Genomic DNA, 72,089 nt, shown 5'->3' with positions numbered 1-72,089 from the left:
CGGCCTCACCTGCTATGCTGAACAGGGGCCTTGTGGGGGATGGGAAGATTCCCATTCAGGCCGCTTGGGCGAGGTACTGGTCCTCCTTCCGTGCTGTATCTCCGACCAAATGTCTCACGATCCAGGACACTGCCCTTGAGGTGGTAGAGGTGGGGTCCCTCGCTGAGTTCGGGGGAGAATCCAAACGAATTAAATAAACAAGTAAACACATAAATAAATAAGAAGGTAACGTTAAGCATCTTCGAAGTGAACTTCACAATTTTAACTGATTGAAATGTAATTCAGTATTATTATTGCTTCTAATATTCCGCGCATTCGTTCGTTCGTAATCTGTTTACCCTCCAGCGTCGGTTTTTCCCTCGGTCTCAGCGAAGGATCCCATCTCTACCGCCTCAAGGGCAGTGTCCTGGAGATTCAGACTTTGGGTCAGTGATGAAACCGGGGAAAATGACCAGTACCTCGCCCAGGCGGCCTCACCTGCTATGCTGAACAGGGGCCTTGTGGAGGGATGGGAAGATTGGATGTGACAGGCAAGGAAGAAGGAAGGAAGCGGCCGTGGCCTTAAGTTAGGTACTATCCCGGCATTTGCCTGGAGGAGAAGTAGGAACCACGGAAAATCACTTCCAGGATGGCTGAGGTGGGAATCGAACGCACCTCTACTCAGTTGACCTCCCGAGGCTGAGTGGACCCCGTTCCACCCCTCGTACCACTTTTCAAATTTCGTGGCAGAGCCGGGAATCGAACCCGGACCTCCGGGGGTGTAATCACGCTAACCACTAAACCACAGATGCAGACATTCCGCGTATTACTTTGTGAAATTTCTGTGCCAAGGACAGTCTCGGTAGGCTAAAACCATTGTGAACGTAAATAGCTTGAAAAGCTATACACGCTTTCCTAAAGCAAACATCAACAGTGAGGAGATCCAGTCAGTAGTTGGCTGTGTGCAGCCCCGGGCTCTAATTTACAATGTTTTGTTTTATTGAGCTCCAGCCAGACTTAACGGCGCACACATGTTGACACAAGCGACCGCCTCTGAAGTTATCTGCTCTTCATACCTAGCGGGCTTCTGGTCCCCTCACAAACACTGTTCAATGTTTGTTTGTCATAACTACCACACAGGCAGGTCCCTCCTTGGATCAGTGGTAGAAAGTCGACGTGTAGATTCCAAGATCGTGAGTTCAAACCCAGAAGAGGGAGTCGGAGTTTTAAGGTGTGGGAAAACGTTCATATCACTGTCATGCCTCACACTGTCGTGATATAAACGATTTATGGTGTCACATTTGGTGCGTAATGATCTACAGCCTGTTTTCAGTCATTCGACCGGGTCAGGAATGGAATGAATGAAGTCCCCATCTAGTGGCGAGGATAGGAATTGTGCCGGCTGCCGAAGCCTGTCCCACTCCTCTGGGGCAAGGATTAATGACTGACAGATGAAATGAAATGAAATGATATTGGAGAGTGTTGCTGGAATGAGAGGTGATAGGGAAAACTGGAGTACCCGGGGAAAAAACCTGTCCCGCCTCCGCTTTTTCCAGCATAAATCTCACATGGTGTGACCGGGATTTGAACTACGGAACCCAGCGTGAGAGACCGGAACGCTGCCGCCTAAGCCACGGAGGCCACATTTGGTGTTTACCCAACAAAATTAATTAAGAGTTCAGCTGAATGTCACCCAAGAGAATTCGTAGATTAAAACGGTAGGTCGTCGTTATAAGACCTGCCTGTCTCGGTGCGACGTAAAGCCACTAGCAAAAAATAAAAAGAACTGTAGGTACAGACAATCAAAAAGGAAATGAGCACATAGCATTGTATAAGTTTCTCACAAACAATTTAACCTATATTAAACGCAATTTTATCTACATAGGAGGTAAATGATATTTTAATAATAATTAAAATAACGTCCGATTGAATATTAAATGCCAAGAGCATACAATACCATGCGATCATTCTTTTTGGAGCAACTACACCGAAGAGTAACTTCATTGATAGTTATACAAAGACAAAGTCACCTCCGTACAGGCCATGAAGGCCCTCGAATGAGTGGAAGGTAAAGGCTTCCACCATTGTTAACCGCGGCACGTGGTGGGGTAGAGTGGTTAGCTCTACGCCCGGTCGCCTTTTTCCCCCAGGAATTAACCAGGTACTAATTTTTGGTGTAGGCTGAGTGAACCTCAGGGCCATATGCACCTCCGGAAGTGGAAATCTCGTTTCTTAAATTTTACGACTTCCTGACGGGGATTCGAACCCACGTCCTTCCGGGCGAACTGACCACGCCTTTATCACCTCGGCCAGGTAGCCCCTTCATTGACAGTTAGGCTCACTGCAAACTTTCCTTATGAACTAATTACGAACTTCTACTCTTCTTCAAATAAATAAATAAATAAATAAAATACTTTTTGCTAGTGTTTGTAAGTGCTCTAAACGCCTGTCTCGGATCGGTATATTTACCTGCATGTTCTTCTTCTTCTTAATCTGTTTATTGTCCACGTTCGGTTTTTCCCTCGGACTTAGCGAGGGATCCCACCTCTACCGCCTCAAGGGCAGTGTCCTGGAGCTTCAGACATCGGATCGGGGGATACTACTGGGGAGAATGATCAGTACCTCGCCCAGGCGGCCTCACCTGCTATACTGAACAGGGGCCTTGGTGGGGGATGGGAAGATTGGAAGGGATAGACAAGGAAGAGGGAAGGAAGCGGCCGTGGCCTTAAGTTAGGTACCATCCCGGCATTTGCCTGGAGGAGAATTGGGAAACCACGGAAAACCACTTCCAGGATGGCTGAGGTGGGAATCGAACCCACCTCTACTCAGTTGACCTCCCGAGGCTGAGTGGACCCCGTTCCAGCCCTCGTACCACTTTTCAAATTTCGAGGCAGAGCCGGGAATCGAACCCGGGCCTCCGGGGGTGGCAGCTAATCACACTAACCACTACACCACAGAGGCGGACTACCTGCATGTTAAAGAACGAAATTCTACAGATCAGAATTATGGCATTATTATTATTATTATTATTATTATTATTATTATTATTATTATTATTATTATTATTTCGGGGTATCTGTGGAACGCAGGGAGGTGAAAGAAGGCGTGGGCTTGAATCGGTTCAACTACAACATCAAAAATTAATTTACAACTTTAAATAAAGGTTATATTTCTTTTCAAAAAACAAACTTAACAACTTTACACTTAGTGAAATAACAATGACAAATGTGGGGATTAAATCAGAGAACCCCAGAATATGGAATTTAACCATTTGAGCTTCAAGCCCCTAGTTTACACATTTACAATTTCAAAAAGGTAGTATTTAGACAAAGATAGAAATCTCCCAAATTCAAGAGCACTTTGCTACAACAAATTTACAGCCTTCCAGAGGCACTCCTCAATATTACGGTAGAATTTAGAAATCACAGAAAAGAGCTTACACGCTCTCCCACTTTAACCAATTTCTTACTGCCTATTCAAGGCGACATTACATCAAAAATCTTATAATTTCTGACCTCTCTACAGTAGGTCCGTCTTATACTTCTACAACATTTACTCAGGGGTATCATTTACCCAAACTACTGGGCCTTCGCGGAAAGAAGAACAGGGTAAATTAATGACCCGAACACAAAATGAATGGAGGCGTACACTTGCACTCCTAGAACATTACATATAAAACCCTAATTGGGTCTCGGCCCGATGATGCAGAGGCTAATCCCAAGCTACGGAGGTGACTCGAATGAAAGTTAATTTAATGCATTACGGGAAATAAAAAAAACAGTTACAAAATCGTAGTCACCTCAAACCAAGTTGAAGGGGAACTCGAGAGGGTAACTCACTCTCTATCCCCGAATTGCAGTTAAGGACGTTATGAAATTTTACATTAGCCGAAAGGAAATTTACATTTTAGAAAACAGATTACATAGTTAGAGATTGGGACCTTCCCCTCGTGTAAGTCTGGGGAGGGAGCTACAGAAAAATAAGTCTGGTGGTCATTACCTTGGCTGTTGAACTGCCTGGCGGAGAAAGAAGCGCCCAGCCTCCTGTCTTAACACACACACACACACACACACACACACACACACACACACACACACACTCTCTCTCTCTCTCTCTCTCTCTCCCTCTCTCAGAAATACGGCGATGCAGAGACAATGTAGCCGGAAAGGCCGCAGCTTATATACACGAGGGGACGGTTCTATAGGGTTCTGGACTAATCCGGATACATCCTCTCGATTTTATTGGTAGAATCATAAGTTAAACTCAAAAACTAATAAGAAGCCTGTGGTAGGCTGAAAAATAATTAGAGAAAATTCCTATTGGCCAAATTCAAAACTGGCGGAATGAGAAAGAAGTGTTGCAAACCTTGAAATATATATATAAAAAATGAAAGTTAATTTACTTGAGAAAACCCATAAACACGAAACTTCTTTAAATCACAAGTTCTTCCACCTTGCACCAGAGTGCATGACCTCAGTTTTGTAATGACATCTATGGAGAAATGTCCAAACTTCTTCATATACACCAAAACAAAACAAAATAAATCCATTCAGTTTAGGAAACTTAGAAATGGCATACTTCTCAATTATTCAGTAGTAGCATCTTCTGGTTAATGTCCCAATTTTATGCAGTAGCAGTTTCACGTTTTGCAGGATAGATAGAGTTCTTTAAGGCGCTTATTTTGAATGAGCGGGGTTGAGGTGTACCTCTCGGTACAATTATTATTATTATTATTATTATTATTATTATTATTATTATTATTATTATTAAACGTCCATTTCGTCCACATTTATTACCATCTGACTGAGTGGACGTTGAGTTGCCATTCCTTTAACTGGAGTAGTTGTTTTAATTATTGGAAGCCAATGACATGGCACTGAGGCGCCGAAACTTCAATAAATGCTACCAACTTCAGCCGGGATCGAATCCGTTATCTTGAGAACTGAAGGTCTATGTCGTTGAAGTTAGCTAAGTTATAAAAATGCAATTGTTAATGACATAAACTCTAACAACAGGTGGAGTGATTGTACTAACTCCATACCGCCCCAAGGCCCGATAAAGAGTGAATGGCTGATTATGAACATCTCTCTTGGTAAATTATTCCAATAACTAACACGCCTTCCTATAAATGAATATTTGCCTTAGTTTTTCCCTTAAATTCTAACTTCATATTGTTTGAATGTTGTTTTGTGAATGCTCATTTCAATTTTGCTACACTCCTTGTTTATTTCGTCGACGCTATCCAAAAGGAATTGAAGGTTTCCTAAATTGTTACCAAGTATCCCGGTGCCATCTGCAAAATGGATGTTGTTAATTCGCTTCCATTTGACCTTATTTAGTTTACTAGTTTCATCAAGAGAAATTCAGACATCAGCTTCAGAGTACAAATATGAGTGGGGAGAGAGAATACATTAATAATAATAGTCTAATAATAAATTGATAACAGTTTTTGAAAGAAATAATATAAGAGAAGGGGAAATTATGGACAGAGATTTTTAGAAAGAGGGTAGTAAGTATGGAAGGATTTCAAGAAAGATTGAACAAGAACCCTGGTGCGAAGTGGTCCGAGGACAGAAAGGAAAATCATAGTGAAAGGATGAAAGAATATTGGAACGAACGGAAGAAAAAAGAACAAAGTATGAAGAACAGAATTGAAATTGGCACGTGGTCCTTAGCAGGCTTCATCGGACAGAAGAAGAAAAAGAAGAAATTATAATAGTTTAAAACAAGCACTAAAGCCATATCAGGCGTTATCATCTCATGCATTAAGTAAACAACACACTTTTCTTTTCCTTCTTTCACGTCCTTTCCCACAGTCTGTGTCTCACATGTGGGCTTGCTCCACTTTTACTGCAGGCTGCCCTTGCTGACGCTTAAGCTATATGGATGTATTGATTATTAAGTGTTCCTATTGTGGTTGGTATAATGATATGTATTAGGGCGAAAACAAACACAAATACTCAGCCCTCAAGGTAGAAAAATAATCCAAAGACGGCTAAAACCTCCATTCCGGCCAAGAGTAGAACCTGAGGCCCTCTGAATGGAAGGCTACTCGACTGACCATTTACCCAAGAAACTGGACATGATTGTGACATCTCAAACCCTTACATTTGATAATCAACAAAGTAGAAAATTAAATTGAATCTTGAATATTTCATAAATAATTTGTAAGTTTTTTATATCTTTCTCGTCGTGGTTAATCTGCCATGGAAAATGGAATGAATTTATTTTAACGTCAGTATTTTTTTTTGAACCGGGCTTTCAACATCAAGTGCACTTATTATTTAAACAAAAATCTCCTAAATGTAAGGTCGAGAGGGTGTGTAAATAACTTCAATATATAGATAACATGTGGTGATCGTATATCAAATTGAGGCATAACATCTTAACATTACTTACTGCCGTACCATTCGCTTAAGTGCTACATACAACATACACTTTCCAGCTGGAAGAGAGCCATCTCAAAAGCGGTTCACTACGAATAGTTAAATCAGCTTTAACATTTAAACTACATGACGTAAAGGTAATAACACAGGTCTTCTAGTATGAGACGAGTACTCGAAAACTGGTTTCTACTCATGGCGTAAACTTATGATACATTTCGATCATTCCTCCACACTTTGTCTATTGGCATGCTACAACAACGTTGGCCCATGTCACAGAACATACTCAGCCTGTCCCGACTTCAAACTTAAAACCATCATTTCACGCGTAGACCAATATCTCTTCTTCCAGTAGGATAGTATTCAAGAGCAAGCTTTGATCTTTCTAATTTGTCCTAACTCACGAAATTCTATTTTGTTTGATCGTTTTATAATAGGCTGAAAATGAAATGGCGTATGGCTTTTAGTGCCGGGAGTGTCCGAGGACATGTTCGGCTCGCCAGGTGCAGGTCTTTTGATTTGACTCCCGTAGGCGACCTGCGCGTCCTGTTGATGAAAAGATGATGAAGACAACACATACACCCAGCCCCCGTGCCTGCGAAATTAACCAATGATGGCTAAAATTCCCGACCCTGCCGGGAATCGAACCCGGATCCCTGTGACCAAAGACCAGCATGCTAACCATTTAGCCATGGATATGGACTATAATACGCTAATTATATGTGACAGAAACGTATTTTAATGATATACATTCAAATAGTGATATTTATTAAAGTACAGTACTGTTGTTATTTCAACTAGCGATTTCCATCTAAACATATCCGACAGCGAGCAATATCTTACACAGAACAATTGCCAAATTGATAAGAAAAAAGGGTCCGCCTCTGTGGTGTAGTGGTTAGTGTGATTAGCTGCCACCCCCAGAGGCCCGGGTTCGATTCCCGGCTCTGCCACGAAATTTGGAAAGTGGTACAAGGACTGGAACGGGGTCCACTCAGCCTCGGGAGGCCAACTGAGTAGAGGGGGGTTTGATTCCCTCCTCAACCATTCTGGAAGTAGTTTTCCGTGGTTTCCCACTTCTCCTCCAGGCAAATGCTGGGATGGTACCTAACTTAAGGCCACAGCCGCTTCCTTCCCTCTTCCTTGTCTATCCCTTCCAAACTTCCCATCCCCCGACAAGGTCCCTGTTCAGCATAGCAGATGAGGACGCGTGGGCGATTTACTGGTCATCCTCCCCAGTTGTATCCCCAAACCAGAGTCTGAAGCTCCAGGACACTGCCCTTGAGGAGGTATAGGTGGGATCCCTCGCTAAGTCCGAGGGAAAAACCGACCCTGGAGGCTAAACAGATTACGAACGAACGAACGAACGAACGATAAGAAAAAGAGGTCCACGACTGAGGGTATTGAACCAAGGAACACATTGCCGAAAGAATTATGTAAATAAGTTTAGGGTAGGATTTGATAAAAAAAAAAAAGAAAACGAGTAAAGAAACAAGCGCTTTTGGGCTGTATTTCCAGAACTGCGTTTAGGTGGGGAGTGATTCTTGTATTTATGTTTTTTAGTTTGATAGAGCCATCCAAGACTCACAATTTGAAATATTTGCGGGCTCTTTATCCCTTCAACTTTCGACACAATTGAGGAAATTGCTTAGTTTCACGTTTATCGTAGTATGGAGGCCCCTACTTTGTCTCCTAAGAAATGTTTTCAACAGTAAAATCACTCAAATAAACATTAACCCAACTTCAAACACATCATTCCCCAGAAAATGTTTACAAACTGTACAATCACCGATCTGCATTTAAAATAAAATCAATGTTGTTCATGGTAATTTTAATATTATAATAACTTTTTTGTTTAATGTGTTTTGCTTTGAGGTCAAAATCTCGAAACCACAGGCCTGCTCACTGAATGCCATCTGTTGAACTAGTCGGGAACACACACACTGATGTGTCAACTTGGAGGTTAAAATCTACAAACCACAGCCCTCATATGTGCACACGACATGTGGGGAGTTATCCGGTATTGTAATCAGGATGATCTTTTAACAATTTGCTTTACTTCGCACCAACACAGGTAGTTCTTATGGAGACGATGGGACAGGAAAAGGCCGGGAGTGGAAAGGAATCGGCCGTGATCTTAATTAAGGTGTGAAAATTGGAAACCACGGAAAACGTTCTTCAGGGCTGCCGACTATCTCCCGGATGCAAGCTCAGAGCTGCGCGCCCCTAACCGCGCGGCCAACTCGCCTGGTAGGATGATCTTTAATGCAGGGTGAAACACCTTACACTACACTTGATATTTATTGTACTATCTGTTTATACTTCCGATTCACTACGTTACGTCAGAGAACACAACAAAGAGGTCCCTGTTGTCAAACACAGCACTAGTGGGCGCTAGAACGTCTTTCAGGCGACGGCCAACAAAATGGTGGATGCTATCCAGATTCCTCAACACTATCTGTTCAGCTAGTCGGCAACACTCATGGTCAATATACGCGTATATCATGCCTGCCATATGTCGCAATAGTCGAGAACAAGCTGACAAGCTCAACGGTCACCGTTCTGTTCTCACCCATGTGCGACTTCCAAACCTTAAAGTAGGCATAGTCATGATTTTATAAAATTTTAAGCTGAATTTCTTCTTGAGCCTTACATTTAGTGTTCATCGAATTGTTCCAGGCATATAGGCCTACTGGAGTTTCTTTTTCATCTTGTTAATTTTATTAAAAATCCAGCGATCCTGAATATGTCTTTCAGTACATTGTATGGCGCGATGTTACCTAGCAACCACGCAGGCTGTGATGTGAAGTATTGATAGATGGCCATGGCATACAGATCCATGGCCTGTGCAGCTCTCAAGGTACTGTTGCTAGGTAACATCGCGTCACACATTTACATTTTGTTACATACACTATTTCGTTCCTGCCTATTGTGATTTCTTGTCTTTCGCATCCATTTCTTGGCACAGGCCAGAGCAAAGTGTAGCTTCCACTGAAGTCTCATCCATGGCTGTGACAATATGGAAGCTGCTGCAATATGGGTGGTGCTGAGTAATGACATTCAGAGCACCACCAGTGTGTCTGAGTGTCATGAAAGGTGTAGGTCGTAGGGTTAGCCGTGCTAGAATAGTACTCTCTGGCCCAGTGAGGAAAGTAATAGCAAACTACCTCACTCCACATGTTGCCTAGTACGCCTCATTTTGGTACTGCCATTGGTTTTTGTGGTTTCCCTATAACTGCATAGCCTTTGGTGGTGCTATTTGAGGATCCAACCAGCCTCTGGGCTGATGTCCTAACAGGCAGACTATTTCGTTACACAAATTTTCGGATGAACCTCAGCTCTAAGAAATATTTATCTCAACATATAAATCACAACCAAGGCAGGTAATGCAAAGTCTGATCATGATGTGATGATGATTTAGTCGATTTTTATGCACGAGAAAGATTTAATTTCAGATATATTATATACACAGAGGTCGATTCGGGTTTTGATATCTACGTCTGGATATCATTCTTTTGTTAGCCAGCAACCTAGGTACTTGAAATATGATCCTTTTCAGTGGTGTCTCCACTCAGGATAGCAGTGCTGCAGTGGTTTAGTCATTGAAATCAGGAGAGAGGCTGCAGGAAACAGTGAAAGACACAAGTCCTTAACCGTGCTTTGACACACACTTTTCGGTATCAACCAGCATAACCAGGGCTAAAATCAACTTCGTCTGAGATTGAAGCGCCAGCACAGAAAACCAAAATCCCCATGAGAAGAAATTTAATTTTCTTTATCTGCCAAAGAACGCAAGGAATCTCTCGCTCCAGACCATACGAAGAAATTCACATTAAACAGACTAAGGACGCGATTAGGCAGATCGAAGGTCAAGACACAAAAGTTCTGTGAATGTCGAGAACATTGCAGTACTTGGTTACTGTGTCATCGCGATGCAGTATGGACTTTATGTTAGCTATGGCAAGCGCTCTTGCAATGGTTAGATACTAGACAGGAACTGTGTGATATCTCTTGTATCCATAGTTTCGATATGATGACTTGTACTTTTAACCACAGGAGAAATTGCTATTTTATTTTGATATAAATATGTCTTAGAGCTGCGTGTTTACCCGAAAGTATGAGTAACTAAATAATGCAATATAACTAAATGTGTGATGCGACGTTACCTAGCAACAGTACCTTAAGAACTGCACAGGCCATAGATCTGTATGTCATGGCCAACCGTCAATACTTCACATCACAGCCTGCATGGTTGCTAAGTAACATTGCGTCACACGTGTTACTGAAAGACATATAGAAAGTCTTTCGGGATCTCTGGGGACAATTTTTGAAGGGTAATTAACTTATGAAAAACCATGTCTCAACCAAAGAACATGCTCAATTGGAAAGCCACCATTTCTAGATATAGCCCAACAATGTAATTTCCATTGCAGCAGAGATTTTCGTAGAGCTAGCATGTCTATCTTATCCCACTCTTCTTGACAGGCTTCCCAGGGGCCATTGATAGTGCGTGGACGTCCATTTCCTAACGCCCTTTTTGGGAGTCCTAACGCACAGAAGTCCATGGGTGACTCATCGGGTGCTTTCACCGGAATGTCGGTAAAAGGAATTGTTACGAATTCCTGTTTTCATCCCCATTCTCTCTAAGAAAAGACGAGTCGAACGGGAGGTGTGACTGGATGCTTTATCTTGATGTAGCTATACCTGGTTTTTCACCCTCCCATACAGTGCTGCGATATCTGTGTTTAAATGGGTGTTAAAATATCTTGCCGATAGTACTGTATGTAGAGTTCACCTTCACGTTATTAGCGACACGGTGAATCGTTAACTTTCCTGGCATTCTTTACAGACCTGCAAGGTTTGATTTCAAAAACTGTCTCTAGGGCGGTAGTGAATCGAGCGGGGTTTGTTACAATCACTACAGTCTGATGTTACCACATTTTTCCATCTGTCCCCTGCCAGATAGGCCTCATACAGCTTTCTTGCGTTCCGAAATGTGACAAGGCTACAGCTTGTGAAGTCGGCGCTTAAACCGCTTTTCTATTTGCGAATCCTTATTGATTGTGATGTTATCTGTTGAAACAGACCTCCCGAACTTACTTGCGATAGTCCCTTGGGGGGCACGGTTACCACCTGAGACAAGGGCCTTCACTTTCCTCGCCACTTCTGGTGTATGGCTGGTAGCTGGTCGCGGATTTGCCTGTTTTTTACCCTCTGGAATTAATTCCAGTCGGCCTTTGCCTCTTTTATTTAATGCATCACTCATTCCGTTCTTTGATATCAAGAAATCATGCTTCTTGCACATTCCTTGGATTGCAAAAATAGCTATATTTAGTATCGGACATGGGTATTATATAGCCCTCCCAGGAAGGGTAAATCCGCTACACACACGTTCTCAGAACTGATGTGAATCATCACTCCCCGTTCTGACGTACTTAAGTTAATAACAGCGCCTTCATCGGTCTTCAAACTCGTCACCAGAGATCCCGAACGACCTTCTGTATTTATGATCGTTTGATTTTACCAAAGACAAATTTACTGTGAATTTAACAGTACAGCCTAAGCCACTGACGAGCGCAGACGTGTTGAGTGGAGAGTCCTGGGAGAGCGAGAGGGGAGCGTAGGTGTGGAGTGCAGGAAAGAAGTGAAGAGTTTATTGACAATGATTGGTGTGGAGCAATACAGGGCGACCATAAGAAGATATCAGGGAAGAAAGAAGAAGTGAAACCAGGAGGGTGTAGAATGGAAATGGGAACGAAAGGAGAGTTAATGCTGACAGCGGTGGTGATTATAATAATGCTATGGATTGGGGGAGTCGAGCTGAACCCAGGTCCGACTTCCAGTGGAAATATGAGATAGGAACACGTGGAAGCAATCAGAACGGTAGTAAAAGAGGTGGTTGTTGAAGTCTCCCCCTTTGAGCAACTCAAAAATATGATACAGGAGCAAACGAGGGAGTTCGACAATATGAAGAGATGGCTCCGAGAAAGGGCAGACGACACAGCATCCAAAGTGAGGAAGAATGCCAAAGAAGTTGCAGTTAAGGGAGAAAATAGGTCGATTAGAAGAGGAGACGCTGAAACTCAAAGCAGAAGTGGAAGCCAGTATTCTAAATCGCAGGAAGAAATGCCTATTTATATATGGTGTGCCTGAGGAGAAGAGGGAGGACAAAGTGCTCACAATTTATAAAGTGGTGGACCTAATTCAGGGGAAAATGAAAATCAGTTTTAGCGAAGTGGACATAGACGATGTGCAGAGAGTAGGGAAAGTTAGGGGTAACAGGCCTATTAAAGTTCAACTGCTTTCTACGTTGATGGCCCATATTGTGATTGTAAATGCGGGCAACATGCAGAGAGAAAAAATATGGATTAAGAGGGACGTGGGAAGTGAAGCGATCAGGAATTCAAAAATTCTCAAGAAACATATGATACGAGCTAGAATTCAAGGATTGGGAGCAGTTATCAGGGGACAGGAACTAATAGTGTCAAACGGCAGCCGGAATAAAACCTGGACTGTGAATAAATTGATGGTCCTAGAAGAGAAGATAAAACAAGAGGAAGTAACAGAGAGGAGTATAGTGATTAATGGGAAAGATAGAGAAGTTATAGACAGTAATATTGGAGAAGACGGGGAAGGCGGTAAGGTAAATACCAAGAGAAACAGTCAGCTGAGCGAAGGAAGGCAGGGAGAGGCGCTAATTGAAAGTGTGATCATAAACAGTGATAAAGAAGGAGTAGTGGGTAATGGGGCGAGAATAAGAAGGTCTGGAGATACAGATATGGTTATGGTCACAGCTACAGACAAGGGAAGTCAGCAGAATGATAGCAGTGAAGAAACGGAGGCAAAAAGGATAAAGGAATGTTCAGAGGCAACCTGGAAGAGAGTAGAGCTGTTCATGAACGGAGGGAGGAGCAGAAGGTTAAGAGACATGTGGGGAATAAAAAGGAATGAGGAGGGTATTGTAACAAGAAACAAAAACGCTAATAAAGTGACCAGGAAGTAATAGAATAGTCGCAGAAGGTAGGGTGACAACATAAGGAGTGAGAGTGGTATTTTTATGTTAGTTGTGTAAGGTGTAAATGGGTTTGTAGTGTGTAAGTCGAAATTAGCAAGTTGTATTTGGTTGTAGTGTGAGTGGTGAATTATTATAGTAAGTTACAATGGATACAAGAGGGCGGTATTAGAGGGAATAGAGATGTTGATCGTGATTTTGAAGAGTATAAGTAAGTGTGCTAAGGGAGAGGAAGTCATATAATTGTAAACTAATGTAGAGTTAGAGAGTGGTGTAATTGGTTGTTACGGTAAGTGTGCTATTAGTAGATCTGGTGGTATGGTGGAGAAAAGAGTCCAGGTATTATGGTATTTGACAGCAGAGACTTAGGAGTACGGTGTTGTATTGTAGCTGGTGTTTGGATGGTGAAATTATTGGTGAAAGGTGATGGGGAGTTGTGTTTGAGGATAGGTAATAAGTGGTACATTTATTGAAAGAGCTTGGGAGAAGTGTAATTAAATGGTTATGCTGAAGGGGTAGATTTAGTGATATGGGAGAGCGATTATAGTAAGTGGTGGTATGTGCATATTTGAGTTGCCTTGGGTTGTTAAGAGGTAATTGGATATGAAATGCCTAGTGTCTTTAATGTGTATAAATTGTTAGTAAGTTAAGAGTGAAGAAGCCATTTAATGGTAACATACTGTAGAGTTGGGAGTGATATAATCGGGCTGTTACGATAAGTGTGGTATTAGGCAGATGTGGGTGCGGAAAAGTGTAGAGGTAAGTGTATGTGAAATGCCTAGTGTCCTGTGTTGATAGTATAATGAGAAATGATACGAGGAAGTAATTTAGTGTGTGTATTAACCGTAAATGAGCTAAGAGTGAGGAAGTCATTTAATTGTTATTGAAGGTGCGAGTTTGAGAGTGGTGTAATTGGTGCGACAGTAAGGGTGTTAGTAGGTATATGTGGTGGAAGGGTGGAGGAAAGTGTAAAGGTATTATGGTATTCAATTGCATATGTTTACGGGCTTGGAATGACACTGGGGTTGGTGTTTGCGTGGTGAAATTATTGGTGCAATGAGATTTGGAGTTGTGTTTATGATAGGTATTGTACTGTGTGTATTTATTAGTAATGGAGTTGGTGAAATGTATACGATTAGAGTGAACGTATTGATGAAGTGTGAATTAGAGATATGTTTATAGTTAAGTTGGTATATGGAGATATATGTCTGTGTAGTAAATTTAATCTTGGAAGGTTGATTTAGAACAATGTTGTTTCACAGAATATTTAGTTGAAGAATTGGAAATGTTGGATGGCTTTCTGATTGAGCAATTGAGAATGAAGTGGATCCCTATGTCTGTATAGTAAATTTAATCTTTAGTGTGGGGATGATACTAAGTAATGTTGTTTCGCTGAGTATTTAGTTGAAGAGTTGGAAACGTTGGATTACTCTCTTATGGTGCAAATGAGTATGAAGTTAGAGCTCTAAGTAGTTCAGAGCTTGTGCAGTAAAAGAGATAGGACAGCTCAGCAGATTGAGTAAGTATAGTGAAGACATTAAGTAATTCAAATGGTAGAGGACTGCCTTGTGTAAACAGGAAAGTTAGCGCGCTCAGCGGAAAACGTGATCTTGCCAGGGTACGCCAGGAGGGGAATTGTGTTGTCAGACTGGCTTACTCAGGCACGCAAATCTGGGACATGGGTTACGTTGCGTAACTCTAGCAGGTGCGCATCCTTTCCAAGTCATCAGGTTATCAGCATCAGTTGCTCATTATCATTCAATTTTGCCTTTATCAGTGGCGCATTTCATTTTAGTTTGCCTTATTGATTTTGCCATTCTATTTTGCCATTTTAATTTTGCCTGTTTGTCATTGTTCATCTTATATTCCGTTCGCCGCAATGCCATGGCCATTGGACCTCCGAGAAGGAGTTGTTCAAGGGCCATATATCAGTATCAGTTGTTCATTCCATTATAGTTTGTTTTGGCTTATAGGCTGGGCATTTACTATTTTTCTCATTTAACAGGTCAAATGGGTATTTTTTTACTGTAGATCTGGAGGAAAATAATAAATAATACTACTACTACTGTGAATTTTATTTACCTTTTTCTTAAGTTTTTATGTACTTAGGATCTATGATAATATATATATTACATGCAGTGAAACGTCGTGTTCAGTTATTATGGTAATATTTCTGAAGAAAACATATTGGTATAGGAAGCCTCTGACCAGGCGGACGTACTTTCATCGCATCCCACACCAAAGATTGCCAATACGTCGACTGTCGGCTTCATGTCGATAAACTTCTGCTGTCACTGGCAAAAATTATTCTTCTATGTGGACGAGAGGGGTAGCCGTAGTGAAATGTGTCATCCGAATTCAATAGGAAACATTCATGGAGGTCACTAACTTACAGTGCATTTGGAAAGTTACTAAACAAAGTTTGTCCGAGCTCGATAGCTGCAGTCGCTTAAGTGCCGCCAGTATCCAGTAATCGGGAGATAGTGGGTTCGAACCCCACTGTCGGCAGCCCTGAAGATGGTCTTCCGTGGTTTCCCATTTTCACACCAGGCAAATGCTGGGGCTGTACCTTAATTAAGGCTACGGCCGCTTCCTTCCCATTCCTAGGCCTTTCCTGTCCCATCGTCGCCATAAGACATATATCTGTGTTGGTGCGACGTAAAGCAAATAGCAAAACAAAAAGTTTGTAAAACAGGATCTATTCAGTTCTGGCAGACCGTTGGTAGACGGACAGACCAGAATTAGAATGCTTGCCAAGTCTCATGCTAGTCCAACAAACTGTGTGAGGTGCACAAACATCGGAACAGGCGTTCCTCGGAGAATGGTGCAGAAAATGTTGAAGTGTGAACAGTTCTATCCGACCATGTCAAAGCTTCTACATCATCTAAAGGAGGACGACCCTCGCCGCAGGTTGGAGATCCTGAATTATTCTTGCTTTAAATATCGATCAAAAATTTTCTTAGAGGAAGCGATGTTTTCCTGGAAGCAAATGTTTATTTTTGTGAGAAGGTAAGAAAACATTATATGAGATACTGGTCAAACACTAACCCCAACCGGATCACCGATAGCAAAATCAAAGACTCTCAAAAGTTAATGGTGTAGTGTGGTTTATGGGATGTTAAGACTGTTGGTCCATTTTCTGTATGCTGGGCGATTGAGTGGTACTAGAACTTGATGTAATAGTCTGTTTTCCAGAGTTGTTTGTGAAAGTCAGGTATGCATAGTGTTTATACTGACTGCGGTGTTTTAAGTCTTAGCCACCCAGTAATAAATTTAGTTTAGGATAACTACTTCCGACTCTAGTGTGTGTGTGTACGTATTATTATTATTATTATTATTATTATTATTATTATTATTATTATTATTATTACTAAAATACGTATTAAATGCGCACATCTAAAATGTTTTTATTCTAGCAGTAATAACCAACTAGAGAGCAAACTTCTTTGAAAGAAATTTACCTCACCAAAACATATCCACATAAAATTAAGGTAAGACTCCTACCACAAAACACCAGGTAAACTAATAAGGTTAGAGTACAACCATTCGACTTACAGAAAATTAATGAAAGTTTCACTCAACACCTCAGTACCAGACAAGTACCTCAAATATGGGAACATATTAAGAATAATATAATTGAAACGGCAAAGTCCATAGTTCCACGAAACAAGAAGCGCACACACGTATGGTGGATTGATGAATGTGAACATCATCTTACCCAACGAAAGCATAGTTAAAGTGGTGATCACAGAAGACAGCACAGAACTGGGAGATGTTTATAACCCATCCTCAACTAACAAACAAGATAATACGCCAGGTTAAACGACAACATTTCGAAACACAGCTACAGGACTAAAAAAAATACAAGGGACTATTACAAGACATTAAAATAATACACGCCGAAATACGATGTTCCAAGCATACACTTTCGGAATGATAAAGGAGACATTGCTTATAACAACCACGAAAATTGCCACTTGCTTGCCAAATACTCTGGAAAACTTCTGAACTGTGAACACCAATTGTGACCTTCGAAGGACCTCAAACTATGACAGTCAACCAATACTCTCAACCACCATGCAAAGACGAAGTGCGCCCAAACATTGCCCTTTTAAAGAATAATAGAGCCCCTAGTGATAACTCAATTGTGTCAGAGATGTGGAATAAGTCTGATGAAGCTTCGAGTAAGACATTAATGAATATCTTTGAAGAGGTCTGGAAAACCACTAAGGTGCCTGATGTCTGGAAATCAGCCCTCAACTACAATGGGATCTCGCTTTTAACTATAACCTACAAGATTCATTCTAAAGCTCTCATTTTAAGAGGTGAAACACAAGTTGATCCATAGCTTGATGAATATCAGGGAGGATTCACGAAGAGGCGATCATGCACTGAAAGATCCTTAACCTTAAAACTATAATTGTACTTGCCACCCTAAGAAAAAAAGATCTAGTGATATTTTTCATAGACTTTCAGAAGGCCTATGATTTGATCGACAGGAAGGCACTGATAAACGTCCTGGAAAAGTTTGGGCTGGACAATAAGACTAGAAACATAATCAAAGAAACCCTGACTAACACCAAATCCAAGGTTAAGTTTCTAGGTGAAGTTTCAGGACCCTTTGGCATCAACACTGGAATCCGACAAGGGTATGGTTTATGACCTGTTATTTTTAATTACGCTATCAGAAAAGCCATCAGGGAATGGAGAAAAGCTCTCGAAGGAAACGAACTTCAAAGTGGGCTCAGTTTTAAGGGATCTAAAATTAAACTTCATATAGATGGCCTGGCTTTTGAAGATGATCTTGCAATCCTAGCACCATGCGTTGAAGCAGCTGAGCAACAGATTGAGGAATTTTATCATAAGGCAGGCAAAACAAGTCTCAAAGTATCAACTGAAAAAACAAAATATACGGCCAATATTAAGGACAGTCAATTTAAGATAAAAACAACGCAGGGCGACATTCAAAAGGTTGAAGCTTTCAAATATTTAGGAGAGTGCTAGATATGAAGAATGTTGAAAAACAGGGTGCGGAGGAAAAATTAATGAAAATGAAGGCAGCATATGTGAAGACTCTTAAGATACACAGTATGAGAGCACTATCCTGGGGAGCTAAGATCCGACACTACCAGAAAGTTGTAAGACTAGATATTGTATATGCGTCAGAAACACTGAGCTTGAGAAATAAAACTTCAAAACGAGAACTGGAGAAACTAAAACGAAGGATAGGGAGAAAGATCTTAGGACTCATTAAAAAGGAAGGAACATGGAAGCTCAGAAATGAAAGTGCATAACAAGGTGGAAAAAGTAACGGACGTCTTCTGACTGTCTTCGGTCTTGTGTTCCGTATATCTGACAGCAGACTGACGGAACAGATCCTAACACAAGTTTGGAATCTCAAAGTTAAACCCGGATGACACTAAGGAGTGGCTGATGATTTGAGGCTGAGCGGGATAACGGAACAAGATGTCCTAGAAAGACGCATCTTTAAACAAATAATCCAGGATTGGAGGATACCTGAAGATGAGGTCAAACCAGCGAGACGACTTCCCTGTTCAGAGGACAGAAGAAATGCTCACACTGGCAGAATGAAGGACATGTAGACAGGGATACGTAAATATGGTTGGAAACCTAAATAAACGTGGTCCAACGAGGCCGTAACGATGTTAACAAAAGAATGCACTTATTTAATTGTCATTGACAAAGTCGTAAAATAATTTAAATCTTGACATATCTGTAAATAGATGTATTTCTTAAGTTAAAGTTTATACATTTCTTTGCTTATCTAAGTAATAAAATGTACTGCCAATTTTTGCTACTTATAAAAATTGTGGTGAATGATATGGAAAGCGCTGCATGGAGGATCCAGAAAGAACACAATTCTCTTTCAAAGAAAATTTTTCAATCTGAGAAACCGATGACCGAGCTCGATAGCTGCAGTCGCTTAAGTGCGGCCAATATCCAGTATTCGGGAGATAGTGGGTTTGAACCGCACTGTCGGCAACCCCGAAGATGATTTTCCGTGGTTTCCCATTTTCACACCAGGCAAATGCTGGGGCTGTACCTTAATTAAGGCCACGGCTGCTTCCTTCCCACTCCTAGGCCTTTCTTCTCCCATCGTCGCCACAAGACCTATTTGTGTCGGTGCGACGTAAGACAGCTTAAAAAAAGAAAGCGATGAGGTTGGAGGTCATGAAAATACTGGTGAAAAAATGAGAAATTAATAGAATGTAGAATGAGAGTCAGCGTGGAAAAAAGCAGCCAAGTGATGATGATGACAAGAGGAGAGGGAGAAGAGAAAAGAGCAATATAAATATCGAGCTCATTTGCAGAAATAAAATTGCGGTAGGATCCACGAGGCTTCTGGCATAATTAGTGGCAAAGAATATCAAGACAAATAAACCTATATTGGCAACTTTTTCGCTCGCTATTTTCTTTAAAATCAAATGAGGCAGCTGGATTTTTGTAGCGTTATACGTAGTTAGTTTTCTTGTCTTCCGTCATCCAGTTTCTTCGGTGACATTTTTATGCAGTGCCGCGCTGTTGGAAGAGAACTCATGTGTGGTTATGGCGTCATCACGTAGCGGCCTTTCTGAAAGAACGCTGGGTCACTTTTTTGTTACGAATACGTGTGGACATATTTTTGTCTTGTTTGATGCTGGGATCATCATCCAATTCTCGCGCTTTTTGTAGCAAATATAGCTGGTTACTTTTCAAAAACTTTGATGTAGTTAACTTTTGTTTTGAGGGTATGCCTGGCCGAAGCAGTAAATGCGTGCTCGGTTCGCCCAGAAAGACATGGGTTCGATTCCCCGCCAGGAAGTCGAAGAATTTAAGAAACGAGATTTTCAAGTTTTTAAAAATAATATCTGTTCATAAGGAATGATGGTACTTTGATATATGATGTGTGCATATACTGCACATAATATTTATATACAAAAGTTTATGATCGTGTATGTCTAGATAGTGTCTGGAAATATTAGATAAAGAGTTTCGCTATAGTAGCCTTACACGTCCAGTCTTAAGCCTTCCGAAATTTCGGACTATTAAGACAATGTAGAATTTCGAACATTTTCAGCATTTTTGTTGCAAACGTCACAAAAGTCGTACACGTCTATTTTTAAGTAGAATTCTGTTAAAGGTGCTGTTCATCCTATTTTTGTTTCTCTTATTTCTGAAATGATCATAGTACTATCAAAGGATAGAAAAGGGGTCCACCTATTCAATACCATAAGCTTGTACATTGTCTTACAAAACAGGGACTAATTTCGACCCATATATACTCGTATATTGGACACATATAACCAATAATAAATTAAACACTTTGGTATGCCACAATTTACAATCATAATTTGAAACAATGATGAAGTCCGAACAACACATTCAAACTTGAAACTGAATGACACATCAGAACTGCTGTGGTTGATGCCGAACTATGTCGTCGCTCCTACAGCAGCCAAATGTTCCTGAGTTGATCTTGGAGTTGGCATCCTTATCTGTATAGATATACAGATAGATGTACAGAAAGAAACTAGTCCCAGTTTTATAAGATAATGTACAAGCTTATGTTATTGAATAGGTGGACCCTTCTCTACCCTTTGATAGTTATCAGTTGTCAATACGGACCATAATGAGTGTTATAGGTTTTTTTTACTAGTTGCTTTACGTCGCATCGACACAGACAGGTCATATGGCGACGATGGGACAGGAAAGGACTAGGAGTGGGGAGGAAGCGACCGTGGCCTTAATTAAGGTAAAGCCCCAGCATTTGCCTGGTGTGAAAATGGGACACCACGGAAAACCATCTTCAGGGCTGCCGACAGCGGGGTTCGAACCCACTATCTCCCGAATACTTAAGCGACTGCAGCTATCGAGCTCGATGAATCATATAGTCATAACTTATGACGGTCATAGTATTCAACATTAACAGAAGCTAAAATTTACAAATTTTCCTATTATGCGAAATAAAGAAATTTGAAGCATCTACTGTTTAATAGAGCCTCCGTGGCTCAGGCGTCAATATACCGGCCGGCCGGAAACCATTACTCCTCTCTGCAACACTTTGTACTCTGCTGTAAGAAGGGTTACCTAGATATAAGGCGCAGCAGTTTATCGCAGTAAACTCGTGTCCTCATCTCGAGGCGGTGCAGCTCTTTTTCAGGTACACCCCCAATGGAGGTGAGCTGCATGTACCATTTCAATCACATACCAGCCCTCCTGCCAGTTTTTAAATTTCTGGCAGTACCGGGAATCGAACTCGGACCCCCGAGGACGGCAGCTAATAACACGAGCTGTTACGCTACGGAGGCGGACGTTTATCGCACTGGGCGAGTGTAAATGCGTGCTAGTAATTTTCCTTTAGTAACTTTAGAAGAAACGGAACCTACAACTCGTTCCACCACTTCTGCGTAGATTGACTTCATTTGTCTTGGCAATCGTTGGTGAATGATCTGCAAAATGCCGACGATTTGCTAAAAACATGAAACCAACGGAGAAACCGCTTCCTGGCTGTGACATAGAATAAAACGCCTGAAGAGCACTCATGTGGTGAGGAACAAGAATCCTATGTTTTCATGGGGGTAAACCGTCGGTAAAAGTTAGGCAAATTTGGTGAATAACATTCTTCACTTCAGTTAATTAAAATGTACCATAAATGGTTCAATTAACGTAAAGCAAAGCGCAATTTACGTAGCCAACTTTTTGGTTGAAGTTTTGTAAACAAACCTAGTTCATTTCTGTTATTTTATTTGTCTCGTCAGCTGGCCTCACGTTATAGGGGTAGCGAGCCCGCCTGTTACCAGGAGGCCCCGAGTTCGATTCTTGGCCGAGTAAATTTTTTTTTCCTGAATCTGAGGGCTGGTTCGAGATCTTCTCTGTCTACATGTGAAAAATGAAGAGCTGTCTGATGGTGAGATAGCGGCCCAAGTCTAGAAGTCCAAGGATAATAGTGACCACACGTCACCTCGTAATCTGAAGGCTTTCGATGTGAATATTGGTCACTTGTTAGTCTAAGACGTATCAGAGTCGTAGCGACATGGGATTTGTATGGTTTGGATTTATTTATCTCATCATCATTGTAAACATTAAATCCTGTATACGCCTATTCATACACATCTTTGATTAGACTATTCTTCTTCTTCTTCTTCTTCCTGCATCATGTCTTATTTATAGCTATTATTATTATGATATTTACGTTTCACTTGATCTTCGGATGTTAATTCTCGTTCTATCTTTGCAGGCAGACTACACGTTTTATTTTGACAAGCAAGGCATTTTCTATTCCATTTCTATTAGTTCCGAGTAGTAATACCCAAGTCCTTCCAAGGTAGGGGTATTCAACACCCTTGAGAAAGTTATTTTCGGTGCTTCCTTTTATTTAGCAGTGCCAATGCCGACCATAGAAAAATAAGTGTTATCAGACAAATCTTAAACTCGGAGTAACTGTACGAAGTTTCCAATTCCTGTTCAAAAATAAAAGGAAAGAAACTGAAGAATATATTTTCTCCATTGCAGACGAAAGCAGTTCAGAGGTGGCGTACTTCACATCAGCAACGTCACAACCTGAGGTGGCAGCGAGTGGCGGATCTTCCCATTCTACGTCTGATGAACGGAAGAAGAGACCTCGTACAGCCTTCACTGCGGCACAAATTAAGGTAGGGCCAATTACAGCTTTGTGAGCTGAGGTAAGAGACACGGTCTAAATTATTTTTGTGGGAGTACAAAGAGTCCGCCTCTGTGGTGTAGTGGTTAGTGTGATTAGCTGCCACCCCCGGAGACTCTGGTTCGATTCCCGGATCTGCCACGAAATTTGAAAAGGGGGCAAGGGCTATAACGGGGTCCACTCAGCCTCGGGAAATCAACTGAGTAGGGGGGCGTTCGATTCCCACCTCAGCCATCCTCGAAGTGGTTTCCCGTGGTTTCTCACTTCTCTTCCAGGCAAATGCCGTGATGTTACCAAACTTACGGCCACGGCTGCTTCCTTCCATTTTCCTTGTCTATCCCTTCCGATCTTCAAATCCCCCACAAGCTGCTCCTGTTCAGCATAGCAGGTGAGGCCGCCCGGGCGACGTTCTGATCGTCCTCCCCAGTTGTATACCCGACCCAAAGTCTCATGGTCCAGGACACTGCCCTTGCGGTGGTAGAGATGGGATCCCTCGCAGTCCGAGAAAAAAAACCCTGGAGGGTAAACGGATTAAGAAAAAGAAAGAAAGAAAGAAAGAAAGAAAGAAAGAAAGAAAGAGGGACGTTGAAGGTGGGATCAAGTATAATAATAATAATAATAATAATAATAATAATAATAATAATAATAAAGCAGATACCTTCAACCACTAGAAAATGATTGTACTGTCGCACCTTCGTAGTATACATTATTATATCATTCAGCTACGCTTGTTTGCAAACCGTGTTCCTGGACTGGCAGGTATGCTTTTGGCACGTTGCAGTGTCCTTCGCAAGTCAGCGGACAAAATTTTAACTTAAGAAAATAGATCAACAAGCGCGTTGAAAGTCTTCACAGAAAGCAGTTAATTGCCAGTGATGGATGGTATTTGAATGAGTGTCGGAATGCACCGAATTAATGGGAGTAAAGTTCCTCGCGACTTAGCTAAAGTATGTTACGGTTACGAACAACTAATTCGTGGACTCCCATACAGTAACTATGTCTCAAGTTTTCTACTTGCCACAAATACTGTTGTGCTGGTGGGTTATGAGCCCGAATACGTTCTAAATTGTGATCCTTGAATGTGGATTTCCAGACTGCCTCAGAGATCTCCCCAAGCTCCCGGTCAGAAGGAAATGAAGTGTCGGTAGGAACTTGTAGGTTAGATGTTGCAGTAAGGATATTTAGGAGAGGGTGTGTAAGTTACTGGTACAATCCCAGTTAGAGTATGCTTCTAGTATATGGGACGATAAGCAGAATGACTTTATTCGAGAACAGGATTATAAGGAAGGTAGCAGGATTCCTTCTGAGTGATTTACGACAGAAAAGTAGTGTGACGAAACTGTTGCACTCTATGAGCTGCGAGGACTTAGGAGAAAGGAGACGAGCAGCTCGACTACGCGGTATGTTCCGAACTGGCAGTAGAAAGTAGAAAGATAAACTTGGCATTCAAGAGGACAAATTTGATAAAATATTCGTTTATGAGAATATGAATTAAGGATTAGAGTAATTTACCAAGGGAAACGTTGGATAATTTTCCTACTTCTTTGAAAGCATTTAACTATATATAAACACGTTACTGCTACAGGACAATGAACAATGTATATGCCCTATTTTCAACGAAGACAGTGATCAGGATTAAAAGCATTGCTCATTTTCTGTTGGTGTATCTGTGGACGTCCGCCTCTGTGGTGTAGTGGTTAGTGTGATTAGCTGCCACCCCCAGAGGCCCGGGTTCGATTCCCGGTTCTGCCACTAAATTTGAAAAGTGGTACGAGGGCTGGAACGGGTCCACTCAGCCTCGGGAGGTCAACTAAGTAGAGGTGGGTTCGATTCCCTCCTCAACAATCCTGGAAGTGGTTTTCCGTGGTTTCTCACTTCTCCTCCAGGCAAATGCCGGAATGGTACCTAACTTAAGGCCACGGCCGCTTCCTTCCCTCTTCCTTGTCCACCCCTTCCAAACTTCCCATCTCCCCATCTCGCCTGGGCGAGGTACTGGTCATACTCCCCAGTTGTATCCCCCGACCCAGAGTCTGAAGCTCCAGGACACTGCCCTTGAGGCGCTAGGAGTCGGATCCCTCGCTGAGTCCGAGGGAAAAACTGACCCTGGAGGGTAAACAGATTAAGAAAGAAGTATCTGTGGACGATAATCCTACTGTTCAGCAATCTATTTAATATACCGGTAAGCTGTACAAGGTGAAACTGTGCAGTTTCACGTCCTTGCGCAAAATAAAGGCTTTCCTACAACTTAGAAATAATACATTATTTATTCGGTATTCGGTAAACGAACACAGGACACGCTGCCACTATACATTGCTTGCTGTAGGATAGACAGGGACGGATTTCAATTTTGTTTTAATTATGGCAGGGTTGTGACAGATACCATATAAGTTACACTAGAATTTATGAGGTACCTACCGCACACAAAGGATGTTAGTCACTCGAATATTTCTATTTGTTTCCACCATGAAAATTATCATACTTATTTTTAAACTTTGTAAACATTATAAGATGTTTTTATTAATGGCCCACATATCCCTGATATTTTGAGGAATTTTTCTACCTGGGGTTTCGCAGAGATGCGTTCAGGCATTTTGAGAAGCTGATACCATAAGCGGTTTGAAAATTGGCACGAATCTTTCTCTAATGGTACATGACTTTTTTTTATTTAAATCAAAGGCAATTTGCACTATCTTACCCGGCTACAGCCCCAACCCTGCTTGCTCGTTACTCTCTGTCTGTGCAGGTCGCGACAAGCGAACTGTCCCAATTTCCGCATCTTGCTTCCAGGGAAGCCCATATTTAAGTACAACATTTTCCCTCGTTGAAAGGGAGGACGACTATAATACTAAGGGTGTAGGAAGAGAAGAACACGTATAAGGTTATTCCATAGAAAAATGCTTTCTGCAATATTTGTAACTTTCAACGTTGCTCCCGTCGACGCTTCATAATTACGTGTGAAGGAAACCGAACGAATGCTTCTGTTATTGAACCGAAGCTCATCCTTAGCTCGTGTCTTAGCTGATGCCTTTCCATCCAGTCAACCGAGGTTCGAAGACCGCCGGAAATGGAGCTAGAGGACAGATTAGAGGAGGAGGTTTAGGGGCACTCGGTTCACTCGCAAGGAAAGGGGTTCGATTTTCTACCAGTAATTCAAAACCTTTAGTAACGAGTTATTCGCTTTTGGAGAGGCACATGAACCTGAGGTTCACTCAACCTACTCTAGAAATAAGTAAGTCTACCACGTTAAGTCCTGTTCGGATAATAATAATTATTATTAACGTTATTGTTTTTACGTTTGACGGTTTTCGGACACGCCGAGGTGGCGGAATTTTATCCTTCAGGTATTCTTTTACACCGACACGAGGCTGACGTATTTGAGTACCTCCAAATACCACCGGACTGAGCCAGGATGGAACCTGCCAAGTTGGGGTCAGAAGGCCAACGCCTCAACAATCTGAGCCAATCAGCCCGTTATAATAATAATAATAATAATAATAATAATAATAATAATAATAATAATAATAATAATAATAATTATTATTATTATTATTATTATTATTATTATTATTATTATTATTATTATTATTATTATTATTATTATTATTATTATTATTATTATTATTATTATTATTATTATTATTATTATTATTATTATTATTATTATTATTATTATATATAATTCGCTGGGGCCATCAAGGACCACGTTAAGTCTTGTTGCATTTGACACTGAACTTGGCCTTCTTTAGAGCCCAAATTTCCCTCATTCTTTGTGAGTGGGCCTGCTTACGCCCCTCTGTCCAAGGGGCACCGTGTCTTCTCTTCGGTTGCTCGTCTCGGTTTAGCTCGTTCGTCAATATTTTCTTGCGGAAGAGATCTCTGTTAAGGGCGTCTTCAGCTGAGATATGTAGCATTTGCAGGTCTTCTTTGGTATTTCTAAACCAGGGAATTGTGGTTTTGGGGTTTGAATAAAAAAGTGAAAGATTTCTTTAGTTAACTTTCTTCCGTCCATTCTTTTCAGATGACCGTAAAATCGTGCCCGTCTTTTTCTGATTGTGTCGGTAATTTTCTCTATTTTGCTGTAGACTTCCTTGTTGGATCTCTTTTGATGAATTCCATTTCTGTACTTTGATCCCAAGATTCCTCTCACAATTTTGCATTCTCTTTTCTCCAGTTCTTCAAGGAGTCCTTTGTTGGCATTTAGAGACAGGGTTTCGGCTGCATATAGAACTACTGGCTTCAGAACTGTTTCATAGTGACGAATCTTGGTGTTTTGGGAAAGGCATTTTTTGTTGTAGATTGTGCGGGATGTTTGGTAGGCTATTTCCAGTTTGCGTACTCGCTCCTGAAGTGCTTCTTTGTCCAGTCCATTTTTCATGATTATCTCACCCAGGTATTTGCATTTGTCTACTCGGGTGATGTCCCCGTATTTTGTATGGAGTTTTGGTGGAGCCTCTTTGATGTTAGTCATTACCTCTGTTTTCTCAAACGATATCTGCAAACCAGTTTGTTCGGCAATTTCCTTTAAAATTTCAACTTGAGCTCTAGCGGTTTCTATGTCGTTTGAGAGAACAGCAATATCATCGGCAAATGCTAAGCAGTCTGTTGCGATCCCCTTGGATTTGGTTCCTATTCTCAATGGACTGTAGTTGGTTTCCTGTAATCTCACCCGCCAGGTTCTGATGATCTTTTCAAGAACACAGTTGAAGAGTATAGGGGATAGCCCATCACCTTGTCGGACTCCTGTTTTGATGTCAAAGGAATGCGAGAGACATCCGTGGAACTTCACCTTGGATTTTGTATCGGTCAGGGTGGCTCTAATTAATGCCAGCAGTTTCAAATCAACTCCAAATTCATTTAAGATGTTTAGCAGGACTTCCCGGTCAATGGAGTCGTACGCTTTCTTAAAGTCCACAAAGACGGACACATACTGCTTGGACCTTAGTGTACAATATCTGATGATCGTTTTGAGATTTTGGATCTGTTCAGCTGTTGAGCGACCTTTTCTGAACCCTCCTTGGTATTCACCTATTTCATGTTCGACTTGTGCTTCCAAACGCTCCAGGATGGCAAGTGATAGAATTTTGTAAGTCACGGGTAGCAAAGATATTCCTCTGTAGTTGTTGATGTTCTTCATGCTGCCTTTTTTGTGTAATGGATGGATCAAAGCTATTTTCCAATCTTCGGGTAGGGTCTCCTTGTTCCAAATTTCTTCTATTTGCTTTTGCAAGATATCAAGTGATTCCTCTGGGGCATATTTCCATAGTTCTGCTACTACTGAGTCTTCCCCCGGCGCTTTGTTATTTTTGAGACGGGCAATGTGGCGCTTTATTTCATCTCTGTCAGGTGGTCTAGAATCTGGATACCTGACTAAGGGTTCCTTGGTCTCAATGGCGCTTTGCGGTTTAGAGCAATTAAGTAAATTCTTGAAGTAATCTGTCAGAATGCTGCAATTTTCTTTATTTGACGTCGCCAGTGTGCCGTCCTCTCGCTCAAAGCATAGAGATGGTGGTTTATAGCCAGTGAGTTTGCGTTTGAAGGCTCTGTAGTACTCTCTGCTTTCATTCTTCCTAAAGTTTTGTTCTATCTTTTTAATGAGAGATTTTTCGTATTTACGTTTCTCAGTTCTGAACACCCTAGCTGCTTGAGCACGTTGGGTTTTGTAGGTTTCCCAATCATTTTCTGATTTCGTAGAGTAGTACTGTTTCCACGCATTGAGTCTTTCTTGGAGGACTGATTCGCAGGTACTATTCCACCAGGCATGCTTTTTGCTTCTCTTGATTTCTGCAACGTCTTTGGCGGCCTCAACAAGGGGACTTTTGGCGTTGTTAAAGTCACAGTCATTTGGTCTAGCCTTCTCCTAGAACTCCTCGACCCTTTGCCGAAGTTTATCATTGTCGAAGCGTGTGATCTGTTTGGTTGTCTTCCTTGTGTTTGCGGGAATTGGTTTGAATTTGATAAGAGACATATAATGATCTGAGGCCACATTGATGCCTTTCTTTACCTTGACATTAATAATCTCAGGGCTGTTTCTCCTGGAGATTGCAACATGATCAATTTGGAACTCTCCGAGAGCTTGGACGGGAGAACGCCAAGTCATTTGCTTTCTCGGTAGATGGCGAAAGTGGGTCGACATGACCTGCAGGTTGTGATTTTCGCAAATGGATACCAGTCTTTTGCCGTTGGGATTGGTTCTTCTTCTTCTTCTTCTTCTTCTCCTTCTTCTTCTTCTTATTATTATTGTTACCGTGTTTTAGCGGTAGGTAGGCGTGAAAGAAGGTGCTGGGTGGTGAATGGATCTCAAGCTACTAAAGAGAAATTAATTTCAAAATTTAACAAGGTTATATTTTCTTTTCAAAACAAAGATATAACAAGCATGGCAGGTACAATGTAGCAAATCAACGGGGAGTCACAATATTTACAGGATTTGGGCTTCGAGCCCCGAAAACACAATGCTTGGGCAATCAGCCCAGTTTTACCTCAAAGACACTAGTTCCAACAGAGGGGCAGAAAACCCCATTCATACCTCGGAGCCCTTGCTCCAAATTACACTAAAAAGCCTCCACGAGGCATATGACACTCGATTTTCAAAAGAGCCCCACGCTCTCAAAATTTAAGCCTCTCAAAGGCTACACCAAACTCCACCTTCAAGTTGTCCTCAACGGACCAAAACACAGGGGAGAAATACCCAATCTACTGAGGTCTAATAAATGAAAAGAAGGTTAATTACGTGACCTCTAAAATCACAATTTGAGAGGAGGCGAACTTGCACTCCTTAATACACTTTGTTTCTAAGACCTACGTTGGCTCTTAGGCCGCTGATGCAAGGGCTAATCCCATACTACTGAGGTGACTTAAGAAAACACAAACTTACATTACATTACTGAAGAATAGGTTGCGAAAAATAAGTTCACCTCAAAACAATGTGAGTGGGAGCTCGAGAGGGTTAAGCACTCTCTATCCCGATATGTAGTTTGAAAGATAGAATAGATACCAGTTGCTTTTACATTTGAAAGGAAAGTTACATGGTGGAAGACCTAGAACCCGCCGCGAGAGTTAAACTGCCAACTCTAGCTAGAAAAGATGTTATTAAGAGGCCATTACCTGAAGTTGAACAGCTGGTGAAGAAAGAGGCGCTTCCCGCCTCCTGCTATGTACTTTACACACTGAGAGATGGAACAAAAGTGGCCCCGAGACCCTAAAATCAGCAGTCTAAATACTCTCGCGGAAGTTTCTAGGCGTTAGGGGAAAGAAAACACCCGCCCACAATGTTTTTATTGGATAGGCCCCAGCAACATATTCAAGTTGGGGGAAGATACATCTGATTGGATAGAAATTAATTTAAGAAATTCGTGATTGGATAAATCTAAAACAAGGGGAAAAAGAGGGGTATACAGCCAACTTAAACAATAACAGAAAGAAATTTAACAAAACCCAAACTTTTGAAATAAAAATTTCTCCAACAAAATAGTTCTTTAACTCCGCACTAGGTCGCACTATTGTTGATCTTCAGTAGTGTCCTCTAGAAGAGAAAGTTCACACTTCTTACTTCAAGCGAAACAAAAACACATCAAAAGTGACACAGTTCAAAAACTCAAAATTTTCCACGTGGTGACATCTTCTGAGAAAGTAGAGAATTAATAGAATAGATAAAGTTCAACCTTCCTCCAGAAGAGGAGTTTCAACTGGCGCAATTTTTTAAATAAACGGTGTAGAGGTGTACCGCCCGGTACAGACCTCCCCCCCCAAAAGTTCCTCCAGGGGTGACACATGAAATCAGTTTGAAACAAAGTCCAAGTAATGATGTTGATACGAAGATAGATAGCAGAAGCATTTACAAGATTTCTTAATTCAGTTTCAAAATGTTGTTGTTGCAGGTGAATGAAAGTCTTTATGTTTTTAAAAGTTGAATTTCTGAAGATAAACATTTAATACTTGAAATTGAAGGAAAAATTTGCAATGTCCACCAAATATTGCTGTTGAATTCCCATGAAGCGGAATTAAGGTTGAACAGAAATGTCTATGTAGTTGATGTAGGCTAAGTTGAATGGCCAGACCGGCCGTTGCAGCTTGCGTCCAACGGAGGCCGCTCGGACCCCTCAAGTACCCTGAGATACCGCTCGCCCGCACTATGAGGGGAGCAGAGGTGTTGAAGTACGCCGCGCCCGCGGTGAACAGATACAGGCTGCGGGCGTGTAGCAGGTCGTGCGCCGCACATCAGCCTTGGCCGGGAGGTGAGCTCCGGCTCGCCGTGCACATGTCGTCCTCGCTGGAGAGGAGGGGGCCCATCCCCCTCCCCAGTCGCTGCACGGCGCTGCGCGGCTGCGGGGGCGCTGAAACATTAAAGCTAGGCGGCAGAATTGTGTTGGACTATCATCTTCTTTGAGGGCACAGGCTTGTGGAGAGGTTGAGGGGCCAGCGGCGTGTAGATATCCATGGCATTTACTATTATGAAGCCACAGTGTAGAGTGGAGCAGGAGACGGGAGCGTGGTAATGGCCGTGGCAAGGACAGGATGGCAGTTTAACGGATCGGGGCAGGTAGTACAAAAGGCTTACATCTAAAACCAAAATATTACAGAAGGGGCAGAATGCCTTAAAAGTGAAACTCAAAAAAAAAATATAACCTTCATATCCTTTCAAAATAATACGAAGCAAGTTAACACAGAATTTACACCGGTTTCACCTGGGACAGGTGAACTCTAAATATCCTCTCGGTGGCTGGATTACTTAACAATAAGGTAACCGGTGTGAGAAAATCGAGAATGACACAAGGCCCATGAAATCTGGGGGCAAGCTTGCCCGCGGGAACAAAATTTTTGACCATAACCTGGTCGCCTACCTTCAAAGGGGTGGGTCTCCGTCCACGGTCATACCTTTCCCTAACCTTTTCATGAGACACTTTAAGATTGGCTTTAGCCTTCTTCCAAAGATCTTTAATATTGACTGGATCTATTGTCTCGGGTAGAATGTCATTCAGAGACCAGAGGTTAGAAAGCGGCGAGTTGGGAACAAACTTAAACATCAAAGAAGCTGGAGTAAACTTGTGAGATTCATGAACCGCCGAATTCAAAGCAAAAGCTATCCAATGCAGGGACGTGTCCCACCTGGAAGGATCTTCATGATGATAGGCAATGAGTGCGGACCTGAGATTACGGTTAACCCGTTCAGCCAAAGATGGTTGAGGGTAATAAGCAGATGTAGTTACATGAGAGATGGACAAGTCAAAACAGAATTTACGAAACAGATTTGATGTAAAAGCTTTAGCATTATCAGATACCATGTATTGGCACGGACCAAAAGAAGCAAAAATAGAATTTAGGCAAGTAATGGTGGACTGAGCGGTAGCCAGCTTAGTCGGAAATAACCAAGAAAATCTAGTAAAGCCATCTACGCACACAAAGATAAACTTGTTAGCATTGCCCTTTGACTGGGGGAAGGGTCCCACATAATCGATATACAGACGTTCCATGGGGCGCGACGCTTGATGCGAAGACAAAAGGCCTACCTTGGTGGACATGGTGGGTTTACTGAGCAAACAAGATTTACAAGCTTTTACAAGTTCACGGATTTCACCGTCCATACCTTTCCAGATGAACATTTCACGAATCTTCTCACGAGTTTTAAAGATTCCAAGATGCCCTCCTAATGGGGTCTCATGATAATACTTGAAGATCATAGGTACAAGAACAGCTGGAACGACAACTTTCATCATCCTATCATGCCTCGATGGGCAACATAGAACACCATTCCTCAGAACATAAGGGACAACATGTTCCCCAGAAGAAAGGGTTTCCATTATCGGAGCCAGCGTCGGATCTTCACGTTGGTATTTCTCAATATCCCTAAAAAGCATGGGAGCATCTGTTAAGATGGCATTAACACCAGATAGTATGGACTCGGGAGGTGATGAACTGTCGACCGTTTCGTGGGTCTCGACGTCGTTATGAAACATACGGCTGAGTCCATCAGCAACAACATTTTCGGTACCTCTGATATGTCTAACCTCAAACTGGAAGGCGGAAATACGAATAGCCCAGCGGGCTATACGACCAGTACGACGCGGCCTACCTAAGACCCAGCTTAATGCTTGATTATCTGTCTCCAGGTCGAATTTGACGTGTTCCAGATAGAGACGGAACTTTTCTAAGGCGAATAAGACTGCCAAACCTTCGAGCTCATAGATGGAATACTTGGCTTCTTGAGCCGACAAGGTCCTAGAGGCATAGGCGATAGGTCGCCTCCCTAGTTCAGTCTCTTGAAGAAGGACTGCAGCTACCGCTGACGACGACGCGTCGGTTTGGACGATGAATTTCTTCGAGAAATCAGGCATAGCAAGTACAGGGGCATTACAAAGTGCTAATTTAAGGTCTTCAAAAGCGGCTTGTTGAGAAGGTCCCCACTCGAATTTGATGCCTTTCCTACGAAGAAGGTTTAAGGGCGCCGCTCTATTAGCAAAGTTAGGAATGAATTTTCTGAAGAAATTCACCATACCAATGAACCTGGCGATACCTTTAATGTCCTTGGGAGGTTTAAAATCACGGATGGCCTGTGTTCTAGAATGATCGACTGCTACACCATCAGGTGACACAATATGCCCTAGGAAAGACATAGAGGGCTTAGCAAAGGCAACCTTGGACAACTTAACAGTTAACCCAGCCTTACGAAGGCGATCGAGAACTTCTCGCAAATGATCTACATGTTCTTCAAAAGTCTCTGAAAATACGACAACATCATCTAAATAGTGATATAAGTACTCGAATTTGATGTCGGAGAAGACCCTATCTAGTAGCCTAGTAAGCACAGCTGCCCCCGTGGGGAGCCCGAAAGGCACGCGGTTGTATTCATATAAATTCCAGTCCGTGGCAAACGCTGTAAGGTGTTTAGACTCTTCGGCAAGGGGAATTTGATTATAGGCCTGATTCAAGTCCAAGATAGTGAAGAACTTGGCCTTACGAAACCATGAAAAACAAGAATGAAGGTCAGGAAGGGGCACAGATTGCAACACCACCTTCCGATTGAGAGCCCTGTAATCAATGACAGGCCTGAAGCCTCCTTGGGGTTTCGGGACTAGAAAAATAGGCGAAGAATACGCTGACTTGGAGGGCCTAATAATACCATCCTTCAACATCTGATCGATGATTTCTTTCAGAGCTTTCATTTTAGGAGGAGACAGCCTATAAGGTGGAAAGCGAACAGGAATCGAATCCGTGACCTCAATTTTGTATTCAATAAGGTCAATAACACCAAGAGTATCAGAGAACACCTCGGGAAACGACTGACACAATTTACGAATACTATCAGCCTGCTCCTCAGGTAGATGTCTAAGGTCTAACAACATCTCATCCTGGGTAGGCGAAATAGATGAACATGATGCAGAATTACACTTTAATAGAGGGATTTTACAATTAGAGGCAAATTTGAATGTGCACGACTTACTCTGAAGATCGAGCACAAGACCAGTGTGAGACAGGAAGTCCGCTCCCAGTATGATGGGGCAAGACAAATGCTTGGCCACAAACAATTTGAATTTCCATGTAAATTTAAAAACACGAATTTTGACATGTAAGGAACCTAGAATTTCTAATGGAGATGAATTAGCCGAAACATATTTAACAGGAGATGAGTCATAGTTAGGGAGTTTACAAACAGATTTCAATTTAGAATACCATTCAGCCGAAATAATTGAACAAACACTGCCTGAATCTAAGAGAGCTGTTATAGGCTCGTTATTTAACTCAATCTTAAGAAAAGGAACAGGTGCGGGGGTATCCGCCGCAATCCTAAGACACTCTCTGGGGCATTCAAAAAATGAATTTGAAGATTGCTCATTCCCTGAATTCTTGACCTTTTTGCCCGGGGCTGAGCCTTGGAAAGCAGAATTAGTCGACTCAGCCGAAGCCGTTAGTCACTTTTTATTATTGGCATAGGTGGAATTTGCACCAGAAGTTGAGCAGGAGGGGGTGCTATTGGAGTTTGGGCAATTCTTGGCGATATGTGAGAAGGCCCCACACTTAAAACAGCCTTGTGATGACCCTGCTCCATTCCTTGTCCCACTTGACTTGATCAGTGGACACTTGTTGCGCAAATGGTCAGGCGACCCGCACGCATAACATTTACGGGGATTGACTGGTCGGCGAGGTGGAGGCCGAGTGTTACTAACAGAAGGCGGGGGTTCTTTTGCCACGCGCAAGGAATCGGCATACCTAACTCCTTCCGCAGAGACGGCTAACGCTTCAAGTTCAGAGAACGTTTGCGGGCACGCCGCGAAACACAAATATGACCTATAGGGAGGTGAAATTCCCTCTACAATAGCCTGTACAATCTGATCTTCAGGAAAGTGCAGAGCAAACACCCTAGTGTAGAATTTGATATCTTGTATGAAATCAGCCAAGTTTTCATCCAAGCGCTGTACACGGTAATAGTACTTCTGAATCAGGGAGGACCTGGCCCTAGCCGGGATAAAGTTAGCTAGCAAATGGGCATGGAAATCCTCAATAGATGATTGCTCGGCAATGGCTCTTACGATTTTATCAGAGAGAATACCAATAGCATACGGATAGATAATTTGCAAGATTTGACATGGCGAAAGAGAAAAAACAAGAGCATGATCCTGAAATTCCACTAGAAATCTTAAAAATGAAATTACATCACTAGTGGTGTTGACAGAAAACTTAGAGATACCTCTTAGCAACATTGCCAATGGATGAGGCAAGCTGCTAAACCCAGGTGACATAGTAGGTAAAGGTTTCAATGGCAACGAAGTTAAATCAGAACGGATGTTACTCAATGATGCACGGCGTTCAGACCCGCTGTCTAATGGGGCAGAGATAGTTTGAGCAGTTATGGTTTTCCTATTGACTTCTCCCTGAGGAGGCTCTTCCTCGTTACCTACATTCACCGTGGCGGGTGGATCAGTTTTGGGAGGAACTTCGCCGGTTAGCAATTGAGTGACCTTATTAGACAATTCAGAAATAGTTTCAAGGAGCGTATTAGCGTCCTTCCTCTGAACGTCATTCACCTTTAGAGACAACAGATCATTAACTCTATTTGCAAAGTGATACAGCCTGCCTTGCACCCGCTTAATTTGATTAGGAGACGGATCGTTTTCATCAAAAAAGCTGACTACAGATGCTAGCCCAGTAATATTCTCGACGATCGTGGAAAGAGAGTCATCAATTTCTTTCTCTCCCAAATTGGGGATGGAAATGGGCAAATCAAGGGACTCTCTAAGCTTGTTGGTGTCGATTGCAACCGTGCCTCCAGATTGCACATTTCTAATAGTTAACTCGTATATCAACTCCTCTTTGCGCAAATAGTTAAGGAGGAGAACATCACGAGGGCCGGGCATGATGACAGAACAATTTTGAAAAACTCAAAAAATTCCAGCAACGGAGAAAATTGTTAGAGTTCGAATCAAAGCAATGTTTAGCCGACAAAAGGGGCTAAACTGAGACCCATTCAACCACGCTCTGCTACCACTTGTTACCGTGTTTTAGCGGTAGGTAGGCGTGAAAGAAGGTGCTGGGTGGTGAATGGATCTCAAGCTACTAAAGAGAAATTAATTTCAAAATTTAACAAGGTTATATTTTCTTTTCAAAACAAAGATATAACAAGCATGGCAGGTACAATGTAGCAAATCAACGGGGAGTCACAATATTTACAGGATTTGGGCTTCGAGCCCCGAAAACACAATGCTTGGGCAATCAGCCCAGTTTTACCTCAAAGACACTAGTTCCAACAGAGGGGCAGAAAACCCCATTCATACCTCGGAGCCCTTGCTCCAAATTACACTAAAAAGCCTCCACGAGGCATATGACACTCGATTTTCAAAAGAGCCCCACGCTCTCAAAATTTAAGCCTCTCAAAGGCTACACCAAACTCCACCTTCAAGTTGTCCTCAACGGACCAAAACACAGGGGAGAAATACCCAATCTACTGAGGTCTAATAAATGAAAAGAAGGTTAATTACGTGACCTCTAAAATCACAATTTGAGAGGAGGCGAACTTGCACTCCTTAATACACTTTGTTTCTAAGACCTACGTTGGCTCTTAGGCCGCTGATGCAAGGGCTAATCCCATACTACTGAGGTGACTTAAGAAAACACAAACTTACATTACATTACTGAAGAATAGGTTGCGAAAAATAAGTTCACCTCAAAACAATGTGAGTGGGAGCTCGAGAGGGTTAAGCACTCTCTATCCCGATATGTAGTTTGAAAGATAGAATAGATACCAGTTGCTTTTACATTTGAAAGGAAAGTTACATGGTGGAAGACCTAGAACCCGCCGCGAGAGTTAAACTGCCAACTCTAGCTAGAAAAGATGTTATTAAGAGGCCATTACCTGAAGTTGAACAGCTGGTGAAGAAAGAGGCGCTTCCCGCCTCCTGCTATGTACTTTACACACTGAGAGATGGAACAAAAGTGGCCCCGAGACCCTAAAATCAGCAGTCTAAATACTCTCGCGGAAGTTTCTAGGCGTTAGGGGAAAGAAAACACCCGCCCACAATGTTTTTATTGGATAGGCCCCAGCAACATATTCAAGTTGGGGGAAGATACATCTGATTGGATAGAAATTAATTTAAGAAATTCGTGATTGGATAAATCTAAAACAAGGGGAAAAAGAGGGGTATACAGCCAACTTAAACAATAACAGAAAGAAATTTAACAAAACCCAAACTTTTGAAATAAAAATTTCTCCAACAAAATAGTTCTTTAACTCCGCACTAGGTCGCACTATTGTTGATCTTCAGTAGTGTCCTCTAGAAGAGAAAGTTCACACTTCTTACTTCAAGCGAAACAAAAACACATCAAAAGTGACACAGTTCAAAAACTCAAAATTTTCCACGTGGTGACATCTTCTGAGAAAGTAGAGAATTAATAGAATAGATAAAGTTCAACCTTCCTCCAGAAGAGGAGTTTCAACTGGCGCAATTTTTTAAATAAACGGTGTAGAGGTGTACCGCCCGGTACAATTATTATTAATGATACAGTATTCGTTCACTTGTCATTTTGTTGTATGTACATGATTACATTTTATATCGACCCCTCAACTTGCTCCTGAAATTTTGAGGCACGCAGATGGACATGCGGCTGTCAGCGGCTTGCCACAATGTATTCGCTACCTGGCTCTGCTTGCCCCATCGCAGTTTCATCTTTCTTGCTGTCCGACTTCATATCTAACTGGTTAGCGTGATGGCCTTTGGTTCAAGGGGCCCTGTGGTCGATTCTCGACCGGGTCGGGGATTTTAACAATAACTGGTTAATTCCGCTGCCTCGGGGACTGATTATGTTTGTGTGTGTCACGTTTAACATTAGAATTGTGTTTATTTCATATACAGTAGGGCCTATATAAGTTCATTTCATAGCGGACGAGTTGGCCGTGTGGTTAGGAGCGCGCGGCTGTGAGCTCGCATTCGGGAGATAGTGGGTTCGAACCCCACTGTCGGCAGCCCTGAAGATGGTTTTCCGCGGTTTCCCATTTTCACACCAGGCAAATGCTGGGGCTGTACCTTCAGTAAGGCCACGACCGCTTTCTTCACATTCCTAGGCCTTTCCTGTCCCATCGTCACCATAAGACCTATCTGTGTCGGTGCGACGTGAAGCAAAAAAAAAGTTCATTTCATGATGTTCAATGACTATTAGTAGGAAATTACATAAGGATAATACAAATAGCCTAAGGCTGGCTGAATGATAAAACAACCGAAAGCGAAAAGTTATTATTTTTAAATATTTCTTGCTGCCTTCGATTTGATCTCTTCCTTCCAGTATAAAAACCAAGACTTAGTATCAGGGTAATAAAATATTCAAAATGTACGGAACGGACAAATGTAATCGCCCTGTGAGTGGGAGCGGTAGAATAACACCCACGGTATCCCCTGCCTGCCGTAAGAGTTGACTAAAAGCGGCCCCAGGGGCTCTTAACTTTGGAGCGTGGGTTGGCGACCACGGTGCCCTTAGCTGAGTCCTGGCATTATTTCCACTTACTTGTGTCAAGCTCACCACTTTCATCTATCCTATCCGACCTTCTTTGATCAACTCTTTCCGGACCCCGACGGTATTAGGTTTGCGAATCCTATGGAGTCTTTCCTTTCCACGCCCTTCGTGGCCCTTGTCTTTCTTTGGTCGATACCTTCATTTCTATAAGTGTTGGGCCCCTTCCATGTTTTTCCTCTGATTAGTGTTATTAGAGAATAGTTGCCCAGATGTACTTCTTCTTAAAACAATAATCACCACCACCACCACAGACGTACAAAGCCTTTAAACGTTGCCAGGATGATTTCCATAGCAACTCTCCACAAAGTTATTGGCTCTTGGATTTAATCTTGCACACGATCAGTAAAAGGTATAGAATAGAAAAGTTTGTAACGAATAGCCTATTCTAAGTAAATTTTGTCATCAGCAATTTTCCTATACAAACCAACTGTTAACGACACAGAGATTTGTGTTTAAGGCCAGAAGCGCTTCTTGCTACTGAATGTAGATATTTGAACGCATTACAGCTAAGATCCGTCCACCTCTGTGGTGTAGTGGTTAGTGTGATTAGCTGCCACCCCTGGAGGCCCGGGATCGCTTGCCGGCTCTGCCACGAAATTTGAAAGGTGGCACAAGGGCTGGAACGGGGTCCACTCAGACTCGGGAGGTCAACGGAGGGAGTTTCGATTCCCATCTCAGTTTTCCTTGGTTTCACACTTTTCCTCTTAGCAAATGCCGGAATGGTACTTAAGGCCACGGCCGATTCTTTTGCTCTTGCTTGTCTATCCCTCCATAACGCCCCTGTTCAGCATAGCAGGTGAGGCCACCTGGGTGAGGTACTGGTAATCCTTCCAAGTTGTATCCTCTAGACCCAAAGTCTCATGCTCCAGGACACTGCCCTTGAGGCGGTAGAGGTCCGACGGAAAAACCAACCCTGCAGGGGAACGGATTAAGAAAGAAATAAAGAAAGCTAAAATCGCCTTTATCCTATACTTAAATACCAAGTTTTATAAAAATTCCACCATCCCATTTTCCGGTAAAAAACAAAAGAACAAGTACCAGGTAAATTAAAAAAAATACGGACAGAAATACAATTATTGTGTATAGATAATAATACAGCCATGTTCTGTTTCAGGCGCTCGAGGCGGAGTTCGAACGAAACAAGTACCTCTCAGTGGCGAAGAGGCTGCAACTTTCCAAGAGTCTGCGACTCACAGAGACTCAGGTACGTACGAGTCTTCAAACATGACATGATGTTAATTAGGTACTGATTATTTCTCTTTCATATCTCCTACATTCTCCTTGATGCTGCCAACTTTTTACTTCTCGAATAAAATGCGTCAGCTTGATGCAGTCTTAGCTTAACGGTACTGATATTTTGGTTTTACAGGCTATTTCCCTAGCGAAGAGGAAGGAAGTGACCAGGTCCTTCGGAGAATAAGAGCAAGGAAGGAGTGAGAGTGGAGCGACTTCGTCGTTGGCATCTCATCAAAGCGGCCGCAGTTCGAATATCAAATTCCGCCAACGTATGCGGCTTTATATTTTAAAATTCTCACGATCAGTGACAGCAGAATGATGATACCAGCGTATACTACCGCTGAATAATATGTCAGCAGTTCCCATTTGTGCAGAGAAAGAGTTTTAGAAGATAAAAAGAACGAAGGTGATTTTGAAGCCACTTTCACCCCTTCCTTGCTCTTATTCTCCGAAGGACCTGGCCACTTCCTCTTCGCTAGGGAATATCAGTACCATTAAGCTAAGACTGCATCAGCTACAACAGTCAATCAGTATCTATGCTGTAAATTTATTACAGTAATTAATCGAGTAATAACAATTTCTGGCAAGCAACTTAATAGCAATGCATCTCTTCTCTGAGCTCTTGAATTTTTATTTTCACTACCGGGCATCTAACTTTTTCTTCCTCTTTTTCTACCGCTTTTCCCACACCTGTGTGTCACATGTGGATTTAGCCCCATTTTACGGCCAGATGCCCTTCCTGACGCCAACCCTACGAGGAGGGATGTAATCACTATCGCGTATTGTTGTGGTGGTTGGTGGTGTGGTGTGTTGTTTGAACATGAAGAGGAGAGTATTGAAAGAAACGCAAACACAAAAGCCAGTTTCCGATCTAGAAGAATTAATCACACGAGACGAAAATCCCCGACCCGCCCGGGAATCGAACCCAGGACTCTCTGAACCGAAGGCCTCAACGCTAACCATTCAGCCAATGAGTCGGACACCAACCGGGCATCTAACATGAAGTTTAATTTCCTTAGAAAATGCTTGATTACGATTACTTGATTTGAGAACTGGAAAATATCCAAAAGAAATCTGAACTATTAATTCTGGGTGATTTCCGACAAAAGAGTAGTGTTACAAAAATGTTCAAACTCTCAGCTAAGATGACTTGGGGTTTAGACGACGAGCTGTTCGACCAAAGCGGTATGGTCCGGCTGTCAATGGAGAGATAGCGTCGAATGACGTAAGTAGTTGAAAACATTTGAAAAATAGTATTTAATAGTAGTAAAGATCATAACATGAAGGTAAATTGGCATTCAAGTGGTCTAATTTTGGCAAATATTCGTTTACAGGAAGAGAAATTGCGGATTAGAATAATTTACCAACGGGGACAATCGATATATTTCCAACTTGTTTTAAATAATTTAAGAAAAAAAACAACTGATGGGGAATCTGCCACCGGGTGACGCCCTAAACGGTTGGATCAATGACTGACCATTGTTAATAGATATGAGCTCTTTCTCTTCTGCTGCCACTCCACCAGATAATATTATTGCTATAATTATATAAAAACTTACCCAAGAACGATTGGAGCAAACAGTGAAGATGTTTAAGAAATTCGTAGGACGTAGTGTCTTAATGAACCACCCTATATACTTCCTCCCCATTCCCAAACTAAAATTAAGACCATATAATCAAATATAAACCATGATCGCCATGTAGAAATAATTCCTCCTCTTTATGAAACATGTTTTCCACAAGGCGAACTACAGTGATGCAGCAGACGATATCATTGAATATTTTCAGTGCACTGTAAAAAGTAAGGAATATCAAGTTACCATAAAGCATCATAGGGATGGGAAAGTTCAAGCATCGGCAATGATAGCACAGTAGTTTTCAGGTGTACATTTCAACCCTGGCTTCCGAGGGAAGAGATGGCAGCACAGTAGTTTTCAGGTGTACATTTCATCCCAAGTCTAAAGGGGAAGAGGGGCAGAGAAGTGAGTCTGTGGGAGCCAGAAGGAGATGCCTACTGAAATCTGAAGAAGACCCTCAAGTCTGTAGACTGACAGTGAGTGTGAACTTCAGCTGACCAGACAGACCACGGTGTAATTTATAGCTGGAGACAGACGTGTCGCTACACGATCCAAACGGTAACCACATGACGTTTGTGTTAATGAGCATAGGGACACTCTCTGGCGCCAAACACTTCCGTGCCGCCCGCCCAATTAGCACCCGCGCTTCCGTGTGTCTCATGCCAACCCCTACGTCACTATCAGCATCAATTGACCTCGACCATTAGAGTCGTGAAATAGTACTCTCTTCTCGACAAAAGATTTGTGAGCCTTTCTTAATAGTGCTACGCTTAGTTTCACCGGTACACTTTCGGCGCCGGTGCTTTACTGGTAAACGAGCAAGCTTCTTTATTACTCTGCATCGCCATTTATTTATTTATTTATTTATTTATTTATTTATTTATATTACAACTTGCTTTACGTCACACCGACACAGATAGACTTTTTTTTTTTTTTTTTTGCCAGTTGCTTTACGTCGCACCGACACAGATAGGTCTTATAGCGACGATGGGACAAGGAAAGGCTAGGAGTAGGAAGGAAGCGGCCGTGGCCTTGATTAAGGTACAGCCCCAGCATTTGCCTGGTGTGAAAATGGGAAACCACGGAAAACCATTTTCAGGGCTGCTGACAGTGGGGTTCGAACCTACTATCTCCCGAATACTGGATACTGGCCGCAATTAAGCGACTGCAGCTATCGAGCTCGGTGCAGATAGATCTTATAGCGACGATGGGTTAAGAAAGGGCTAGGAGTGGGAAGGAAGCGCCCGTGGCCTTGATTAAGGTACAGTCCCAGTACTTGCCTGGTATGAAAATGGGAAACCGCGGAAAATCATCTTCAAGGCTGCCGACAATGGGGTTCGAACACACTATCTCCCAAATGCAAGATGACAGCTACGTGACCCAAACCGCACAGCCACTTGCTTGCTCTATTTTTATTTATTATTACAATTATATTAAGTACTCGGACTGCTTAGGAACAGAATTCCCTTGCCTTCGCTTTTGCCAGTAAGTTTTCTTGCGCTACCTCATCTACTGCCTTTGAGAAATTACTCCAGCAAACACCCATTTCTGGATATTGTTTCTCTATATGGTCTTGTCGAGTATAACGTCCTCTGTATTGCCAGACTGTTTTAAGTCTTCTCCGATTCTCAATCAAATAAACAAAAAGGATTATTAGGCCTAAAGGATTCGCTCTGTCAATGTTTATTGTTTTTGCTAACACATAGTTAATCTAACTATTCATTAATTTGTACCATTCTCTTCATCGCTGAACGAATAGTTGGATTAACTATGTTTTAGCAAAAACAATAAATATTGACAGGGCGGACCCGTTGTGTTAATTTGACGATCTCAGTCAATGCGGACCAATATAGGGTCAAATAATGGACAAATTGTTTAATTCTCCGATTCTGTCAATCCAAGCTTCACACGGAGTTTCTCGTAACTTAGTAGGCCTTCATCAATGGATTGTCCGACTCGTTGGCTGAACGGAAAGCGTACTGGCCTGCGGTTCAGAGGGTCCCGGGTTCGATTCCCGGCCGGGTCGGGGATTTTAACCTTAATTGGTTAATTTCAATGGCACGGGGGCTGGGTGTATGTGTTGTCTTCATCATCATTTCATCCTCATCACGACGCGCAGGTCGCCTACGGGAGTCAACTCGAAAGACCTGCACCTGGCGAGCCGAACATGTCTTCGGACACTCCCGGCACTAAAAGCCATACGCCATTTCATTTCATCAGTGGATTCCATCCACTTTCTATGCCCGTAGAACTTCAGGCGCCAGTTACTTATGACATCAGTGAGGGGTTCAATACATTGTTTTTATTTCCATATTACTCCTGATCCTCCAATTTCCATCATGTTTTTTTTTTCCTGGGTGTTAATAAATTCCATATGAACCGGCGTTCTCTAAGCTCTAGTGTACTGAATAGGCCTTTCTGGTCTAATACTAGCGTGCCTGGAATGTACAGTGCTGTTGCCTTGGCAACTGTAGTAGACTATAGTGAGAAATTTTTGCATTTTTGCCAAGGTTTCTCTTAATATAGATTTGAGTGACTGTCCTGCCGAGCGAGTTGGCTGTGCGGTTAGGATATCACAGCCGTGAGCTTGCATTCGGGAGATCGTGGGTTCGAATCCCACTGTCGGCAGGCCTGAAGATGGTTGTCATAATTTCCCATTTTCACACCAGGCAAATGTAGGGGCTGTACCTTAACTTAAGGCTAAGGCTGCTACCTTCCCAGTCTTAGTCCTTTACAATCCTTTCGTCACCAAAAACCTTCGATGTTTTGGTGCGACGTTAAATAAATAACAAACAAAAAATAAATAATTGTCCTGTATGCTGCCTCCAATTTAACCCAACGTGACTTACAAGGGTTACCTGTGGGTCTGGATTCTCGAAAACAAATACCCTGGTTCATCTTACTAATCCGAGGACGATGAGTCTCGTGATGATAGTGTTTCCCGAGTCAAGTCAGCCATTTAGCCTGCAGCACATGCCGAATATTAAAAAATATATATATCAGTGACACTTTTGGTTTGTTTTTAAGGGAAATGCAATTGCAAACAAAAATGTTTCTTCGTAACCAATAAGATAATTTTCATATTTCTTCACAGTGAGCGTTTCATAGAAACTGGCAAATTATTCATATTTAACACCAAGCTTCTGGTCATTTTTAACTCTGTATCTTACGATGTAGAAGTTCAATTACATTTTAGTGATTTATGCTGCACGTGTACGTCTTTTTCCAGCGAAAATGTACAAAATACTAATATTCTTCCCAAGACCTAATATTAAACAACGAAATGCCATAAAAACTACAAATCAAACTCCAGTAGCGTAGCCAGGATCGACCGATAGTGGGGGGGGGGGGGGTTTATAGTTACAAACTTATGGAATATAATGAAGGTGCTTGTGAGTGTGTGGTGTGCGCATGCGTGAGTGTCATGATGGGAACACTGATACAAGTAAATTATGTTGATATTCAGATTGCAGTACCGGTACATTACAAAATCTTACATTAAATACAGAACAAGAACAATATGATCCAGGTCAACAGTTTTCCAGTGAATGGTATCTTCTGATTACAATATAAATCCCCCCCCCCCCCAATCCTTGGTTATCCCCCTGTCAAACTCTACGTCTCACGTGTATGCAATGAAGCTGGCAAACTATAACACAATGAAAATGCCTGCACTCACAATCAATAAGTCTTCATGCAGTGGCGGCGATAAGGAACCCGCAGACCCCATGGGGCGTGGTGCCCGTGGCCTGTGAGGGGCCCATGACTGTTTGTTAATTCGGTGGCTGAAGAGTGATATTTACGTATAGATAAAGCTACAGCACACAACACAGTATTATTTGTATTACAGAGTTATTCCAAACTTAGGCCGTCGTAGTGCAGAGTTTCTTTCATCAACAGGAGTACGGTAGTTATTTCTGAAATAATGTGGGTTTCCCAACTTGTTATAATAATAACCATCCCTTGCTGCCACTCACAACAATCAACAAGGCTTTTGAAGTAATTAGGGAGTTCTGAGAGTCCAGTAGTCAACGAAGATGCGATGACAAAGACATTCTCCTTATCTAAACTCTAAATACTGAAGTTTCGAGCCTGTTTATAACTACCGGCAGTCAGTTACGCTAAGTAGGCTTTAGTAATAGTAAATTATTTGATCCTAGGAACGAGATTATTTCTTAATATTGTGACGGTCAGCGTGTTTTGGTTACTATAATTGGAATATGCATTTATTGTGTGTGTCTTCGTACCATATAAGTGCAGTATTTTCATTCCTTCAAATTTGAAAACTAAATTATTATTATTATTATTATTATTATTATTATTATTATTATTATTATTATCATCGTTGCGCCGTTCTTGTCCATTGTAATAATATACAACTCTGTACTACGAAATAAACTTGTAACTTTCCTTATCAGGAAACGAGGACTCCATTTTCAATTATTGTTAGGGGGAGGGAGCGAGTTTTTAGGCACCGCTACTGTCTTCATGCCGTTTGTTAACAAATAAGTACATTTCTAGGGAGTGTAGATATTTAGCTCCCATCTAAAGCTCTATAACTCTCAACCTGCACAAATGTTATGTTTGTGAGTGATTTACTGTGATATAATTGCATTTGCGGACAGGTGCACTTTTCAAAACTGCGACATGGGAGGTGCAGCCTTATTCAATCAATTCAAAACAAAACGAGAGCATCAATGTATGTGTATGTTCAGTCTTCAGCCCTAAGGCTGGTTGGATCCTCAACAGCTCTGCCATCAGCTGTCATAGATAGCCTAGGCATCACTGAAGAGGCGTACTAGGGAAATGAGGAGTGAGGTAGTTTCCCGTTGCTTTCCTCACCGAGCCAGAAGTTGCTATTACATATCAGTCTGCCAAGCCCACTGAAATGCATGCACCAACCGACCCTATGTGCAACATTTTCACACCATTCATAGCAGGGACTGGCTGCACAAGGAATGGCATTACTAGCATCGCTCATATCTCAGTCACTTTCATATTGTCAAAGCCAAGGAGAAGACAGAGACAGATCAACGGAAGTAACAAAATTGCTCTAGCCCATACCAGAAGACATAGCGCACTGTAAACACTAGGTCCTGCCAGCAAAGGCAAAGAGCATCAATATCATTCAGGTAAGCCAGGCTTTATCTGTTTTCGAGTGTTCAGATCCGCAGACATCCCTTGTTACTTACATTTTTGGGGGATAATCTCTGAAATGATTTCACCGAGGTACTTGAATTTTGAAACTCGTTTAATGCATCTGAATTGGGTATTTATTTATTTATTTGGCTTGTTTTTCTAAAATTGACAATTCCATGGAATGGCACCATAAGTACCACGGAACAAGAAATGTAAGATCATACTCTCTGCGGCTAGTGTGATAGTGTTCTGGAACAAAGGTGGAGCGTTACTTGTGGATGTTATGGGCAGAGGTAGTATGACAAACGCGGAGAAGTATGTGGAAGCGTTGAAGAAGTTGAAAGCGCGCATTCGCACAGTTCGACCTGAAAGAAACGTGGATGGCATTTTTTATTCTGCACGATACCGCAAAATTAATAACTTTTTGGCCCTCTGAGGGATGCATTCCGAGCTCGTCATCTTATTGACTCTCAGGTGGTACAACTGGACAGAAACTGACGGCGGCTATAAGGAAATTTGAAAGATTCTTTACGAAAGATCCAAGAATATTTCAGGTTTAATATTCAATGGCGTGTGGCCTCCGAAGAGGCCTCGTGCGGGTCTTTCGAGTTGACTTATAGTAGGCGACCTGTGTGTCTGTGAGGATGGGGCGCCACCTATGATGAATTCTCTAATGCTGAAGACGGCACATACGCTCAGTCCCCGAACCATCGGAATTAACCAACGAAGGTTAAAATCTCCGACCCACCCAGGTATCGAACCCGGGATCGCTTGGGCCAAAGGCCAGCACGCTAACCATTTAGCCATGGAACCGGACAATATTTCAGGTAAAGTGATAGGAGGCAAAAATCTGGTACTGCTCTCAGTACCTTTCAATATGTCCAATAATTTATTTACCAAATTAACAATTTGTTTTATCCACCTCGGGGAAATTCACTACCGTCACCAACACGCCCAATTCCCGGGCCAGAGAGAGGACGTTACCATATAAGTACTCCCAACCCTTCCTGGAAGAAATCAAAACTAATGATGATTGTTCCGGGGTATCTGTGGAGCGCAGAGAGGTGAAAGAAGGTGTGGGCTTGAATGGGTCTAACTACAATATCAGAATTGAATTAAAAGTTTAACTAAAGGTTATATTTCTTTTAGAATTTCCAACTTAACAATTTTCTTCACTGAGTGAACAATAACAAATTTGTGGATTAAAATAGAGAATCCTAGAATAGGGCATTTAACAATTTTGGGCTTCAAGCCCTCGATTTACAAGATCCGAGCTACAAGATCAAGTTTACAAAATTTACAATTCAAAATGAGAAATAATTTAGTCAAGGGCAAAAATCCCCCAATTGAAGAGCACTTGCTCCAAACTTTACAATTTTTAGCCTTCCATAGGCAACTCACACTATAACAAAACTTTGAAAAGAGCTTACATGCTCTCGATTTCTTATAGCCCACTCAAGGCAACATTACATCGAAATATTACACTCTCTAGCCTCACAAGGCATGGATTACAAATGGAAATAGTTTTACACAGGGGTATCTAGTACCCAACCTACCGGGCCTTTGCGAAAAAAAAAACAGGTTAAATAAATGGCCCGAACACAAACTGACTGGAGGCGTACACTGCGCTCCCAGATAATGAAATATTAAAAACCTACAGGACTCTCGGCCGATGAAACTGAGGCTAGTCCCAAACTACTGAGGTGGCTCGCATGGAAATAACTTTACTAATACATTACAGGAAGAAAACAGTTACGAAAACGTAGTCACCTCAAGCCAAGATGAAGGGAAGCTCGAGAGGGTAACTCACTCTCTATCCGCGATTTACAGTTAAAGACGTTATGAAATCTCACATGAAAAGGAAGAAGTTTACATTAAAACGGTTACATAGTTAGAAATTCGGACCTTCCCCTCGGATAAGTATGCGCAAACAGCAAGAAAGATTGAATTTATGTGGCCATTACCTTGTAGATGTTCTGCCGGCCGAAGAAAGAGGCGGACCGCCTCCTGCCTTAACACACACACACACTCAGAAAGACGACGAACAATAGGCAAGGAAACTCGAAAAGCCGCAACTTATATACCATCAGGGAAAGTTCGAGAGGATTCTGGGCTAATCCGTACACACCCTCTCATTTTTATTGGTTGAACCCAAAAGTTCCACTCAAAACTGAACAAGAAGCCTGTGATAGGCTGAAAATTAATTACAGAAAATGTTCATTGGCCAGATTCAAAACTGGCGGAATGAGACAGAAGTGTTGCAAACCTAGAATTACATAAAAAAAACAAATGAAAGTTGAGAAAACCTCTAAACACAAAATTTCTTTCAGTAACACTTCCTTTACCTTGCACCAGAGTGCATGACTATAGTTTTTTGGTAGTGACATCTGTGGAAAAACGTCCAAACTTCTTGATGTAAACAACCACACAGCAAATAAAACCAGCCAGTTTAGGCAACTTCGGAATAACACAATTACTTAATACTTCAGTAGTGACATCTTCTGATTAAAGTCACAACTTTATGTAGTAGCAATTTCACATTTTGGTCGTTAGAGGAGTTCATTAAGGCGCTTATTTTGAATGTGCGGAGTTGAGGTGTACCTCCCAGTACAATGACGATGATGATGATGATGATGATGATGATGATGATGAGGGTGATTTAAAGCTATTAACGGCACGTGTGTGGACTCGCAGTTGCAGGTTATTACCAAATTGGCTCTTGACTGCTCACTTCCGCAGAAAGACTCTGTTTATAGACTCATTTTTAAAAAGATGGGGCTTTCACAATAAACGTAGGTAAGAGTTACGTAAGATCCTAAAATCGCTTAAAAGAACTGAAACGCGCGCGAACTGTTTTGGATACTTCGCTACACTGAAGTCGTTGTGGAGGAGGTATTATATTTGGCAGGAACATTTGTTTCGAGGAAGCCCGTCCGTGTCACTTACAGGGTCGGCCTACAAGGTCGAAGGGTGTGCAATACCATGTTTCAAGTATCTTCCGCTCGCTTTGATGCCGGCTGGGAATGGAATGGCTGTAGCGACTACACCAAGCAGACCGTAGTTTGAAACCCGACCAATGTATCTGGAATTTTAAAAATTGAAAGTTCGGATTTCACATTAACCTAGAGGTTCCGCGGCTATAAACATGGTATCAGCATTCGTGCACAGCTACATGCTTGCTTGCTTACTTCCCTTTTCAGAAATACATATTGTAACTCGATAATTTTTGAGTGAAAGCAGATGTGTTTTCTGGTGTTACAGATCAAGATCTGGTTCCAGAACAGGCGCACCAAGTGGAAACGCAAATACACGAACGACCTCGAGTTGCTGGCCCAGCAGTACTACAGTTCAATGGGGATAGCTACTCCGAGACCCATCTTTATAGGAGATCGCCTTTGGTAAGAAACTGACTACATGGTTTCCTAACCTTTCACCAGACCCTATCAGTCCTTCAAGTAACTTTTAAACAGTCCGGCACCGCAGTGTAGGGGGCAACGCGTCCGCCTGTCACCCGGCGGCCCTGGGTTCGATTCCCGGCCGGGTCAGGGTTTTTTAATTGTAATGATTAACACATTCATGCCCATAATCTGAGCGGGTTATTTAAATGGCTGGACTAGCTATTCCAGCTGTTAGTGGCACAGCAAACAACAACGAATTATTTTCCCAATAAGTTCTAAACTAAACACAATTTGGAAACAAAATTTTGCACATATCTTAAAGAAGTCTTCTGGTATCTCTGGAGGGTGTGTACCTAATGTCACACCTTCAGGTACTGTGCTTTCTGTCACGTGTCGAGGAGAATCTTCTTCACTGTCATCACTGCCACTTTCACTTAGTTCAGGAATTAGTTCATCACCTGAGTCTTCATCGAATAGGACGTCGGCAATTTCGTCAGCACTTATATTGTCCCTAAGTGCCATGGTTACACTTCAGAACGTGACTATAGGCCTACACACGCTTGTGCAGTCGCAAACCAACTACGCAGCTAGCTTGGCCAGCATTAGCCTTCGTTCACAACCAGAATAAAAATATGCACTGGAAGGGGAAAATCTCCAATGCCATGTAGTTCCTTGTGAATAGAAGCATTCACAAGGGTATTACCCTAATCTATCACACATATATGTGACAAAAATAAACCACAGCTGCGTAATAATGGCTAAAATTCAAGGTAGCACTTATCCGGGCTAACTCGGATACGGTCCAGAGCATGGAAACGCGCTATAGGCAACAACACTGATAAGGGCGTGAATGTGTTAATATCCCTGGTCTGGGGACTGGGTGTTTGTGACGTCCTTAATCTCCCTTTCTCACACACAATATTCCACACTACCGCCATTCCAATTACACGCAGGTTCATACAATATGGTGCCAGTAGGGGCAAAAGATCCAAATGGGTCGACGCCCCGAACGAATAGCATTTATAATTATTTTTTTAAATTAAAAACTTTTAAACACGTCAAGTGATTATCTTAAGCATTTAAAACAATACCTCCGACTATATATGGCAGACGGCAAAGCGAAGCGAACCAAGTTATTTCCTGCTACTGCTAGCAGCTTTGCGTCGCACCGACACAGATAGGTCTTATGGCGACGATGGGATAGGAAAGTTTTAGGAGTTGGAAGGAAGCGGCCGTGGCCTTAATTAAGGTACAACCCCAGCATTTGCCTGGTGTGAAAATGGGAAACTACGGAAAACCATCTTCAGAGCTGCCAACAGTGGGATTCGAACCCACTATCTCCCGGATGCAAGCTCACAGCCGCGCGCCCCTAACCGCACAGCCAACTCTCCCGGTAAGTTAATTCCTTCCCTAACCCATGGGATAAGCGGGCCGTCAGCCAAACCAGTGGCTCTTCGGCCGTAGTAAGGAGAGAAAGTTGTTGGATTTCCTAATTTTGACTGGTATGTTTGTACATACATATATAGAAAGTATTGATTTTGTTTTCTGGCGCAGAGATCACCATCAAAAACAAAGGGGTAATCCTACTGCAAACCACACCCGCCCTAGTAAACCCCACCAGCCCCCCGTTTATTGAGTAAAAAGAATAGTCTACACTATTTACATACTTATAAACAAATACTAAATTGTTTATATAATTTAGTTTAATTGTTGGCATTTATTCTGTTGTTGGAGTCTTTTGTCTCTCTTTTGGCATTATTATAATCACACAGATGGATAAATATATAAATAATTTGTTAATTAAATATTATACATTACCCTATAAACATCTTTAGAAAAATAAACGTTTAAATATGTTTCAAGTGCCTCATCTTTGGCATTAATTTTGTATGTACAGAATAGGATACTAGCAGATTTATTTCAATTAAGTTACATAATAACAGTATATTAGTCGATATTATTCAATAGAACATTATTGAGCTGATGAAAGAAGGAAAATCAACTTCAGTTTAGACTCCCATGCTCTTAGCTCTTGCACAGTCAGTCAGCATTTAACGTTAGACATGTGTCGGTAAATTTATTGCCACTTAAAAGCAGAGGTTTCTAACCTGTGTGTCGCGTGTTGTGCAGCCCAATTTAGTGTGTCACGAAATTTTAATTTTATGCCATCCAGAAGGCCTCTATAAAACTCATTTATGTTTACAATGAAACCTTTTATTGACTAAAGTTATTTTGTGACAGGCTGTACCATTGAGTTGCGAACATTTGTAACAATTGTGAGTTTAATCTTTCTGCTCGGCGATAATTAGAGTGGTCCGCCTCTGTGGTGTAGTGGTTAGCGTGATTAGCTGCCACCCCCGGAGGTCCGGGTTCGATTCCCGGCTCTGCCACGAAATTTGAAAAGTGGTACGAGGGCTGGAACGGGGTCCACTCAGCCTCGGGAGATCCACTGAGTAGAGGTGGGTTCGATTCCCACCTCAGCCATCCTGGAAGTGGTTTTCCGTTGTTTCCCACTTCTCCAGGCGAATGCCGGGATGGTACCTAACTTAAGGCCACGGCCGCTTCCTTCCCTCTTCCTTGCCTATCCCTTCCAATCTTCCCATCCCTCCACAATGCCCCTGTTCAGCATAGCAGGTGAGGCCACCTGGGCGAGGTGCTGGTCATACTCCCCAGTTGTATCCCACTGCCCTTGAGGCGGTAGAGGGGGATCCCTCGCTGAGTCCGAGGGAAAAACCGAACCTGGAGGGTAAACAGATGATGATGATGATAATTAGAGTGAAGGTGTATACCTGCAACAATGCTTATTTTTCTTTTCACATTTTACACCCAGTATTTAGAATCGACAGAACAATTTGGTCAGCTTTAGTTTATACGTAGCAGCGGATAACAATGCGATTATTACGGACGTGTATTTTAATTTTATCATGGACGATTTTCTGGTTCATAAAAGACACGCTGAATGAAGTTCGGGATTAGGCGACGCAACGCGATGTGCGGCTTGTACAATATTTAGACGGAAGTGCCGCTTGCGTGTCAACATCGCCCTACCTACAACAATGAATGTCCTAGAAAAGACCTGCGTTTATATTAATAATAATACTGTAATACACATACATTTTCATTATAGACTGTATGTAGGCCTTTTAGCGTTCAATAGACAAGCCTTTGTGAATTTACTAAAGGCTTCCACAATCCTCGATTTTTAACTAACTCTGTGGCTCCGTTCAGTTCTATACCAACTTCTTCGAAAACATTTAAGCAAAGGGTAGGGAGTCTACCAACTGGGCGACAGCCCTAAATGCATATCATTGATGGATTATACCTCTTATCTTTAAATCGTTAGAAACTGAGTCTAACAATTATCGTCTTGGTCTCCCTCTAATTCTCGTGCCTTCCATGACCAAATATATTATTTTTCATTTGCCAGTGGCTTTACGTCGCACCGACACAGATATGTCTTATGGCGACGAAGGGATAGGAAAGGCATAGGAGTGGGAAGGAAGCTTTTTTTTTTGCTAGGGGCTTTACGTCGCACCGACACAGATAGGTCTTATGGCGACGATGGGATAGGAAAAGTCTAGGAGTTGGAAGGAAGCGGCCGTGGCCTTAATTAAGGTACAGCCCCAGCATTTGCCTGGTGTGAAAATGGGAAACCACGGAAAACCATCTTCAAGGCAGCCGCCAGTGGGGTTCGAACCCACTATCTCCCGGATGCAATCTTCCAGCCGCGCGCATATATAATATTATTCCCCTACGTAACCTATTCTCCTCCACTCGCCTCATATAATCCCATCATCGAAGCCGGTTTATGCGTACCGCTTCGCTCACCGAGTTCGTTCCTAACTTAACCTATATTTCCTCGTTTCCAGTAACCTCTTGCCATTATTCCCACCTGTTTGTAGCAGCAATCGTTCTCTCTCCTATCATGTCTGTTACCTCTAACTTATGAATAATATATCCTGAGTCTACCCAGTTTTCCCAAGTTGATCTGAAAACAGACCAGTGTAAAGATAGCTTCGTCCGGAAGCTGACTTCTTTCTTACAGAATAGCCTATTGTTGATCGCAACTGCAAGCTCACTGAATTAGCTTTGCTGCGCCTTCATACAGTCTCACTAGACTATCATCCTGGGAGAATGCACATCCTAAATACATGAAACGATCTACCTGTTCCCGTTCTGTATTCCCAAGCAGACGTTCAATTCCCTTAGGTTTCTTTTCTACTGACATCACTTTAGTCTTGGAAATATATTTTCATATACTACTACTACTACTACTACTACTACTAATAATAATAATAATAATATATAATAATAATTTGTCTGTTAGGTCATCAGCCCAGAGGCTAGTTGGATCCTCAAATAGCACTACCAAAGGTTATGCGGTTATAAGTAAACCCCAAAAACCAATGGCAGCACCAAAATGAGGCGTACTAGGCAAGATGAGGAGTGAGGTAGTTTGCCATTGCTTTCCTCACTGGGTCAGAAAGTACTATTACAGCACGACTGACCCTATGAGCAGCACCTTTCATAACACTCAGATGCATTAGTCATGCTCCGAATGTCATTACTCAGCACTACCCATACCCCAGTAACTTCCATATTGTTACAGCAATGGATGTTGACTGGGACTTCAGTGGAAGCTACACTTTACTTTGGCCTGTGCCCAGAGATGGATGCAAAAGTACTGTATCCATCAAGAAATGACAGCAGGCAGTAATAATAATAATAATAATAATAATAATAATAATAATAATAATAATATAATAATAATAATAATAATGACAATACAGCGTGTCGCAATATCGTAGACCTTCAGTAAAGTGCGTCGTCGGTCAAAAAAAAAAAAAAAAAAAACGGTTGGTGATCCTTGCTCTAAAGTATGTAATCCACGGCAACTTTCTGGCACTCCAGAATACGACCATTGACATTTAAATGTTATTGTTATATAATTATTTAGCTTCAAGATCTATTGTGTTTCAAATAGACTTTCAGCTTATTAAATCATGTCAGAGGCCACCTTAGGTTGACCATTATAGTTCTGTACTTAACACCTCTTTGGCAGCCTCCATGGCTCAGGCGGCAGTGCGTCGGCCTCTCACCGCTGGGTTACGTGGTTCAAATCCCGGTCACTCCATGTGAGATTTGTGCTGGGCAAAGCGGAGGCGGGATAGGTTTTTCTCCGGGTACTCCAGTTTTCCCCGTCATCTTTCATTCCAGCAACACTTTCAATCAATACTGATCTGCTTTTAGGGCAGTCGTCCAGGTGGCAGATTCCCTATCTGCCTTTTCTTAAATGATTTCAATGACATTAGAAAGTTATTGAACATCTCCCTTGGTAAGTTATTCCAATCCCTAACTCCCCTTCCTATAAATAAGTATTTGCCCCCAATTTGTCCACTTGAATTCCAACATTACCTTCATATTGTGATCTTTCCTACTTTTAAAGACGCCACTACCATTTCATTGCATCTGTCAGTCATTAAGCATTGCCCCAGAGGAGTGTGACGGGCTTGGGCAGCCGGCACAATTCCTATCCTCGCCACAAGATGGGGCTTCATTAATTCCATCCCTTACCCGGGCAATGACTGGAAAACAAATTGTAGGTTTTCATTCACTTACCTTTGGTATCTACTCTTTGTGCTCGACAAGGATATACTGTATATCATCGCTGCGCGAGCGAAACCTCGTATTCCACAATCCTCTTCCTATCCATTATTCTCCTGAAGACTGGTCACGCCTCCCAGCCACATATGGATACGCAGTCCATCAGAACAATTTAAGTTTGTTCCTATGCCAATGTGTAAAGGAAAATGAAGCTCACTACTCCGTACTGTAGGAATGTATGTTTGCGTGACGTATTTATGCACTCTTACAGTATAATGCACTTAAGGTTCATTTTCTTCTACACATTAACATAGGAAAATGAGTACGACAGATTTTATGATGGACTGCATATCCATATGTGGCTGGGAGACGTGACCAGTCTTAAAGAGATTAATGGATAGGAAGAGCATTGTGGGATGTGCTGTTTTGCTCGCTAAGCGACAATATTACTATCTGATGTAGGCTACATAGATCCAGTGATGGGAGGGCTCAATTACGGTTAGGCCTACTTGAGAAATATGTTACTCAATTACGATTAAAAATTAATTTTTCAACAAGTAATCAGTAAAATTACGTTAGTCTTAAGGAAATCCCTGTTTTTGCTGCTTGGGGCTGGTCTAATACAAAAGCTTGCAAGGAAAAGGAATATATTACTTCATTTTGTGTGTATGTGTTTTGTAGCCTATAGAGGCATTAAGTGGCTATAATATCATCACTAGGCGAGAATAAACATGATACCTTTAAATTTTCGAAATATACTCCCATCATTTTTATTTTAGTTAATGCATTTTAGATTTTGAAATTATTTTCCATTTTTCTTCGTAAATTAATTAATTCTTAAAATTCTCGTCACTAATCCTCGACGTCTTTTGGGCGAAGTAAATCTTTGTATTTATTGAAAAGACGCCCTACAGGTGCACTTGAAGAAATACCTGTGTTTAATTTAAAGAACATCGTTGGAAAGTCTTTGAACGTACTGGAGAGGTAAGAAAATGACTCATTCAGAATTCGTGAAGCGATTGATTCTGCTTTTAGTAGAACTGAAACAGTTATCTTCACCATTTTTTTTTTGCACGTTGCTGTTTCCGTACGATGAATATCAATTAAAGGAATGTAACGATTACACTTTTATTTCAAAACGTAAATTACAACTAAAAATTATTAAGAATGTAATCGTTACAAGTAATTCGATTACTTTTAATTACTTTCCCACTCTGTGCAGATCAATGAATGATTCTAATAAGTTTTACACTATTCGTAATAATAATAATAATAATAATAATAATAATAATAATAATAATAATAATAATAATAATACTTAGCACCTTGGTCCTCAAATTAGACCACCTAACAGATACTGTCTTCTAAAGCCATTTCTAAGTTTCAAAGTTAAGTCGAATTTTGACATTGGTCGACATTGAACAAGTGGTCCTTGCTCAGAAGACACTCCCTCCCCTACCTAAAGACAGCCACTTTCTACATAAAAAAGCTGAGTGTAAACGCCTCGCGAGCTGGTCGCCGCAGCAGAATGTTGAACGTATCCATCCGGAGAGATGAGAATTCAGATATGAATTTCGAGGGCGGTCATATATTCAGCTCTGTCTTAAAATTACCAACACTTCAAGTTGAACTAATAATAATTATTATTCATCCTCCATTGAACTACTGTTGATCTTAAGAGCCGGAATTTTGATCTGAGAAGGAGTTCTCAACGTGCCAGTGCCAACGCTGATCGCAGGGGCGTATTGTACGGGTTACTGGCGGTAGCCCAAGAACATTACATTAAAAATAAATAACAATTTATTACAATTTCAACAGAGCATTCAAAAATCGCGACAAGCATTCGCATTCTTCTTTATTGAAGGAATTGATGGTTAGTGGGTAGTAAACGCGGCAACGCTGTAGAAACCGCGACTGGAGAGCGGCAGCCTTACGGCCCTCTCCCCATCTCCCCGAACCTGCATTTGCCTACGCCAGGCACTGAAAGCGAGCCAGTTGCCGCAACAGCTAGCGGTTTCTAAGCAAGAAATAGCCTGCAATAAATATACATGATGGCGCGCATAGACGTGAATATGCTTTAGATGTTGTAGTGAAGAATTTTATAATTTTTCATATAGTGTCTTGCATGGGCGCCCATATGACAGTTTGTAGGGGGGGGGGGACGGCTTGACCTGGGGGTATATATTATTTTAAATATTTTGGAAGATTAATGGCGACTTGTATTCCGTGGTAGAATGACACCCACGGTATCCCTGTCTGTTGGTGGGGGGTGGTACTACCACTTCTACGTAATACCGACTTCTAAATCATTTTCTTGAAAGGAAAACCCCGGACTAAATCAGATTTTATTTTTTTTCCTTTCGCCGAGAGCAAGGGAGCAACGCAGACACAAGAACGTTTATGCGGTTTGGCATTAACGTCAGATGAAAAGTCGTTTCTTCAGAAACTTTGCAAGTGGCCCGACTATAACTTCATTGACGACATATTCATCCCAAACCAGACGTCTCAACTTCACACACAAATAAGTCAGATTTAAAAAATGTAATTTAATGTTTTGTGTATTGCTAGGCTGAGTGGGAGCCCAGATCTTCAGACCAGTATACACCACTGGCCTGATCGACTATGATACGAATCAATACTATGAGTTAGAACACAAGGGACGAGCATCCAATGAAGTGTGTTACATATCAGGTCCACCTTCTCCTTCTTCCGCTTTTTTCACACTCTGATAGGGTCACGGGTAGCCTATGAACTGTGGATTTGGCCTTGTTTTACAATTGGATTCCCTTACTGATGCCAATTCTATATAGAGGGATGTATTCACTATTCCATGTTTCTGTGGTGATTGGTGGTGTACCGTGATGTGTCCATTTTAAGCGGCATGTTGGAACACCCATTTCCTGAGTCAGACGTGATTAAAATCCTCCATCATGGACGAGAATAGAAGCAAGGAGCCTCTGAACCAAAGGCCTCGATGCTAACCATTTAACTAACGAGCTGGACATATATGAGGCAACATTATAGGAATAAGAGATAAGGCTTTTTGCAGATGATGTTATGATGATAGGAAATCTGCCCTGATCAGTGGTGATTGATGATGATCAACATACCATTTACGATTTGATTGATGCAGTAATAAATAAGTTAGATTGTGAGCAACTGCAAAATGACCTGGGCATGGCAATCAATCAATCAATCAATCAATCAATCAATCAATCAATCAATACTGATCTGCATTTAGGGCAGTCGCCCAGGTGGCAGATTCCCTATCTGTTGCTTTCCTAGCCTTTTCCGAAATGATTTCAAAGAAATTGGAAATTTATTGAACATCTCCCTTGGTAAGTTATTCCAATCCCTAACTCCCCTTCCTATAAATTAATATTTGCCCCAGTTTGTCCTCTTGAATTCCAACTTTATCTTCATATTATGATCTTTCCTACTTTTATAGACGCCATTCAAACCTATTCGTCTACTAATGTCAATCCACGCCATCTCTCCGCTGACAGCTCGGAACATACCACTTAGTCGAGCAGCTCTTCTTCTTTCTCTCAATTCTTCCCAACCCAAACATTGCAACATTTTAGTAACGCTACTCTTTTGTCAGAAATCACACAGAACAAATCGAGCTGCTTTTCTTTGGATTTTTTCCAGTTCTTGAATCAGGTAATCCTGGTGAGGGTCCCATACACTGGAACCATACTCTAGTTGGGGTCTTACCAGAGACTTATATGCACTCTCCTTTACATCCTTACTACAACCCCTAAACACCCTCATAACCATGTGCAGAGATCGGTACCCTTTATTTACAATCCCATTTATGTGATTACCCCAGTGAAGATCTTTCCTTATATTAACACCTAGATACTTACAATGATCCCCAAAAGGAACTTTCACCCCATCAATGCAGTAATTAAAACTGAGAGGACTTTTACTATTTGTGAAACTCACAACCTGACTTTTAGCCCGTTTATCAACATACCATTGCCTGCTGTCCATCTCACAATATTTTCGAGGTCACGTTGCAGTTACTTACAATCTTGTAACTTATTTATCACTCTATAGAGAATAACATCATCCGCAAAAAGCCTTACCTCCGATTCCACTCCTTTACTCATATCATTTATATATATAAGAAAACATAAAGGTCCGATAATACTGCCTTGAGGAATTCCCCTCTTAATTATTACAGGGTCAGACAAAGCTTCACCTACTCTGACTCTCTGAGATCTATTTTCTAGAAATATAGCAACCCATTCAGTCACTCTTTTGTCTAGTCCAATTGCACTCATTTTTGCCAGTAGTCTCCCATGATCCACCCTATCAAATGCTTTAGACATGTCAATCCCGATACAGTCCATTTGACCTCCAGAATCCAAGATATCTGCTATATCTTGCTGGAATCCTACAAGTTGAGCTTCAGTGGAATAACCTTTCCTAAAACCGAATTGCCTTCTATCGAACCAGTTATTAATTTCACAAACATGTCTAATATAATCAGAAAGAATGCCTTCCCAAAGCTTACATACAATGCATGTCAAACTTACTGGCCTGTAATTTTCAGCTTTATGTCTATCACCCTTTCCTTTATACACAGGGGCTACTATAGCAACTCTCCATTCATCTGGTATAGCTCCTTCGGCCAAACAATAATCAAATAAGTACTTCAGATATGGTACTATATCCCAACCCATTGTCTTTAGTATATCCCCAGAAATCTGATCAATTCCAGCCGCTTTTCTAGTTTTCAACTTTTGTATCTTATTGTAAATGTCATTGTTATCATATGTAAATTTTATTACTTCTTTGGCCTTAGTCTCTTCCTCTATCTCGATATTATCCTTGTAACCAACAATCTTTACATATTGCTGACTGAATACTTCTGCCTTTTGAAGATCCTCACATACACACTCCCCTTGTTCATTAATTATTCCTGGAATGTCCTTCTTGGAACCTGTTTCTGCCTTAAAATACCTATACATACCCTTCCATTTTTCACTAAAATTTGTATGACTGCCAATAATGCTTGCCATCATGTTATCCTTAGCTGCCTTCTTTGCTAGATTCAATTTTCTAGTAAGTTCCTTCAATTTCTGCTTACTTCCACAGCCATTTCTAACTCTATTTCTTTCCAGTCTGCACCTCCTTCTTAGTCTCTTTATTTCTCTGTTATAATAAGGTGGGTCTTTACCATTCCTTACCACCCTTAAACGTACAAACCTGTTTTCGCATTCCTCAACAATTTCTTTAAACCCATCCCAGAGTCTGTTTACATTTTTATTTACTGTTTTCCACCGATCATAGTTACTTTTTAGAAACTGTCTCATACCTGCTTTATCAGCCATATGGTACTGCCTAACAGTCCTACTTTTAAGACCTTCCTTTCTATCACATTTATTTTTAACTACCACAAAAACAGCTTCATGATCACTAATACCATCTATTACTTCAGTTTCCCTATAGAGCTCATCTGGTTTTATCAGCACAACATCCAAAATATTTTTCCCTCTGGTTGGTTCCATCACTTTCTGAATCAGCTGTCCTTCCCATATTAACTTATTTGCCATTTGTTGGTCATGCTTCCTGTCGTTCGCATTTCCTTCCCAAGTGACATCTGGCAAATTCAGATCTCCCGCTACAATCACATTTCTTTCCATGTCGTTTCCCACATAGCTGACTATCCTATCAAATAATTCCGAATCCGCATCAGTGCTACCCTTTCCCGATCTGTACACTCCAAATATATCAAGTTGCCTATTATCTTTAGAAATGAGCCTTACACCTAGAATTTCATGTGTCTCATCTTTAACTTTTTCGTAGCTTACAAATTCTTCTTTCACCAGAATGAAAACTCCCCCTCCCACCTTTCCTATCCTATCTCTACGATACGCACTCCAGTGCCGTGAGAAAATTTCTGCATCCATTATATCATTTCTCAGCCATGATTCAACTCCTATTACAATATCTGGTAAATATATATCTATTAAATTACTTAATTCTATTCCTTTCTTTACAATACTTCTATAGTTGAACACTAACAATTTTATGTCATCCCTACTTGATTTCCAGTTCCCTGTTCCCTTATCACCGCTCCCTAGGCCATCCCGTTTCCCTGAATGTACCTCCCTATTACCCTTCCAAACAAATTTCCTAACTTATACGTACCACTGCGGTTTAAATGAAGGCCATCCGAGCGCAGATCCCTATCTCCTACCCACCCATTAGGATCTAGAAATTTCACTCCCAGTTTCCCACACACCCACTCCATAGTCTCATTTAAATCCCCAATCACCCTCCAGTCAGTATCCCTCCTACACAGTATTCCACTAATAACAATCTCCGCTTTCTTAAACTTCACCCGTGCTGCGTTTACCAGATCCCACACATCTCCAACTATGTTGGTACTTATATCAGCTTGCCTTACGTTGTTGGTACCAACGTGAAACACTACCACCTTCTCCTTCCCCTCCTCCCTCTCTTCTACTTTCCTCAACTGCCTCAACCTAATTCCTGGATAACATTCTACCCTGGTTCCCTTTCCTCCACACACTTTCCCCACGTGTCTAACGATGGAATCCCCCATGACCAGAGCCTCAACCCTACCCACCTCATTTGATCCTCTCCCCTCCTGGTCAGCCCTATCTTTCCTGATAGCTGCAGAAGCTACTTCCTCCTCCCTTTTCTCCTTCCCATGACCCTGTTCCACCTGTCTTTTCCTATCCTCTACTCTACATTCCCCTTTCCTACCTTTTCCCTTCCTCCTACTTCCACACATCTCAGCAACAGTTCCCTGTCCCTCATCTTCCCTTTGTTGTTCTACCTGGAGTGACTCGTACCGATTTCGCACAGACACCTGTCCTGAATTCTGATCCTGAATAGAGCCCTTGGCCTGCAATCTCCTTCCCCTTAGAACATTAGACCACCTGTCTTCTACAACTCCTCCCTTTCCTTCCCCTCCCTCTTGTACACCTACTGTAACCTGTACATTGTTTGAGGGAGTCCTATCTTCCTTCCTGTCTTCTGTGAGAATCCTAATTATCTCCCTCAAACTTTCCAACTCCTCCCTCATACCCCTCAATGCCTCACCACACCCACAATAAGTACACTCGCGCTCCTTAGCCATTCTTTACGGGGGAAAATTTTTAAATTAAAAAATAAAATAACTTATTTGCAAAAAAATAAATGAACGGAGGGATATATTGTCTGGGATAGTACACAACAATAAGGTAATTAATATACGACTACAATACTACTTAGTCGTGCTCTATTTTTTTTATCCTACAACCCCTAACAGGATAAAAGCTGCTGTTAATTACTGAATATCGAAAGTAATACACAAGAACTACACAATTCCAAACTGCAATTAAGCCTATCCTAATTTCACCAATATTTTAGTAAGAGTTTCTACGGATACCTCTACTACACCAGTACTACACAAATATTTTACAATAATAAAATAAGCACACTAAATTCTAATAGGATATTACTCGTATACTACTGTACAGTACACTACAGTAATTTTTAAAACTACTTTCAGACGTATCCTAATTACGATACCGGTACCGTACCGTATGTCACTACTAAGCACAACAGAAATGAAATTTGCAAGAACTACTGTACTCAAAGATTACCAACGAAGCTAAATGCTTAGACAAATTATTATTAGTATTACGGTCTAATAGATATTCACGAAAGATAACACACGAATATAGCAGGCAAGATACGGCACTATCTAAATGTACTGTATCTATACTACAATGTATCTACACTACACTACACTGCGTTTGGATAGACAGCAGACAATGGTATGATGATATACGAGGTTAAAAGTTGTGAGTTTCACTAGCAAGAAAAGTCCTCTCAGTTTAAATTCCTTATGGGGATGACTGCAAGTACCTAAATCTATATATATATAAAGTAACTTGTCCTGACTGACTGACTGATTCATCATCGCCGAGCCAAAACTACTTGACATAAAGAAATGAAATTTTGAGGATACATTCATAATAAGATGTAGGTGCTCGCTGAGAGAGGATTTTTGGATATTCCGTCTCTAAGGGGGTGAAAAAGGGGGTGAAATTTTAAAATGAGTGTATCTATATCTCAACACTTTAAAGGTTTACAGATGTAAGAATTGGTATTTAGAATCTTCTTTAAAAATAAGGAAACACGTATTTTTTTGTTTTCGGAAAATTCCAATGGGAGGGGTGAAAAAGGGTGAAATATTGGTTGAATGCCTTTAATGAGGATACCGGTACTTATATCTCAGAAACTGAACATATTACAGACCTGAAAATTGGTACTTTTGATCTCTTTTATAAATAAAGAAACACGTATTTTTTTATTTTTGGAAAATCCAATTAATGGGAGGGTGAAATGGGGGGTGAATTTTAAAATTAGTGTATCTATATCTCAAAACTTTGAAAGTTTACAGATGTAAAAATTGGTATTTAGAATCTTCATTGAAAATAAAGAAACACGTATTTTTTTTGTTTTCCGAAAATCGCAATAGGCAGGGTGAAAAGGGCTGCAAAATTGTTTGAGTGAATTTAATGAGGATACTTATATCTCAGAAAATGAAGATATTACAGACCTAAAAATTGGTGTCTGGGAGCTCCTTTAAAAATAAAGAAACGTGTATATTTTTGTTTTCGGAAAATCCAATTAATGGGGGTGAAAAGGGGGGTGAATTTTTAAAATGAGTGTATCTATATCTCAAAACTTTTAAAGTTTATAGATGTAAAAATTGGTCTTTAGCATATCCTTTAAAAATAAGGAAACACGTATTATTTTGTTTTCGGAAAATCCCAATAGGAAGGGTGGAAAAGGGTGAAAAAGGGGTTGAATGCCTTAAATGAGGCTACTTATATTTCAGAACATGAAGATATTACAGACCTGAAAATTGGCGTTTGAGATCTCCTTTAAAAATAAAGAAACACGTATTTTTTGGTTTTTGGAATATCCAATTAATAGGGGGTGAAAAGGGGGTGAATTTTTAAAATGAGTATATCTATATATCAAAACTTCTAAAGTTTATAGATGTAATAATTTGTACTTAGAATCTCCTTTAAAAATAAAGAAACATGTATTTTTTGTTTTCGGAAATGCCACTTGGGTGGAGGGGGTAGTTAATAATGACTGAAAATGGTGTTGAATTCTTTTAATTAGGCTACTGATATCTCAAAAATGAAGATGTTACAGACGTGAAATGTGATATTTGGAATCTGCTTTAAAAGTAAAGAAACACGTATTCTCGGAAAATCAAATGAGGGGGGGGGGGGGTTAAGGAATAGAAAAATTAATTGACTTATTTTTATGAGAATACATAAGCTAATAAAAACTAAAATTGTTACAGACGTGAAAATTGGTATTTGGATCTCCTTTTAAAACAAAGGAAAACGCGTTTTTGGGGGGAAACCATCTTGGGGTGTGTGTGGGGGGGGGGGGGAGTGAAGAGGAATTGAATTACTTTCGTGAGGACACATAAATCTAAAACTGAAGAAGTTAGAGTCGTGATATTTGGTATTTAGAAAATCCTTTACTATTAAAGAAACAAGTATTTTTTGCCGGAAAATTCACTTAGGGGGGAGGGGGAGGAGTTTGAAAGGAAGTGAAAAAAGTGAATTATTTGTATGGGTATACTTATATCTCAAAACTGAAGGTAATAGACGTGACCACATTGGTGTTTGGAATCTCCTTTAAACATAAAGAAGCACGCCATCTTTTCATTCTTTTTTTTGGGGGGGGGGTAAATAAACTTATCGGTGGTGGGGTGTAAAAGGAGGGGAGACCAATTGATTTTACTGTTCGCAATGTACTTACAAGGAGCCTCCGTTGCTCAGGCAGCAGCGCGCCGGCCTCTCACAGCTGGGTTCCGTGGTTTAAATCCCGGTCACTCCATGTGACATTCGTGCTGGACGAAAAGGAGGCGGGACAGGTTTTTCTCCGAATACTCCGGTTTTCCCTGTCATCATTCACTCCAGCAACACTGTCCAATATCAGTTCATTTCATTTGTCATTTATTAATCATTGCCCCAGAGAAGTGCGACAGGCTTCGGCAGCCGGAACAATTCCTATTGTCGCCGCTAGACGGACGCTTTATTCATTCCATTCCTGACCCTGTCGAATGACTGGAAACAGGCTATAGATTTTCGATGAACTTATTCTGATCATAAACCGATCATTTCTAACCTTTCCTGGGTTCATTTTCAAGAACCATCTTTTCCTTCGGAGAACGTTCTTAGATTACAGTAGATTCTGCTGGCATATAAATAAAAATTTAAACTAATTTGAAATAAACGATAGGAAAGAGATTGACCGTCCGTTCACCTCTATAATAAGGTCAATAATGCACGGAAGTATGTCATTCGTATCGCCAGAAATCCCGCACATTTGCCTACGCGCGACGATGGTGCTGGTCACATTGTCAACAATGACAATGGCAGCGGGTGTAAGTTACCGCCAAGTAGCGGTCTTGCATCTTGCTGTGGGGTCCAGAACATCTATAATAATAATAATAATAATAATAATAATAATAATAATAATAATAATAATAATAATAATAATGTTGTGGACCGTCGTCAAATGTGCGGACCGCGCTGGAAACGGGTCCTGGACTGCTAATGACTAAGAATGCAGTCCGGCCGCGGGTTCAGTACCGCCAAGGCATCCAGGACGACACCACGCCGGATCTCCTGAACGATTTGATCCATATTTAAAATGCTTATAGGAAAAGATGGCAAAGATTTAGGGACCCAACTGACCGGGTAGAATATCTGGACCTAGCCCGGGAAGTACGAAACCGATTGCTGGAAAGAAAGATTGAAAAATGGGAGGAAACTTGCCGTAATCTATTAGAAAACGAGTCAGATCGCGAATTTCGGCATTCAACAATAAGCATTCAATTACAAATTTCGGTATAACACCGTAGCGAAGCACGGGTATATTGCTAGTATTAATATAAGGAAAGACCTTAATTGGGGTAATCACATAATTGGGATATGGGATTGTAAATAAAGGGTTCAGATATCTGCACACAGTTATGATGGTATTTTGGGGGTTGTAGTAAGGATGTAATCATAGAGAACCGGAAGAACCTTGTAGATGTAACAGCCATGCCTGAAGAAGCCTTTGGTGGATATCATAGAGTTGTGATAGGAAAATTGAAAGTGGGAAAGATTGAAAAAAAACCCATTAAGAAGAGAGAAAAGAATTAAAGTAGGATATGGAAGTTGAAGAAGAAAAGCATACAAGAAGAATTTCAAAGGGAAATAATATCCTTGGTACCCAGGACAGAGGTGGGGATTGTTGAAGATGAATGGAAAAAGATTTAAGGAAGCACTGTTTGAATGTGCAGTAAAGGTATGTGGTAGAACATTAGGAAATGTGAAAGACAAAGAGACACACTGGTGGAATGATAGGGTAAAGATTAAAGTGAAGGAAAAGAAAATGGCATGGAAAGCATAGAAAACATCTAAGACTGAAGAAAGCAGAAGGATGGAGGCAAAGAATTTGGCCAAGAAATTAGTGCAGGAAGAAAAGCTAGGCCTTATTCACACATAAATTGAGAGATGGCAGAAAGAAATTACTGTATGGTGTCTTAAGAAACAAAAAGAGAGATCAAGTAAACACTAGACTTGTGAAGGATGAAAGCAGCATAATAATATTAACAAAGCCATAAGAAATAGATGGAGAGAGTATTTTCAGAAGTTGCTGAACAGAAGAACTGATGACAGTCATTCAATGGACGACAACAAAAAGCAATTAGTTGATGAAGAAATGGATAAAGAAATTACAATGAAAGAAATTGAAATGGCAGTAAGAAAGATGAAGAATGGAAAAACTGCTGGAATAGATAAAATTTCAGAGGAAATGATAAAGGCAGCTGGAGCTGTAGGCCTGCAGTGGATGTATCTGGTTCTCACGAATGTCTGGGAGAATAAAGAGGTCCCTGAGGATTGGCAAAAAGGAATAATCATCCCAATTTTCAAGAAAAGCGATAAGAAAGTTTTAAAGAACTACAGTGGAATTATTCTAATATCCCATGTTGCTAAGATAATGGAGAGGATACTGGAAAGTAGGATAAGGTTGAGGGTTGAGAATCAGATACAGGAAAATCAGTTTGGTTTCAGAAGTGGAAGGTCAACAATAGAGCCCATTTTCATTATGAGACAATTAATGGAAAAGCATTGGGAGTACGGGAATGATATGGTGATGACATTCATTGACATTGAAAAGGCATATGACAATGTCCCCAGGACTAAAGTTTGGGACAGTCTGGTGCAAAAAGGAATTGGACGGGGATTAATAAAAATGATCATGGCAATGTACAAGGAATGTTGAAGTTGCCTGCAAACACAAGTTGGCAGGACAAGTTGGTTCAAAATCACTAGTGGGCTGAGACAGGGAAGTGTTATATCTCCAATCCTGTTTACAATAGTAATGGATGACATCATGAGAACAGCAAAAGCAGCATATGGAAGAAAAGAAATGAACATGTTATTTGCAGATTATATTGTGATTTGGGGAGAAGACGACAGGAAGGTTCAAGAACAGTTGGATGTGGTGAATGGGAAAATCGAAGAATGTGGATTGAAAATAAGTGTAGAAAACAGTAAAACTCTTGTTATGACTAGAGGGGTAAAGGAAGGGAAAGGTCAGATTAGACTTGCAGACAAGCCCCTGGAAGTCGTGGAGACGTTCAAATACCTGGGGGGTGAATTAATGGAGAATGCTCAACTGGATGCTGAGATTAGTAATAGGATTCAAGCTGGAAGTTGTTTCTATCATTGAGTAAGAAACATATTATGGGATAAAGATGTGCCAATGGAAGCGAAGGAAACTATGTACAAGATGTATTATGTACCCATAACAACTTATGGAGCAGAAACTTGGACAATGACAAAGAAGGATGAGAGTCGAATACAGGCAGCCGAGGAGTATGATACAGAAGAGTAGAAGAGACAAAATAATGAATGATAAAAATCCGGGAAGAAAATGCGGAAAAAATGAATGATAAAATAGAGAAGAGCCTACTAAGATGGTTTGGGCACATAAAGCGAATGAGTGACAAAAGAATGCCAAAAAAGGTGATAGAAATGTAAATGCAAGGAAGGAGAGGCCGTGGACAACCACTATCAAGATGGAAGGATACAATCCAACGCAGTATTATAGAAAGAAACCTGGACTGGGACACAATGTTGGAGGAGGAGTGGTGGAAAGACCGAAGGAAGTGGAGAGGAACCATATTTTCCCCTACCCGGCTACAGCTGGATAAAGGGAAATGATGATGATTATGATTATGATGATGATGATGATGATGATGAATAAGGATTTAAAGGAGAGGTCATATAAGTCCCTGGTAAGACTCCAACTAGAGTATGGTTCCATTATATTGGACCCTCACCAGGATTACTAGATTCGAGAACTGGAAAAAAATCCAAAGGAAAGCAGCTCATTTTGTTCTGGGTGATTTCCGACAAAAGACTAACATTATGAAAATGTTGAAAACTTTAGGCTGAGAACACTTGGGAGAAACAAGACGAGCTGCTCGACAGAGTGGTATGTTCTGTGCTGTCACTGGAGAGATGGTGTGGAATGTCATTAGTAGATGGATATGTTTGAGTGGTGTTTTTGAAGGTACGAAGGATCACAAAATGGAGATAAAGTTGGAATTCAAGAGGACAAAATGAGGCAAATACTCATTTATACGAAGGGGAGTTAGGGATTGGAATAATTTACCGAAGGAGGTATTCAATAAATTTCAAAATTCTTTGCAATTATTTAAGAAAAGGCTACGAGAACAACAGATAGGGAATCCGCCATCTGGACGACTGCCCTAAATGCAGATCAGTGGTGACTGATGATGATCACTATCCAAAATATCAACATACCATTTAAGACTTGTTTGGTGCAACTGGCAGGTGTCTGTTGTGGGGTCGAATTTCAATAGTTAGTCTTCCCTTACAAGAGCTTAAAAGTGGGAAGGTCCAGGAAACAGGTTAAATAGCATGTTAAGTGATTTTTTCAGGCCAAAATTCCACAATTGTGACACAGCAAAGCTCCTAAACTTTATTTGAAACATTCATTAATGACTAAAAGAGATATAAAATCATTTCTTTTGTGATTTCAGGTTCTTCAACTATCCTCATCATTCACATCATCCACATGCATCGCAAGCCATGAGTGCTCCGCTACTGACAACACCATTTCCCAGTCCACAACATTCTCCAGTGCTTCCACCATTGTTAAGTCTACCTCCAGGACATCTGCCAGTGCCTCATTACCCACAGCACTCGGTGGGACTAACAGGACTGCATGGGTACCCAGCTTCAACAGGAAATTTCTACCCATTGGAAGTAAACAAGGATCAGTACCTGCCCCCTGGTGATGAAATACCTCTCGCAGCCAACACACATTCTTGAAGCCCTGTCTCTCCAAACAGGAAACTGATGACACAAACCTGGTTCTCTAGCTTCCAGCAGAAGCTGACGTTCCTCTGAGGACCAGAAGCAATTCTTGACGATGCAAGTTCACTCATAGCAGTCTTACATTCATGGCTGTGGTGTACGAAAATTGCCAATGCTGTCTGTGAGGAATAATGGTTAACAGCTAATTATCAGAGTTGTACTTCAAATAGTCGACGATGATAATTTTTTATGGCTATTGCTAGCCTGGTGCAGCACTTGTAAGGCAGACCCTCTGATGAGGGTGATATTGTTTATAGTAGTAGTTTAGTATTTATTTTCTGTTAACTTTCAATGGTCAGTTTTAATGACACTGTCATATCTTGGTCGTGATCACAAGTGTTTTATTACCAAAATGTCATTAAAAAAAAGATTGGTTGTATTAAATATTGACAATAATAAACAGAAATATACCTCTCCATGAGGAGAGTAGACACACAATTATGTATTTCAAAGACTATAACTTACAGCACAAAGAGTATGACTTTAATGTCAGGGAAGAGACAGCACATTGCTTACTTCAAAAATGTATAGAGTGTACACTATCTGTGTCCATTTTTTTTTTTTTTTTTTACTTTCTCATAATATCAAGTTTCAACAGTATTATACAGTCAAAAACAAAAGTTTACAAACACTTCAAAATTCCATGTACGTGTAATCAAGACAGAACATTTTACTTATCTGCACTTATGAAATAAAGTGATAGACTTGTACATACTTTATGGAATTAATACCTAAGTGTAAACCTAAAGGCCATATATTGCCCATTGCTGAAATGAAACAAATATTCAGGAACATAAGTAAACATAGTCAATTTTTTCACTCTCATATTAGGTTCAGTACATTTTGTTTCTATCCTTCGCAGCTACCAAATACAGGAGCATCAATTCCACTGAGTTTTTTTGTGACTTTTGGTGAGATTTTGTTCCATTCTGTTCTTACAGCAACTTTCAAATTGTCCTTCTTGATGAAATATTTCCTAATCCACCTGTGAAGATTTTCACAAAGGTGTTCAATAGGATTAATGTCAGAGGCTGGGGAGGTGAATGAAATTACTTAGGAACATTTTAAAGTAGCCATTTTTGCACTATTGCAACGGTATGTTTAAGGCCTCTGTCTTGTTGAATGACTGTCATTTCTTAGTACCAGTTTTTCAACAGCAATTTTCCTCTAATAAATACAGATACTTCCATTTATCCATTTTATTTTCAATAAATACTAAACTGTCTACCCCAGCACCAGACATGTAGCCCGAAACAAGAATTATGTTTTTCTAATGGGATAAGATTATTTTTTCTGTTGGAGGCTTTCATTGGTTTTATTTCCATACTTCCTGCTTTCTATCATACTGAACTATACAGTACACTGTTTGGAAGGATGTCACAAGCGCAAGTCAAAACAGTCAATATGCAGCAACGGTTATCCAAAAATTGTACGTAGACTTGTGTTTCCAACTGTATATAGCCTACTCTGTACAGGTCTATTCTAGATTAATTGTCAAAGTGCACTTCTATTCTGCTTAAGATTTTATTTATATGTATGACATACAGTATGTAAGTTGAGAGATGATTATGATCTTGTCACAAATAAGTTGAACAAAAAACAAAAATAAGAAATGTTAATGTAAATCAAACTGTTCCTAGTG

General features: G+C 41.2%; 1 protein-coding gene across 1 annotated transcript; it reads left to right on the top strand.

The window, feature by feature from the left end:
• The first annotated feature begins 12,675 nt into the window (after nt 1–12,675).
• LOC136874551 (uncharacterized) lies at nt 12,676–70,873 on the top strand. The gene is made up of 5 exons (XM_068227841.1): nt 12,676–13,318; nt 22,888–23,027; nt 40,143–40,232; nt 50,242–50,378; nt 70,111–70,873. Exons 1-5 carry the CDS (start codon nt 12,676–12,678, stop codon nt 70,400–70,402), a joined length of 1,302 nt encoding a protein of 433 aa, XP_068083942.1. The 3' UTR covers nt 70,403–70,873.
• The last annotated feature ends 1,216 nt before the right edge of the window (nt 70,874–72,089 follow it).

The sequence above is a fragment of the Anabrus simplex genome, chromosome 5 (genome assembly GCF_040414725.1).
Source record: "Anabrus simplex isolate iqAnaSimp1 chromosome 5, ASM4041472v1, whole genome shotgun sequence".
In the NCBI taxonomy this organism is placed as follows: domain Eukaryota; kingdom Metazoa; phylum Arthropoda; class Insecta; order Orthoptera; family Tettigoniidae; genus Anabrus; species Anabrus simplex.
The sequence above is the reverse complement of the archived record's forward strand: the minus strand, read 5'-3'. Positions and strand labels throughout refer to the sequence as shown.

Excerpts from the sequence above, each read along its gene's own strand:
- LOC136874551 (XM_068227841.1), top strand. The coding sequence starts at position 12,676 with ATGGCCCATATTGTGATTGTAAATGCGGGCAACATGCAGAGAGAAAAA. Across the intron at positions 40,233-50,241 it reads TGCGACTCACAGAGACTCAG|ATCAAGATCTGGTTCCAGAA; the intron begins GTACGTACGAGT and ends CTGGTGTTACAG. Across the intron at positions 50,379-70,110 it reads TTTATAGGAGATCGCCTTTG|GTTCTTCAACTATCCTCATC; the intron begins GTAAGAAACTGA and ends TTGTGATTTCAG.